Source organism: Anastrepha obliqua, chromosome 1 (assembly GCF_027943255.1).
Source record: "Anastrepha obliqua isolate idAnaObli1 chromosome 1, idAnaObli1_1.0, whole genome shotgun sequence".
Classification (NCBI taxonomy): Eukaryota; Metazoa; Arthropoda; class Insecta; order Diptera; family Tephritidae; genus Anastrepha; species Anastrepha obliqua.
The window spans coordinates 117883547-117955635 of NC_072892.1; the positions used below are offsets into that span (position 1 = coordinate 117883547).

At 36.6% G+C, this 72089-nt stretch overlaps 4 protein-coding genes across 4 annotated transcripts; 1 reads left to right on the forward strand and 3 right to left on the reverse strand.

Moving 5' to 3' along the window:
• Nucleotides 1-792: 792 nt before the first annotated feature.
• On the reverse strand, nt 793-23038 carry LOC129236881 (uncharacterized). Its single transcript, XM_054871157.1, has 3 exons — nt 22971-23038; nt 3109-3194; nt 793-3009 (listed from the first exon to the last, which is right to left on the reverse strand). The coding sequence occupies exons 2-3, from the start codon at nt 3142-3144 to the stop codon at nt 793-795; spliced, it is 2253 nt and encodes a 750-aa protein (XP_054727132.1). The 5' UTR covers nt 3145-3194; nt 22971-23038.
• Nucleotides 23039-31096: 8058 nt separating this feature from the next.
• Nucleotides 31097-34091, reverse strand: LOC129236887 (protein toll-like). The gene is made up of 3 exons (XM_054871171.1): nt 32956-34091; nt 31634-32867; nt 31097-31537 (listed from the first exon to the last, which is right to left on the reverse strand). Exons 1-3 carry the CDS (start codon nt 34089-34091, stop codon nt 31097-31099), a joined length of 2811 nt encoding a protein of 936 aa, XP_054727146.1.
• Nucleotides 34092-43378: 9287 nt separating this feature from the next.
• Nucleotides 43379-43895, reverse strand: LOC129236892 (uncharacterized). Its single transcript, XM_054871184.1, has 2 exons — nt 43886-43895; nt 43379-43742 (listed from the first exon to the last, which is right to left on the reverse strand). The coding sequence occupies exons 1-2, from the start codon at nt 43893-43895 to the stop codon at nt 43474-43476; spliced, it is 279 nt and encodes a 92-aa protein (XP_054727159.1). The 3' UTR covers nt 43379-43473.
• A 2657-nt stretch (nt 43896-46552) lies between these two features.
• Nucleotides 46553-57462, forward strand: LOC129236899 (uncharacterized). Its single transcript, XM_054871197.1, has 2 exons — nt 46553-46643; nt 57176-57462. The coding sequence occupies exons 1-2, from the start codon at nt 46553-46555 to the stop codon at nt 57460-57462; spliced, it is 378 nt and encodes a 125-aa protein (XP_054727172.1).
• Nucleotides 57463-72089: the final 14627 nt, after the last annotated feature.

The following is a 72089-nucleotide window of genomic DNA, read 5'->3' on the forward strand; positions in this document are numbered from 1 at the left end:
CCCCCTGTGGGGTGCCTCTGTGGACCTTCTTAGTTATACTGATATTACCCATATTAGCTTTGATGATCCTGATCCTAGTGATTGACGATTCCTTTCTGGTCCTGTTTTCCGGTACCGTAGGTGTATTAGACAAACAATGACGAAGTACATCACTATACGTATGGTTTTTATCAAAATATATTGTGCATATGCTTGATTTTATCTCTCCTTCCATAAGTCAAAGAAGCGGATTGTAATTGTTTGAAAAATTATTAAAAATAACTATATTGGATATTTTTCTTTAACAATTTATTTTATGTATTTTAAAAATATCAAAGCCTTAAATAAACATACCATACGTATTTATAGAAAGTTACATAAAATATTACATACACATTGTATATACATTAAATGAGGAAAGAAAATATTAACTATTTTGGGAAAAGATGTCGTAAATAAGAAGAACGGAAAATACTTATGCACTTAAGGTACGAGTATAATTTGAAATCGAATTCGAGTATCGGGACACGACAGTTTATATGAGCACTGAATGACGAATATGATAGATGTATGTATAACTTCATTACAGGCGAAGAAATGGCAACGCTGAGTTTTTTATAGGCACCCATGTAAACTTAAATAAATTTGAAATTTAATTCAAGCTTAGTCGGAGATGGAAAGTACTGCTGGATACTCCAAAAAGGCAATAAAAGAAGTTGTGCTATCAGTTTCTGAATTTTCCAGTAACGAAAATAGCAAGAAACCATTTGATTTTTGAACAATTGGGATTGGGGCGCTTGGATCTTCAATAGACTATTTTCGGTACTTGTATCCACCATCGGATGAATAACTCTGAGGAATTGTCTCTGGTACAGATATTGGGGCACTGTAACCATTTGAAGGTGAAGCGGAGTAGCTACCTCCAGAGAGACTCGTTTGAGGAGGAGCGCTGTAGCTGGAAGGTGGTTGTGCTGGAGCTGGTGCATCATATGAAGAGGAGGGTGCAGATGGGGCACTATAAGAAGTCGATGGAACTCCGTACGATGTTGGAGGTGGTGCTGGTTTCGACGGAGCGAAAGGCTTCGAATTAGAGGTGGATGGAGGTAAATATGAGTTGGATGGTGCGGCTGGAACTGATGGCGCACCATAGCTGGAAGCTGGGGGTGATGGAGGAGCCCCGTAGCTGGGTGATGGTGGGGCTGCCGGAGCGCCGTAACTAGATGACGGAGGTGAAGGCCGAGATGGAGGGCCATAGCTAGATGCTGGAGGTGAAGGAGGAGCACCATAACTTGGTGATGGTGGTGCTGGTGGAGCACCATACCCAGATGATGGAGGAGACGGCCGAGATGGAGCTCCATAGCTAGATGATGGTGGGGATGGTTTAGATGGAGCTCCGTAGCTAGAAGCTGGAGGTGATGGAGGAGCACCATAACTTGGTGATGGTGGGGCTGGTGGAGCACCATAGCTAGAAGCTGGGGGTGCTGGTGGAGCACCATAGCCAGATGATGGAGGGGACGGCCGAGATGGGGCTCCATAGCTAGAAGATGGTGGAGATGGTTTAGATGGGGCTCCGTAGCTAGAAGCTGGTGGAGACGGGGGAGCACCATAGCTAGAAGCTGGAGGAGATGGTTTAGATGGAGCGCCGTAGCTAGAAGCCGGAGGAGATGGAGGAGCGCCATAGCTAGATGATGGTGGAGATGGGGGAGCACCATAACTAGAGGCTGGTGGGGACGGGGGAGCGCCGTAACTAGATGAAGGTGGAGAAGGTCGAGATGGTGGTCCATAGCTAGAAGCAGGTGGTGAAGGGGGTGCACCATAGCTAGAAGATGGTGGAGCAGGCCGCGACGGCGGTCCATAGCTGGATGCTGGTGGGGATGGCGGTGCGCCATAACTAGAGGCTGGTGGTGACGGGGGAGCGCCGTAACTAGATGATGGTGGAGCAGGCCGGGATGGCGGTCCATAGCTAGAGGCTGGTGGTGATGGAGGTGCGCCATAGCTAGACGATGGTGGAGAAGGAGGAGCGCCATAGCTAGATGATGGTGGAGAAGGCCGGGATGGCGGTCCATAGCTAGAGGCTGGTGGTGATGGAGGTGCGCCATAGCTAGACGATGGTGGAGCAGGCCGAGACGGTGGTCCATAGCTGGATGCTGGTGGTGATGGAGGTGCACCATAGCTAGATGATGGTGGAGAAGGCCTAGATGGTGGACCATAGCTGGAAGCTGGTGGTGAAGGGGGAGCACCATAGCTAGATGATGGTGGAGAAGGCCGGGATGGCGGTCCATAGCTAGAGGCTGGTGGTGATGGAGGTGCGCCGTAGCTAGATGATGGTGGAGCAGGCCGAGATGGTGGTCCATAGCTGGAAGCTGGTGGTGATGGGGGAGCGCCATAGCCAGATGATGGTGGTGATGGAGGTGCACCATAGCTGGATGATGGTGCTGATGGAGGAGCACCATAGCTTGATGATGGTGGCGATGGAGGTGCCCCATAGCTGGATGATGGTGGTGATGAAGGAGCACCATAGCTGGAAGAAGGTGGCGATGGAGGAGCTCCATAGCTGGATGATGGTGGAGATGGAGGAGCACCATAGCTGGAAGCAGGTGGTGAAGTCTTTGGTGGCCCATAGAATGCAACAGGTGATTGTGGCGCCGAGTAAGTTGAAGCGGGCACCTTAGCAGGACGACGTGGTTTCTTGGGAGGACCATAGCTAGGGCTCGGGCGACTGGGTGGAGCACCATAGCTAGACGATGGAGGTGGTCCATAGCTGGGAGAAGGCTTACTTGGTGGGGGGCGTTGAGGTGGTGGTGGTGCTGGTGCGGGAGGAGCGCCATAACTTGAGCTAGGCGGTCCCTGTGGACTTGAGTATGGGCCACCAGCAGGAGCGCTTGGAGCATAACCATTTTGTGGAGTGGCAGGCCCGGAAGCTGGTGGCAAATAAGAGCTGGCGGGTGGACTGTATTTATTTGACGGAGGCAGGTAGCTGCTGCTTACTGGAGGCTCAGCGCCTACAAAAGAGAGCGCAGCGCATATTAGCTGTAGATGAGAAAGAGCAAACAAAAAAAGTTACATCAAATAAAAGAGAAATAAAGTTAGAGCAGTAATTTCGGTTGATTGTGCCGTTTATAACTTTACCGTAGCAGCTGTCGCTGTCGTTTGGAAGAGCTTCATATTGGCAACGGTTGATTGGTGGAACAACTGAAGTTGGTGACTTGGATTACCTGCAAAGATGATGGAAATAAATAATTTTTGTAAGCTATTTGGAAATGAAAATTCTATACAAATAAGTATTACTGTGGGAGTTTGTAAGGTAACTATGCAGATTATATAATACAACAACATTTGTTGTCCGATGTGAGCACACGTACATTCACTCATGGATTCCATGATAGACATTTGTATAAAAGGCAATATAAAAAACATACATGTATGTAAGTGTGTATGCATGTACATTTAGAGCAGGCATGGAATGCATTTTTCATTTTGCATTGAAGCTGGCAAATTTTGTACACAAAAGCGAAAACTGTAACGAACTGAAGTTTCGTGCATGGCACGCATGCGCATGTAAACTAAATTTGTTTGGATATCATTACTCGCATATATGTGCATATGTAGGTGGCACACTTATCCACCAGAAAAAAAAAATATATATAAATTTAAAAAATTTAAATTTGTTTAAATAAAAAAATTAATTTTGTTAAAAAATACCCACACTTCGCCTCTGCATTCCTTCTTATAATATTATACATATTTACATATATAACTTTTTCTCTGTCATTATTTACATGTAAGTAGCATAGCAATGCCAAGTCACGTCGCAGTGCTGTAAGCATTGTTGTTGTGATCGACAATTTATGAAAACACTACTAAAGGTAAATATGGCAAAATACTCAGATTCAGCAAAGTGGAAAATTGTAGTTGCATCTTCGAGTTTAGTTACATATGTGGCTGGCAGATCTATATATGGTATGCAGATATGTTTATATGTATGTATGCACTCTATAAACCCTGTAGGAACGTGGACTAGTGAAGAGAATTTCTAGTTCCGAGTTCGCAAGATTTAACATTTTCGCTGTACGCTTCAGAGAGTGACAAAGCTGGAAAGCGAACGTAAACAATCGGCCTATTTACTGATGACTGATGACTGTTTTTCTGGCTTTTCAATAACTGCAGTTTATTGCGTTACATTTAAATCACTCATTTCAATTTTAATAAAATTGGAATTATCAATAGCACTGAAGGCCCTAGTAGCCAGTGTACTAATTAAGTTAGGGTTGTATTGTATATATCCAATATAAATAATAAAAATAAATTTATAAATTGTGGTAAAAATTTTTAAGAAAAAAAAACAAAGCAATTTAAATTTGCCCTATCAGAAATCGCTCCAGTTTACTATGAGCCAGTAGACTCAAGGAAGTGACTGAAGTAACACATTTTATAAATAATTTAAGTATAAAATATGTAATACGGTCTTTTTTTGTATATCTTTCTGCACCAAGTTTTTATTTGTTAATTTTCTTCACGGAACATTTTAAAGTAAAAGTTTTAATTCGCCGTTTATCATTTTTTTTATTGATAGTTGATACATTATTGAAACAATTAATATTTGGGTTAAATAAAAATCTGCAGCATTTGCGAACACTCCAACCACGTTTTCATTGAGATTTTGCAAATTATATGGAACGGTTGGGAACAAAATGGAGACCCGATGTTTGCCCACTAAAGGGTTGATATTATGCATAATTATGTATTTTTGTGGTAAAGTCTTCCGAATTACTCACACAAATACCGAATATATTTCTAATATATGCAGATTTTATTGGTTTTTTATAATAATATTAAATAAAAATTAAACTCTTGATTGTATTCTTGTTAAATTTTCTACTTTCTAATAAGGCTTGCATCATTTTTTTCACATCTGCCAAAAAGCTTCACTTTCTAGTTTTATTACGTATTTGTTGTTTACTCCACTGGGTTCTCCATCTTCACTTTCCGAAGAACTATCGACGGTATTTTTCCAACTATCTCTAAGTCTCTCTTAGTCATTGCGCTCTGACTCTATATCAATCGTGCGACAGAAAATTAAATTCGCGCAGTATTTTTTAAGGGCTACAAATCTTTATATTCTTTTTTACAGTTTCAGGATATTTTTACAGCGCTCGGCATTTGATAATTTTGCCCTTTTATTGATTGATTTTATTAATTGCTTTCTTTCTTCCTCTATATTTTTCTCTATTATAATATTTGCCAATATGGGTTTCCATACTAAATAATCTTAGAACATTACGATTACAATTTTCTGCCACGTGTAATTGCCCAACTGTAAAACACTAAATAAAAATAATGTAAAATATACATATCTGACAGAATGCTCAGATTCAGCAAAGTGGAAAATTGTAGTTGCATCTTCGAGTTTAGTGGCTGGCAGAGCTGTTATGGTATGTATCCTATGTTCTAACGCTCCATTTTTACACCGCGCGTTCTAACACCCGAATTCGACACATTCAAAAACTCCACCCTCCACTTGCAAATTCTAAACAAACAGTTATCAGATTGTAGTGTTTTATAGGTTCACATATTTTAGTTGCGTGACGGTTTTTATGTTGTAAAACGACAGCATATTTTTGGAAGTCGCTCATGAAATTATTGCATCTAATTATTTTAACGAACTGCTAGACAAACGTGAATTATCAGTAGAATAATCTTTTAGTTCTAAGTAAATCATGCTATAGTGCATTTGTAAAAAAATTTGAAAAAAAAAAATAATAATAATAGTTATAAATTACAAAACTATTAAAAGAATATATTCAAAAAAAATTATTAAAAGTAAAAAAAAAAAATTTTTTTATTTATATTTTATTTCTACTCAAATATGAACGAGACGGTATCAATAAAACGGTCCGCGGATGACATATGGGTAAGACTCCGTCAGAAAATATGAGATTTGCAAGTGGTCTTTCGATTTCTTTGAAACTTTGGGAAATATTAGTTCTAGGTAAGATACATTCGAGCCTAAAAGGATTTTGAAAAATTTTCAAAATTGAGTCATCTACGCCATGTTGAAAATCGGGACCGTGTTTTTTTCAAAAATCAATATTTCTTGAACCGTTGGATGGATTTCAATGCAATTTACAGACAATATAGAAACAAATAAGTAGTTTAAATTAGTATTATGTTAAAAAAAAATTTCGAAATTTTGACCAAAAAAAAGTCAAAAAAATTTTTTGAATCAATTTTTAGTTGATTTGGCCACTTTTTTAGATTTTCTGTTATACACGTAACGATTCCTTATGATTTAACCTTTATTTTGAAAAAAAAAATTTTATGGTGTCTATAATAGTTCTCGAGATATTGCGATTTTAGTGGAAGCGCGCACCGTGAAGTTCGCGATTACGCAGTGCGGGAGTAGAAAAAGGCGCACAGACCTGCAGCAGTCTGCTCCAGTCACTTCATACAGGAACACATAACGCAGCGCGAACCGTGCGTGCGTAGGCGAACCGTGCGTGCGCGCTTCCACTAATATCGCAATATCTCGAGAACTATTATAGACACCATAAAAATTTTTTTTTCAAAATAAAGGTTAAATCATAAGGAATCGTTACGTGTATAACAGAAAATCTAAAAAACTGGCCAAATCAACTAAAAATTGATTCAAAAAATTTTTTTGACTTTTTTTTGGTCAAAATTTCGAAATTTTTTTTTTAACATAATACTAATTTAAACTACTTATTTGTTTCTATATTGTCTGTAAATTGCATTGAAATCCATCCAACGGTTCAAGAAATATTGATTTTTGAAAAAAGCACGGTCCCGATTTTCAACATGGCGTAGATGACTCAATTTTGAAAATTTTTCAAAATCCTTTTAGGCTCGAATGTATCTTACCTAGAACTAATATTTCCCAAAGTTTCAAAGAAATCGAAAGACCACTTGCAAATCTCATATTTTCTGACGGAGTCTTACCCATATGGCAAAAATAAATGGGTGCGTAAATAAGCAAAGTTGTCGATTTTGGAGTGAAGATCAGCCAGAAGAATTGCAAGAGCTACCAATGTATCCAGAAAAGGTCACAGTTTGGTGCGGTTTATGGGCTGGAGGTATCATTGGACCGTACTTCTTCAAAGATACTGCGAATCGTAACGTAACTGTGAATGGTGAGCGCTACCGTGAAATGATATCCAACTTTTTTTTGCCCAAAATGCAAGAGCTTGTCTTCCATGACATGTGGTTTCAGCAAGGCGGTGCCACATGCCACACAAGCGCGCGTAACAATGGGCTTGTTGAGAGGCGAGTTCGGTGAACATTTTATTTCACGTTCGGAACCTGTCAATTGGCCACCCAGATCGTGCGATATAACGCCTTTAGATAATTTTTTGTGGGGCTATGTTAAAGCTCATATCTATTCGGACAAGCTTGCTTCAATTAACTAATTGGAAGACAACATTAAAGCATTTATATGTGAGATACCGGCCGAAACATTGGAATGAGTATGCCAAAATTGGACTAAGCGAATGAACTATTCGAAGCGTAGTCGCGGTCAACATTTGCATGAAATAATCTTCAAACATTAAATTATATGGACTGTACCATCGATTTAAATAAAAATTTCATGCATATTTCTGAATTTTACGTGTGTTTTTTGAAAAAATTTCCTATAGCTCTTAAAAAATCAACAATTACATCAGAGCGAAACAGTTTACTTTTTCATAGATAAAATTTCCTTAATTTTAAGGCTGGTTCAGAACTAAAGAAAAATATGAAAATATTAGTTTGCGAACAAAATTTGTAACTTTTTTCTACCCAAATGCGACTTGCTACCTTTTTGACAGGCTTTTACGGTTGTCGCATAAGGTCTTCTAATACTTAGTTAAAGCATTCTTATGTTTCATGCTTTAAAAGATTTCCATTTGTTTATTTAAATTATTAACTTGTGACTACAAGTTTTTATCTTATTTAATTTTTTTATGTTACTTAAGTAATTTATTTCATTAAAAACATTTTTTTTTCACAATTTTCAAGGCTTCATCTTCTTGTTTTTTAATTCTCAAATTTAGAAAAATTTTTATCGAGGCCTCACCTGTCCAATTTAGTATTTGTTCCGATGAATCGGATGGGGAATGAGGCGAGAAAGAATTGTCGCTTCTAAAAAAAACAAAAACGCGACTTTAGATTCACCAGAAGCACACAAAATTTCTATCAAATTTCCTAGAGGCTACAGTACAGTTTCGTACATGCAGTGCAGATATTCCGATTTATGTACATAAAGATGTTAATGCATCATTGGAGTGCTGTGAACACCATTCGAAAACCTTCGACTCACAATCAACAGTTCAATCGGCATTTTCGTTGGAGTTTTTCGCTAATTGACAATTGATTTGTTGTTTCCTGGCTGTGAATCATATATAATGGGTGTTTATTTAAGCGCTTGAGAACTGAAAATGATAATACAAAACAGAAATATTGTCGGAATGAATTTTTTTTTTATTATAATCTGGTTACTTTTGTAGCATTTATTTTTTGATTGCGATATCCGGCATATATTCGTCGCGGCTTCGAGTTATATAGCCTATTCGATCAGTCGAGTTTTTGACTACTTTTTACAATAAATTTGGCTGTATGGCGTCAATGGTGGCTTGACGATTGTATGGCGCACTGTATGGCAAACTGCGTCGTCTTGTTGGAACCAAATGTCATCGATGTTTATCTGACTCATTTTTGGCAACAAAAATTCAGTCAGCATGGCTTGATAGCGCTCGACGTTCACCCTAACGACAGCTCATTCCCCATTTCGAAAGAAAAAAGAACCGATGATTCCGCTGGTGCTCTATGAACTTCGCGAAAAGGTGTATGACTTGCCAAACCTTACTGAACAGTAATGTTAAACACTTCGCAATTCTTAGCTGTCAAACCATAGTTATCGAAAGCGATACATAGTTCTCATGGAGCATATCTAAATATATGTGCTTAGAAACTACGCACCCACATACATTTTTCGATACGATTCATAGCATATGATTGGGTTTATAGATCGGATTAGAGAAAAAAAATATATATAACTATATGTACATACTATATATGCACGTATGTATATACATACGTACATACATACAAATATGCATTGCATTTGAGAAAGTTGAATGTCGGCTCTGGAAGACTTGAAGAGGTCGAACATGATGATGGTATGATAAAAAAAGAGGTTGTCTGTAAAGTCGGTTTACTGACGATAGTTTAACGTGACAACGTCATAAGAAAATATTGATGGAATGGTTGCAATTTTTAAAACAAAATTTTAATTTTATTTGTTTGATAGATATTTTGTATGGATATAGAGGAGGAGGTAAATGGAATTGCAATGGAATAGCTCAAGTTACATTTACACAAACGTGAAAAATGACGAAACATTTATCAAATTCATGGAAGATTTCTTCAATTTCGATTGTGCATCAGACGTTAATAAGTCAACAACACTAAGAGGCACCATCATCGATTTGCCTTTTTCAAGACACTTTACATTCGAAACACTCCCTTTCATTTCCTACATTTTCTATCATCGTCCTATTCTCAACAGAGAAATGGCTCATTACCATGCACACAGCAAGAAGGCATATGCAAATACAAGTATGTGAATTTATATACAAATGCGCATATACATACATATATATGCTCACTCAAGAAGGACAGAGCCAGATGTCGAACGTTGCCGAACGCGGGGGCCGATTGTGCTCTTTGTCGTTCGTTCCGCGCTCTCGCTTGCAGTTCAAGCACATTAGCTTACATTTGCTTGCGTATGGAATAGATTCGTATATTTGATATGTCCATATGACTTGTATGCATCTTTACATATAGATTTGTTCTTTTTGAAAATTGCGCGAAATTGTATATGTATATGCATGTTTATATACATATATTAGTATACAACATGTCTTATAAGGTATATGGTAAATATTACCATACATTTTTTCCTTCATATATAATAAAAAAATTAATAATAACATTAAAACAACAGGTATTATTAACAAACTTGGTTTTATTTTAAATTCTTCAAGTAAATCAAATTAATAATAATCAATAAGAAGGCATATGCAAATACAAATACGTGAATTTATATATGTACATATGCGCATCTACATACATATATATGCTCACTTAAGATGTCGAACGTTGCCGTTCGTTTGCTTTGTTTGCTTTGTCGTTCGTTCCGCGCTTTTGCTTGCAGTTCATTCAAGGTAACGACAATGAGCAAGGTAACGGCAAATAAGCCAGGTAACGACAAATGAGCACGGTAACGGCAAATAAGCAAGGTAACGACAAATGAGCAAGGTAATGACAAATGAGCAAGGTAACACTAATGAGTAAGGTAACGACAAATGAGCAAGGTAACGATACATTTTTTCGTGCGTGCAGCCGGCTTAATCGAATTATAAGACGTTATCACGTCAAAAACTTTTGGCTATTATGTAACCAGTTTGAGCTCGTTTAGATTTTTTTTTACTGTAAAAAGCTTTACGTGGTTCACAAGGTGTCGAAAGTGTCATATGGTCTTACATCGTACAATTCTTAACGGTTAAATAAATGTTTGTAGAACTTGAAACGAGAACTAAATATTTTCATACAACACTATGACAACGTTATGAATACCCCAATTGTAGCACTGAAATATTCGCCTTTGCTTTAGTTGACCTACCTAAGGCTGCAGATCTTAGTTGTGAATTTTTAAGTATTTTACAATCTCTATGAAATTGTGAACAACGAACAATTCATCATTTCATTTTACTTTTGCTCTACGCTAGTGCAGCAAGATTCCAAAAAACCTAATTCATTCTAAGCTTGAATATGCATCTTTGATTTGCAATACAATTTTTGCTTTTCATTAAAATCGTATTTAAAGGATACAACGAAAATTGATTCGATTTGCACCTTACAGTGCTCAGTTATATCTGGGGTCCCTAACGAATACACGAACCCCTCAATCCTTGATGTTTGGTTTTGATGCTCTTTGTGGTTCTGTTGATTGTCCCGAAGTTCTTGAACAGATTAGCAACAGTGTTCCTCATAAAACTTTACGATTTCACAATCTATTTAACGTCGAAACAGTCTAATCAAACTACTAAAACTGTATCCCTATTACGAGGGCTCTTACTTAGTTAAATAGTATCTACAGACTACACAACCTAAAGTTTGCTGTGCACAGATTTCTTTTTCTTTCTTGCATTCTTTCGAGAAGAGAAGTGAACAGGAACAATTAAAAAAGCTGCTAAGAAAACGCTATAGCCGGCTGATAGTTATGCCTAAACGATATTTAGAAGAGTGAATAAAGTACATAGGAACCGCAATATTTAAATAGTAATCTTTCATAAAGCCAAGTCAGCTGTAGAATGTGTTCTACTGGTTCAATTTACTTGCTAAGTTTCCTAGCATATACACCAACTTAGGCCTCTAAACATTGTCTGGCGTTGTATTCTTTTGTCTAAAGATCTCCTTATCATTGCAGATTTATTTTTAACTTGAAAGACACGAAGTAATGGTCTGCACCAGACTGTAGTGCTAATGATGATGACTATGAGAAGGACCGTCTAGAAGGCATTTCTCGGGACTCTGCATTTTTGGGTCAGATGTATAGAAAATGTATTAGCTGCATTCTCTATTACGCGACGAACTTCTGAGGTGCAAATAATCAGGAATGCTTGAGGAGAAGTTAACCAAACTCTCTGAAGCATTTCGCTATCTAAAAAATTGCTTGAGATTTCGTTTTTTTTCATTGCTACGATGTTTTTGTGCTAATATTTTCCAAATTTATACCCAATGTAAAACGTAGCTTGAATAGAAATTTTTGTTTTTTATTATTGTATATTATATTTTATTAATAAAATGTTCATTAACCTTGTGACTGTTGCGCAATTTCATTACTTGCTTTGCTTATTTTTTTTAATGATACATTTTATATTGAAAATTGTCCATTCTGGCTTTAAGCTGGCGGTCGAAACTGAGGTGTTTCTGAAATATGTGTGCATATGTGGATATGCACGTATGAGTATGTGTGTGTTATATTATATATTTTTGTATATTCCCTGCAAGAAAATCTTTTGTTTATAAGTAAATTTTAGTCCTAAATTGAGATTTCTAACTATCTCTATGGCGCTGATGCTGACCCATTCAAAAAATTAGCCTGGGTGACGGAACAAAAAAAAACAGATGTACAATTTTATTCGATATAATAACGCGTTAAAATTATTGAAACTTATTATGAAAATGATCGATTTTTAAGAACAAAATTCGTAATGTTTTTGATGGAAATAATTGTCCGAATGAGTCGACAATTCATTACTTGCTTTGTTTATTTTTTTTAATGATACATTTTATATTGAAAATTGTCCATTCTGGCTTTAAGCTGGCGGTCGAAGCTGTGGTGTTTCTGAAATATGTGTGCATATGTGGATATGCACGTATGAGTATGTGTGTGTTATATTATATATTTTTGTATATTCAATGCAAGAAAATCTTTTGGTGCCGCACGGTTTTGTGCGAATTCGTTTATAAGTAAATTTTAGTCCTAAATTGAGATTTCTAACTATCTCTATGGCGCTGATGCTGACCCATTCAAAAAATTAGCCTGGGTGACGGAACAGAAAAAAACAGATGTACAATTTTATTCGATATAATAACGCGTTAAAATTATGAAACTTATTATGAAAATGATCGATTTTTAAGAACAAAATTCGTAATGTTTTTGATGGAAATAATCGTCCGAATGAGTCGACAATTCAAAAATTGGTGAAGAAAAATTTCAAGAAACTGGTTCTGTCGAGGATAGAAAAAGGACGGGCAGACCAGACTGGGGTTTCTTGCAATGTAAAGCTTATGTGAATAAGCAAACAGCGATTCTAAAGCAAAAACACAACATTCGGATCAAGATTGCTGTACTCAATGCGATAACGCGTGAGTGAGTTCTTGAAGATTTTAATCCTCACATGACAGCCTGTAGACGTGCTCATTGTGATCCGCTGCTAGTGACTTGTTTCGCCTGCCGTTCTACTGAAAGGAAATTCAGTGTGGCATATAACGCTTCGATGACGTATTTGAAATCGCCCCGGACGTATGCCAGCCTTTCTACTTTGTATACTCTCTTATTGTTCATACCCTTCTCAAACGCGTTTCACCACATTACCAAGCCATAGAAGAAGAATGGCCTAATTTAATGACAATTTTGTATCTGCTGTGTGCCCAAAGGCCGACACTTCGACCTTACAGATCTTTCGTGTCCAGAAGATTGGTGTAGCTATCGCGCTACTCTCATATTAGTCTCTGAAGGCAGTTGCCAATATGTCAGACTTGGCGTATGAGAGCCGAAGATGATTGCAATTTATGTAATCGTATTAGTTCTGAACCAAAAAGTTGTTCTTGTAGCTCAGATTTTCTCTGCAGGGCTTTTATCTTACGCAGATTTCCATTTGCATTTTCACACAATTACATGTACATACAAATAAGCCATCTCATCTGTAGACATGCAAATATGTATGTATGTATGTATATATATACACATATGTAACAACCGAGTGTTGCACTACTTCTTCTACACGAAGTTCAAAGAAAAAACTTTGCAATTATATATGTATGAAGGAGGAAAACTCCGAAACAAAGAAACTTCAGATTTACATCATTACGCAAATAGACGAGTGCGAGTCCGCTACAAATGCTGCGACGGCCATCATCATACGCACGGCCCCAAATGCGAACGCGATTTCGCAAATTACGAGCGCGTGCCCAGTCGCAGACTCATGCGCAATGCATTAAATTAGAAACTCCAAACGCAAATTAGCCTGTGTGCGTGAATGCATGCATGCAAATGCACAAACGAACGTACATACATAAACACATATACATGTACGCTTTTCTACTTGTCTGCTAACTGGCGTAATGCAAGAGATGTTGAGATTGCAAACTTCAATTTAAAATCAATATGGAATTCATTCTTTGGATTACTGAAACGCTTATGGAGAAAAAACAGAAATTAAGTTAGGCCCTCAAACGTAACTGAAAGCAAATGCTAGTATATAAAAACTTTTTAAAAGTTATATTTTACGCTTTTTTCCGCTGCATTTGCCGAAAATTGTGCGCTCCTGCTGCGCTAAAGCCGCGCATTAACTTCGATGTGTCAAACGAATTTAGCTTTAAGGGCATTTACATGCATAATGCAACCTTAACCGCCTACGCTGCCGTCGCACTGCTGCTGAACCGCTGAATTTCGTACGCAAAATGCTAGTAAATGTTGAATTGAAAAAATGAACACCGCCTACACCACCACTGCCTGCACCACAGGGCTTTTATTGGAATTCCATGCAACTTGTCGCATCTGCGGTGGCATTACAACGGATGTAGCGGTCGCTGCAACCCATCACGGTGCACCGCGCGACGCTGGCGGGGCAGCAGCATCAAATGCGGGTCGTTAATGTGGGCAAATACATCAGCTGAAAAATTCTGTCAGCGCTAGATGCCCTACTATCTGCCCACCCGCCAACTCTTGCAGGGGCCGCATGTGCGTTGTGGCGCCGCAAACTTTGACTATCAAACAAAAATTTATGCAAAACAGCGTTTCACGTGGCACAGATACCCATATCGCGCAGCGCATAGTTGCAGAATGCATTAGCGGCGGGGTTGTAGCGCTGAACGGCAAGTGTTGTCGTCCCCTGGTGGTTGGCAAAGTTCGTTGAATGCAATTTTGCGGCGTTCGACAACTTTATTATGTTGTGCGCTTTTGTATTTGTGTTTTATTTATTTTTTATTTTTTTCAATGCGCTGTTGATGTTACTTTTGCCGCTTTTACTCGTACATATGTATGTATAATATTTTCTTTTCGCGCTCATTTCATGCTTTGAAAACGCCAAAAACAACAATGCAGTAAAAAAATGAGTTATGAAAAAGGCACTACAATAGCGAAAATTAAGTGCTTCTTCCTTATGCTTGGCATTAGCTGCTGGTGTTGTTATTGTTGTTGTTGGAGTTGTTGCTACTTTTGTTTTAATGTTTGTTGTTGCAACAACTGCAGCTGTAAGCGGATTTGTTTTACGTTTTACTCCGTTATTTTCGATTTTCAATGTTATTCGTTAAGCTCATTTGCCGCTGTCATCGCTGCCACCGCCGTTGCAAGACACATTAAAGCCTGCCGTCAGCCATCCATAGTTGCATAATTTGGCGTTAATTTATGTTGTCATTGCATTATATTCCCTTTAGAAAAGTAATTTTAACTTTCCAAAACAAGGCAACATACAGGCATACACACATAAATGTACCTATGTATAAGTGCATGCTTGTGAGTGTGTGTATAATCGCATGAACAGGCCAGTGTAGCTAAGTACTCGTACAAAAATGTAATTGTTGTAATTCTCTATAAATTAGCAGCTGGTCAACTGCTGCAACTGCAGTTCAATAAGAGGAGTTGTGTTTGGAGAGTGTTGAGATTTTCAGCGTCAAAGAGGAAAGTCGCTGACATAATCAATGCTTATATTGTCTTTTTCAATTCGATATTGCATAGAGGGGTATTTCAAAAGACGCGCCTAGATGTTGTTTTAAAATGAATCATGTAAAAATTTAAATTCTTTCTATTTCTCCTGGCCCCATCAGGAGGCAAGCCACTGAGATTATCCGAGGCAAGTTACTGGGACGGCCTATGTCCCTAATGCGCAATAACTATTCGAGGGACTGGATCTCATGAAAGGAATTAAAGGGAACTTGCTTCAACAAGATTTTATTCCACATTAATTTGAAGGCGTAATTAATAAATTATCATGACATTCATATCAACCAATCTCGGAATTTCCGCGATCTGGGGTTGACATCCCTATTTGATATACCCTATGATTAAAAAGTACCGTTGTTGACTGTTTTCTTCGATTGCCAAGGCGTAGTGCACGATCCTTCCGACCTTCCATCGGGCAAGACAGTCAATAAAGAGTAAATACTCCACGGATAAATATCCGTTTTGAATGCTTTGAGAGATGCTCTACGTCGCAAACGGCCGGAAATGTGGGCAAACAATTCTTGAATTTTGCATGATGATAACGCGCCATCGCACCGAACCCAAATTGTGCTGGATTATTTCACCAAACACCAAGTAAATACCATCGTGCCAGCACCATATTCACCTGATATGGCCCCGTGCTACTTCTTTTTGTTTCCCAAGCTGAAGTTACCACTTCATGGAAGGAGATTTCAGTCGATAGAGGAGATCAAAGAAAATTCGATGAAGGAGCTGAAGACCATCTCTTCGTCGGTCTACCAGGGGTGCATGGAGGAGTGGGTTAAACGTTGGCACATGTGTGTTGCGTCAGACGGGTCATATTTTGAAGGAGATGAAATAAATTTGTCTAAAATTCAACTTTGTTTTTTTTTTTTTTTTAACATTCCCGGTACTTTCAGATCATAAGGTATACATCGCTCATCAACTGCAATAGTGTCATAACTCAATAAAACAAAGTGTCGAGAAAAACGGCTTCAAAGTTTCCAATTTACTATGCTTCCCTAAGTAAGGAGTTTCAAAAGACGCGCCCTTTCTTGTTTGAAAATAAAACAAGTAAATGGTTAAATGCCCACCGTGAGCACATCCACAGGTAAAATCCGCCAAGCAGGCGATTCTTGAATGCCTAATGGTTGAGAACGTCGAGGACTTGATGTTGGAGGTTGTGAACATCGTGAGTGAAAATTTGAGGAGCCCTTACTTATATTTAAACAGTCTTTGAAATTTGGTAATCCATTTTCGAAATCAATATTCAATAATACATCTTCACATAACATTTCGCCATTTCCAGCTCAGTGGCTTGGTGAATAAGCGATATTTTCCCATTTAGAGTTGTATCAATCAACTGATGACTCATCGACTATTAATACACGCTGAAAAATGTACTACTATAATTGATAAAGTTACACCTCCGCCCCATAAACTTATAAGAGATTCTTCTAAACCTTACAACTTCAATTTGTTACTTGGAATATTTTTTCTTTTGTCTTTCTCTTTAGCTCTTTTTACGTTGTATTTTTGAGAATAAAGTTTGGGGAAGTACCGCCGATGTCATTCTGGTAGCAACATTTTTTGAATTGAATCAACTGCATGAATTCAGCTGAAGTACCGTCTAATTTATTTGCTGACGAAATGACATTTTTGCGTTAACTTTTGCATGGCGTGGTCTCATGGCAAAGAGAAAATTTAAAAAGAAAAAGCTGATATTCTGAACAAATTAAATGCGGGAATTACATTAATGGTTAATGGTTAATGGTTGTAAAGGGTTAAGGAGTAGCCCTTTAGCACTGCGACCATATTGATCTATTGTGCACCCTATGCTGTCTATTGACTGTTAAGTATGCTTACGAATTGTACCAGCTCCTTCTGAGGGAGTGATTGAAGGTCTTCATCTGTAAGCATGAACTTCTTTAAAAACCTTTTCCTTCTATGCGTCAACCCCGGACATTCGATAATGAGATGTTCCATAGACTCCTCATCTTCGCAGCAGAATCTGCAGGTGCTGGTGTTAGTTATGCCTAATTTATGTAAGTGTTTGTTGCAGGTGAAGTGACCCGTGAGGGCGCCTGTGAGAGTGCGAATGCTCTTTTTGTTTAACGTGAGGGCCATGTTGGCTCTTTTAGCCTTGAAACTTAGGAACTTCTTGGAGTGTCTAAGACCCTCTACATTGTTCCAATGCTGATTTAATAGAGTTTTGGCCCAGTATTTTACTTTTTGTTTTAGGTTGTTTTTGTTGAATCCGAACATAGGACTAGGTCCGATGAAGTTTTCATCTGCCCCTTTTTTGGCTTGAAAGTCTGCCTTTTCGTTGCCGTCACATCCCTCATGTCCCGGTACCCAAATTAATGAAACATTGTTTTTACATTAATGCATTTATTAAAAACTTTCACCAACAATAACTCGTATTAAAATAATTAACAGTCCATATAGAAATTTTTTACACGTTCTGAATCCGGTTCAGGTAAAAGGAAAACTCTTAAGATTTCTGAGTTTCCAAAAATCGAAAGTGCGTTGTTCATTGGCTTGTGGGCGAAAAACTTACCAATTAAAATGGTTATGCTAAAAGAGAAGTCCAAGTTTTGACATGCCGAAATTCAGGAAAAGCCTGGAGGCTTCCACGCTAGCAATGGTTGGGTTGCAATCATTAAAAAGAGACCTGGAATACGATGGCTAAAGATGGAAAAATTTTCAAATGAGAGTTACTCCATTAACCCATTTTTGGAAAAATTTAACAAAACAATTATGGATTTAAGTTTAACAAAAAAGAGAGGGACCTAAGATAAGTAAGGAGATAATAACGTGCATTGCTAGTACAAATGCTGCTGGAAATCATAAAGTAAAAATAAGTAGATAATGGCTATTGGGAAGTCTTCGAATCTGCGTTCATTAAAAATTTTACTGATATGACTGTGGTCGTTATTGTAAGATTGGCTTCACAGCACATGTGTTCCAGAGCTATGTTCAGTTTTTGCCACAACAAAGAATACTGTTTCGATTAAAAATTGCTTAAATAAACAGGTAAAAATTTGCTTCGGAAAAAGCACTTCTTCTTATTGGTAATGCACCATGTCATCCCAAAGAAGGCGAGTTAAAGAGGTACTACTGTCAAATATCGGTAATACGCTTTCCTCCCAACTGAACGGCTCTAATATAGCCCATTAATCAAAACGTTATAAGGCTTACTAAATTGAATTACAAAAAATCCGTCTTAAGTCAGATTGTTCTCATGGAGAAACTATGGATGAGTCACTGCGTAATATCGATGTGAAAAGTGCAATGCTTTTATGTAGTGCATGCTCTTACTGCAATTTCAATTCAGTCATCGTTTCAAAACCTCGTTGAAAAAGCGTCTGACTAGAATTGTGACGTTATCATTCCTCTTTCGGATTTCGGATTAACGATCACAGATAGCTGTTGTTGCATCCAATACTCAATTCTTTTGCAACACTTTGCTTCGGTAAGGTGAACCATTGCTGCAAGTCTCCCCATCTGAAATCGAGCAATGGATTGTTGAACGTCATTCGGAATCCACAGCTTTAAATAAAGAATATTGTAATGAAGACGACGAAACAGTCGATGAAGGAACTAACGACGTGATGCCAAATACGAATAAAATTACATCGGAGGAGGCAATGTCAGCATTCAATATATGGTTGGATTGGGCAGAGCACAACACCCTTGGCGCGGCAGAGACTCAGAAACAGGGTGGTATCGAACAAGCGAGTGTGTGCAAAACATACCAAAATCGAAAATTTCTATAATTTCAAATGAAACTAATCGCTCTAAATTGTATTTCATTAATATAATAAAAACAAATAAACTTGGATTGCTATCAGTAAAAAAAAAAAAAACTATTTTAATTTGCATGGAAACCTCAGTATTTTGCGAAAACTTCAAAACTCCAGTTTTCATTACGTGCAAGAATCGAGTATCTACTGTATATAATAAACGATTATTATTTGCCAATTTAATCGCATCAGATTGTTATTTTGCTCTTTCAATTGATGGCGACTTAAAAATAATTGTTTAAGTAATCGAAATTTACGAACTGATGAATTTAACCTAAATACATCTCTATTAAAAATGAGTACAAAATTATTAAGTAGGCTATAAGAGCTGCAAGTACAAGTAAGTAATATTGCTGTCATCCCATGGCCACATCACATGACATTAATTTTGTTATCCACCTATGTGCTTTCTCGAAAGCGACTTGATTTTTTGAAGACGGCAACGACCTCATCCATTTGCATTGCGTATGCCAATAGTTTGAATGAAAAGAGGTAGACCAGTAACCTATCAAAATGCAATATGTACAAAATATATAGGTACATATGTAACCTAGCAACAACAACATTTTTGGCCAATCATGTTATTGCCAAAACTATTATCAGCAAATGTGCATAAATAATAGTGACAACTGCGACTATAAAATATTTCCTCTTTATGAGGTGTGGCTATTAAATAACAAAATGTGGCGAGTGAGACTGATGGCCATACATTGTGATGCTGTACTTATCCGTAAGCGAGCTATGCGGTATGGAAAAACACATTGTCTTGGCAGAAAACCTCTTAGAATTAGAATTGGAATAATGAGAAGTTTGCACTTTGCGGGAGGGAAAAAACGAAAGAAGATGGCGGGGGCTTCAAATGAATGGTGTCATAGTCGTATACAAAATGTTACGCCTTTTTCTACATACATTTTTAAAAGTTATATACAAATTAAAACATCAACCAATACAGTAGCAATTTGTAATTAGTGCCACTTAAGGTATACCAAAAATTTGTAATCAACTTTCTTTTGTAAATTTGGCGTGACATGTGAACTATTGAGAAAAAGTTTACAGTTTACAAATTATGGAAAAGGTTTTTCTAATAACAAGCGTTGTGAGTGCATTTAAGCCATGATAAATCTTCTTATGAAAACGATTACCAATTACCTTTCAAAGGTAACATGAAATTAGGTGGAGAATTTCCACATACAAGGTGGCGTAAAATGTATCGCCTTGTCGGAAGATTTTTAAAATTTTTGGAAATGGCATTGTACGTTAATCACATTTGACACTACTTCATAATATTGCCAATGTTAGCTCAGCATAAACGAGCCTATACAAGATTTTGCTTGTCATAGCGAAGTCGCAGAACACTGCATCCAGCTGGTGACGGAACGTCTACCAGAGTTTGTGGAGAAATTTCAGGTGGTGGTTCTATAAGAGTACGATTATTACCACGACTTGGTATTATGCTTTCTTACCATATAAGGATATTTTTTATTTTTTTTTTAAATTGTCAAAATTCAACGCTATTTTCGAGCCACTAGAAGAGCCACTAATTTGTGAATAATAAAGTGCGAAATTTTTATGAAAATTTGATGAAACTTTTTTTGTTAATTTACACAAAATTTTATACGAGATTTTGTAAATGGTTTTTATAGGAGAATTAACTAATATATGTTTACATAATAAAATTATTAAAATTAAAAAAGAAAGGAATAAATTGCCAAAAGTGGTTTAAAGGTTCAAATAAAGGTTTCCTTCATTCAGAATCACATTGGATGATTAATTTTGTGCTAAAATGTGGATGGACTGAATATGTTTTACAAATTTTTAGAACAAGTATGGCTTTAAGCAAATATTAGTTTGGGGAAAAAGAAATCCATTATTTTTGCGTAAAATTTTTATGCAGATGGCTTAGAACTGTTTTATGACCTATTTTTAGCTCCTGGGCAATACCACGACTACTAACATATCACCAACTTCGATTATTTCTATGATAAACATCAAAAATGCCTGAACGGAATCGACGAAACAAAAATTGCAGGTAATTAGCTCTAGATGGCTGAGTGATCTATATATCGCAAAGTTTCGTTGATCAAATTTAAGTTGTTTGCTGTTTTGCATTTTTGTTTTTAATTTGTATATGTTTTATTTTAAAACATCATCTTGGTGCGTCTTTTGAAATACCCTTTAGTTTTGACTTATGAACCTCCTTACCGCCATGTCAATGAGTAATAAAATAGTTATCTATCAAATTAATTAAATAATAAATTAAATGAAATTATTTGCGTCTTATTTTACACCTAGCTCATATTTTTCCTTCTAGACTTAAACAAAGTGTACAACAAAATGTAATGGCAATCGCGTTTCGACCACTGTGCGAGGCTTGTATGTAAAAACTATGAAATATTATTATTAAGGAAACATTAATATCAATTTATTTCTATTTATGTATGTGTGCGTATTGTTAAAAAGCAAGAACACACGTACTGTTCATTGAATGGACATTAAAGCCTTTTTTTCTTCATTTCTTTGCCAATTAGTTTTTAATTTATTTAATTTTCTTGAAATTTTTTCTCCAGGGTTTTTATTATTTCTTAATTTTTGCAATGCTTTTAAATATGGAACTGTTTTTTTTAATTTGTAACTGAAATTTTTTTTAAGTTTTCATCAATATTGTTAAATGCTCCTTAACTTTTCATTAAGATTTGTATTATTTTTAATTTAAAATTTTTACTAATTTTATTTTAACAATACATTTTTTTCGCTTGTAACTCTAATTTTTGTTTTTTAAATATTCATTCAAATTCTAAACTGTAAAATTTTCGTAAATATTTAAATAAGATTTTAATTACTGTCAATTTAAAATATGTTATTAACTTTTTTAACTTTTTTTTTAAATAATATATAAAACTTGAATTTTTTTTTAAATTTACATCAAAATTGTAACTGCAACATGTTTTTTAACTTCTCATCGAGATTTTTTTATTTTTAATTTAAAAATTGTTTGGAGTTTTTATCAAGGTTTTTATTACATATTTTTAATTGCAGAATCTTTTAAAGTTTTTCATCAAGATTTTTATTATTTTTAATTTGAAAATTTGTTGGAGTTTTTCTTGAAGACTTTTTTACATCCATATTTTTAATTGTAATTTTTTTTTAATTTTTAATCAATACTTTTTTCGTATATCTGCATATGCTATATTAAAAAATATGACATTTTGTAATTAATTCCATAAAATGTTTTTTTGCAAAACCTGTGATTTTGACTGCATTTATAAAAATAATACTTAGAAAATTATTAGAGTCTACCTTTATAAAGTCTCTTATTGCATCACACTCTTATCAACAAAAACAAAAAACAAAAAATATTTTTATAGGTACAGTTATTAAATTTTTATATAAATAATTTTAATTTTTTTTTAAATAAATTTAATTTTTTGCAACATTTTTGTTTTCATTTTAACAGAAACACTAAATATTATCTGAGTTTTTTTTCACTTTTTCTCAAATTATCGTAAATGATCTATTTCATAAATTGTACTTTCCAATGTTGCTTGGCACATTTCTTACTAATTTCGTTATTCATTTCACTTATTTCACTTTTCAACCTGGTTTCAAACCCTTTCGTTCGTTTGCCCTTTTAGTCTACAAAATTCATACAAAACTTTTCATATACTTTTGCCTTGAGTATTTTGATTTTTTACACTGACCAGCAATTCCGTTTCCGTTTCAATGCATACAACTTGGAGTTATGTACGCTTATATATTTATTTTGCCCAAATATGAAGAACTTTCCGTCTCGTTTTGTTTATCACCACAAGTTGAAGCCGATTCCGATAGTTGAATGTAAACTGCGACTTTCGACGAGCGCATCTTGCATTTTTATACCAAAAAATAGTGTTTGCATTTTCTCAAATTACGCTTTGCTACACTTCTCAGTGCTACTTTTGAGCTGTTTGTATGTATGTGCATATGTATGGGTATAATGTGCACGAATATACATAAATATGTGCGTAATGCGCAGTGGAGTAGCGCCAGAGCGGTAGAGTCATATGGAACATCGTACCCAATATTCAATAGTTTTGTGTGTATGGCTATGGGTGTGTGTATGTATGTCTAACATAAGTATGTATGTTTGTATTCCAACTTCACTTCACGTGCATCTTCAACTCATTCGCCTCCTTAAATCTCAATTGAAGAAAATCTATTACAATTTATTGTTATATAATCCATGTTATTGGTGTTGTTTTGCTATTGCTTTGGTGCTTGCACTTCGTTGCCAATGATGATGGCAAGCAAAAGTACCATTGGCTGAGATTCAGTATAAACATGACTCCCAAGTGTTTGGCGCGCACGCGCATCACACTCAATAGCGCTGAGCGCCCATCGCTCACTCTCAATTTCATTCATTTCATACGTAAGACCCCAAATTGTGTTTGTTTTTTCTTACTGTTATTTGTGCTCTTTTCTATGCGCGCCGTCTGCTGAACACTTACAGCCCAACACAACGCGCAACCGCCAAACGTTTAGTGAAGCGTTGCTTTTGCCACTGCGCTCAGGTGTTTGTTTTCTAAGTCTAATCGTTGGTTGTCGTTTTTTTTCGCTGATGTGGCGCTTAGTAAGATGCGAAAACTCATTTTTTTGTGAATTTTTTCTCACAGCTTTTATGGAATTATAGCAACGGATGCGGATATTCACCGTTAGGTTTTTATACAACATTTGTCTTAAATTCAGGTGAATACCTTTGGCGCTACTGCATCGCCTATAATGACTGCAACTTGATTAACACAAGCACTTAGAGACACGCACACCCATACACATATTAACTGTATGTATTTTTTAATAATTAGGTGTGTAACGAAATTTGCAGTTTTTAGAAGTTTTGTAATAATTAATAAATTACTTTTTACAAAACTGTGCTGTGCCGTGAGCTGTTAACTAATATTTTGGACGCGAAGCAAAATAAACTGTGGAAAATGCCAAGTTGGTCAATTGTGCGGTGGCCGGTATTGTGAGTAAATGAAGCATTGTAGGGCGCGCGTGTGGGTAACAGTTGGAAAATACTATAAAAATATTTTAACATTACAACGAAGTGTGCTTTATCGAAGAATGTGCAAACGTTTTACTCGCTGATTTAAAAGCATTTTCAATAAATACTTGCTTAGAAAATTGTTAAAAGTGTGAGCCAAGTGGCCACCCGCGCGTGTCTACCATTCGGAAGTGCACTGACTTGAAACCTGGGGTACGAAACACCAAATAATTCTTCTTCTTGATTGGCGCGATAGCCGATTACGCGATTTTGGCTGAGTTTAACAAAACGCAGTCGTTTCTTTCTCTTGCTAACCGCGCCAGTTGGAAACACCAAGTGAAGCTAAGTCCTTCGCCTCCTGATCTTTCCAACGTAGAGGCGATCTTCCTCTTTCTCTGCCTAGTGGTAGCGCATCGAATACTTTCAGAGCCGTAGCGTTTGTTTCAATTCCTCACCAAATAATAGAAAAATGTTCTCTTATGGCGATCGCTCCTCAATAGACATTGCAAACCTTCGAGTGCATTTCCGCCACGAAAATGCTTCACATAAAGAAGCATCTGCCGCTCGGAGGCATGGTTAAATTTTATATCTCCTCCCCTCCATTTGTGCAGAAAACATTAGGACGCACACCACAAATAGGAGGAGGAGCTCGGCCTAAATATCCAAAAAGGGACTTAAACGCCAAATATAGCCAAAATAATTTACTTAGAAATTCTCTTCATAATTCATTCAGTCTGTCTAATGGAAGTGTCACCGTCGTAACTTAGAAACTATTTGACCAAATCGATTCTAACAAACTGCATTGTAAGGGCTTTCTTATAAATAATAATAAATAATTGGCGCGTACACTTCTGTTAGGTGTTTGGCCGAGCTCCTCCTCCTATTTGTGGTGTGCGTCTTGATGTTGTTCCACAAATGGAGCGACCTACAGTTTCAAGACGACTCCGAACGGCAGATATTTTTATGAGGAGCTTTTTCATGGCAGAAATACACTCGGAGGTTTGCCATTGCCTGCCCAGGGGCGACCGCTATTAGAAAAATGTTTTTATTAATTTTGCTTTCACCGAGATTCGAACCAACGACTTCTCTGTGAATTCCGAATGGTAATCACGCACCAACCCATTCGGCTACGGCGGCCGCTTTTTTATACGTCGTTAAAATACTTACACCCCCCCCATCCCTTCATATAACTCCCGTTTGATGTTAATTAACTTAAAATCGCTAGAAAATAGAAGATCTATACTCTCGCTGTCTTTTGTTTTTAGTTTAATTAAAGGTGATATTGATTGTTCATCCTTATTAAACAATATTCCTTTTCATATTCCTATTAGATCTCTCCGAATCACTTACCCCTTTCACCTTAAATTACTTAACACGAATTATGCACGTAATGCCCCTCTTGCCCGCACTTTAAGAGAATTCAATGAGATCTCGAGCTCTATTCCGCTTGACTTTTCGATGTCAAGGAATGAATTGTATGAGTTCCTAAACTTTTTTTTTTGATTTATTAATTTAATTATTTGTATTAATTTAAGCTTACACTAGTTCAAAGTAGTCTGTAAAAACCTGATTATGTTTTAGACTCTTAAATAAATAAATAAATAAATAAATAAATATACTCAATAAAATCTATAGTCATCATCAAAACCTATAATGGCTTCACATCTTCGAGTCATACTCTGTATGTATTACCCTTCGAGTTTTTGCTTAACTATTACCCAAACAATTTCAATAGAGTTCACATGAGGCGACTGGAAAGAACAACAACATCCAACATTTCAATCCCATTTTGATCCCATTTGAGGCGGCCGCCGTAGCCGAATGGGTTGGTGCGTGAATTCACCATTCGGAATTCACTGAGAGGTCTTTGGTTCGAATCTCGGTGAAAGCAAAATTAATAAAAACATTTTTCTAATAGCGGTCGCCCCTCGGCAGGCAATGGCAAACCTCCGAGTGTATTTCTGCCATGAAAAAGCTCCTCATAAAAATATCTGCCGTTCGGAGTCGGCTTGAAACTGTAGGTCCCTCCATTTGTGGAACAACATCAAGACGCACACCACAAATAGGAGGAGGAGCTCGGCCAAACACCTAACAGAAGTGTACGCGCCAATTATTTATTTTTTTTTTTTTTTATCTTTTTACTCTATACTGGGGATTGCTGACCTCTTGTAAAATCCAAGGTTGACTAGTTCTTCCAAACATCCTGAGAGCTTGGGGTAGTAATGCTTTTTGGCATTTTTTTTTTCATCAAAACTGCATTCAAATGCATTCATATTAGCGGTAAATACAATTAAATGGCCAAATTCTTTTTCGGAGAAGCACCCACAAATATCAACCTTAAATGGGTGCTTAACAGTTCGTCGAAGTTGTAGATTTACAGCAGTACACCAAGACCGACGTATATAATTATTCGCCCAAACGGAAGATACAGGATCCGTGAAGATTACGTTTGCCCAATTCTGTTTCGAATTTGCCTTAACCCACGCAAGTTTTTACAATGTGCTCCGGAATTTGAGGTCTACTGCACGTAAACGTCCACGAAATATGTCTTTGGATACATTAGCACCACTTTTCCTTAAAACTACTCCAGCTTTACGCGACGATAAGTTCGGCTCTGTCGCAAACAAATTAATGATCTTCCGATTATTTAGGTTAGGTTAGGTTATGGTGGTAGTCTGTCTGTACGTCCAACTCACTTAGACCTTACAGGTCCAGTGTGATACCACTGTGTGAGACGGGAACCTTGTTTGTTTATCTTCATGAAACCATTTTGTGACTCTTATGAAGCGGAGGATTGGCCCAACCCCCACGGCAGACAGTTCTGTGAGAGTATTGAAAAAGTGTTTAGCTAGACAACCTGCTCTGATTTTAGCTAAGGCTGGACACTTGCAGATGAAGTGCTCAACTATTTCTTCCTCTTCCTTATCTCTACAGAGTCTACAATATTCATGGGAGAAAACTCATAGTCTCGAGGAATGCCTGCCAAATAGCCAATGACCGGTTGTAAAGGCAACGACCTGCGAGATATCCTCTCTTGAGAGGCTATAGTAACCTAGCTGCTACGCATGTGTCTTCGTCCCTCTATGCCCTATTGGCCTCTTCGATAATGTTATACTTAATTATTAATTTGCTCGTGGCCAAAGGTAACCCTAGTAGATAGTAGCTTTTGTAGCTATCTTACCGGCTTTACAATTTGCCACAATGGCTCTGTGCTCCGGAACACAAATACGACACTCATATCGTTTAGGGCTGCCCGGCCTTACTGTGTAATCTTTGATCTTAGTATAGCCGTATTCATTGATTTAATGGCCGCCTGGTTATCCGCGAATATATAAATACATAATGGTTTTTGTTACGGGATGCGTATTTAGATCTTCTTCCTGATCGACGCTGTAGTAATCTGGTAGATGAACGGATAGTTCCTGTCCTAATTCCTTGGAAAATACTCTATATCCAACCTTATCGTCTAGTTTGGAACCATCAGTATAGAAACATAATTCCCGCCTTCTCCATGGCCTTGGTGTCTGCCACTCTCTTCTTGACGGTATGTTCGTTTTGAGAAGTCTGTCAAATGTGAGTCTAGGAATAGAATAGTCTATTTCTTGTTCCGATTATTCAGAGTGTGCAAAATAGAAGCGTGGCCAAACCACCGATGTCTCCATAGTGCCATACTTTTAAGTCGAAGCGCCGAAGCGACGAGATTTAGTGCGAACAAATTGATTAGCATTTCTAGCGCTTTGTTTGGGTAGTGTTTAAAGCTCGAGAGATGTATTAGAGAGCTGTTCTTTGGACCTCATCCATGATTTTAGCGTAAATCGCCTTTTGAGCAGATGACTATCACGATGACATTCAAGTATTCCATACAATAAGATTGGCTTAACTACAGAAGTATAGAGGCAATGTGTAACGCGAGGTGTTAGTCCCCATTTAATATCAACCGCTTTTTTGCAAGTATTTAATGCATCGTGGCCTCCTTTAGTGTTTCCTCAATATTAGGTTTCTACGTGAGTTTCCTATCTAAAATGAGTCTTGAGTACTTGGCATTCTCTCTCAAGGAAATCCCACACCCTTAAAAACCATTGGGCAGATTATAGAAAGCCTATGTTTCCTTGTAAAGAGAATTATTTCAGTTTTTGCGGGGCATATACCGAGTCTCCTATTCTCAGTCCAGTTTCTAAGCATGGCCGTGTTAGAGCGCAGAATATCCATAAGGGTGTAAGGATATTTGCTTTTAACAGCAATTGCTAGAGTCGTGCTGCCTAATTTAGCCGTTACCTTTCTTCTAACGAGTATAGCTTCTATCAGGGAAAGAACGTGTGGTTCAACTCTAAAATCTTCTAAATCATCTACTATAGCGCTTACAGACGCAACTATAAACTGCGCAATAAACTCTAACGTGGACAGCCAAGTGGCTGCAAAAGCGATAAAATCATACTGTGTATCATCCAAAAATGTCCACGAATGCAAGGAAGCAACAAGCGAGTTCGCTCGTAACAGCAGGTTTGGTGTTTATTGGGTTCTTTGGCATAAAGACATAGAGGGAAATGAGACAGTGGATGGAATAGCTAAAGAAGACGCGAGACTTGCTGGAGATCAAATAAGTCAGATACGACACTCATATCCCTGCGCACAAATCAAAAAGAAGTAGAGGGATGCATGCTAAGAAAGCCAAAAGCTATATGGCTTAGCTGAAATAATTGCAAAAGTGCCAGGATCATGTCGTCCCCTTAGTATAACAATAGCCTATGTGCTCATAGGCTATTATTTTTTTATTGAATTTTTGCATTCTCCATCGTCGATTTTATATGTGGTCAAAATTTTGTCAAATTCTAGTTCCACAAAGTGGGTGAAAACGTCAGTCAAAAACTTATAAATATTTACAGACATAACGAGATTTGAGTGAGAGCTACTTTTGACAAAAAGTTTGAAATTCATTTTCTCAAAACATCAAAAACTTTATAGGCTATTTTAATACTAAGGGGACGATGTGTAAACACACATATGATGAAAAGCAAACTAAATCGTTAATATCGTTCGATAGAAGGAACTGCAAAACTTTAGTTGTATACTAACAACACACTGCCTAGATGCAGCACACTCTTACAAGCTAAATTTAACCTTTAACGACGTTTGCAGGAAATGCAGTGATCCGGGTACAAGAGAAACCCTCGAGTATCTTCTATGCTACTGTCCGGCTCTCTGGAAAACTAGACTGTGCTACTTGGGCTCTCTTAGCTTTGAAATGCTAGAATCAGTCCTTGAGCTGGAGGTTGAGCGACTCCTAAAATTCGCGAACAGTACGCGCATCTTGAGTGATGCATATTTGGGATTCTGATCGCTATGAACCAAAATGGTCTCTGCGTGGTTTCAGTTTTAGGTATAACCTAACCTAACCTAACTCACTGCGGCGTTTGCCTTTATATTGTTGAAGGCGCCTTGAGTGTCTACAAAAGCAACCAAGGCAAAATAGAGTCGCGTAGAAAGAATAACAAAGAAAACGTTTTTGCAGAACGATTTATCTTTTGCCTCAAAATAGGCCTCAGTCTCAGCGATAACCTGTGCAGTGTAAAATTAAAACTCTAAATTCTTTTTGATCCATTGTTTTGAAAATAACAAAAGTAGCGTCATTCTTAGCAAAATAGTTCACGAACTAATGAATATCATGAAATTTTAGCAGCTGTCTTCTTAAGCTTAGTACTAACTGAAAAAGATGTGAATGCAATAAAACTAGTGCCCTTTTGGCTAGATTGTAAAAAGTGGTGTTTTGGCGGTAGCGAAAGGTAATGCAAAGCTTGCTGCAATTGATTACTGTACTGAAAACTGGATTGACTCTTCACCTGATCCGTCAAATTTCTACCCGCATGTAAATGTAATGCGTGGAATTACTAATTTCAGTTTTAAATTTGTATGGGCTATTTAACCCTCTATTATTGGCTGCCGCAGTAGCCGAGTGGGTTGGTTCATGAATAGTATTCGGAAGTGCCTATCTTCGAATCTCCGGGCACGCAAACAATGGTATATTTCAGCCATGAAGAAGTTCCTAATAAAAAACCGGCTGAAAGGTCCCTCCATTTGAGGAACAACATCAAAACGCACACCACAAATAGATGGAGAAGCTGGGCCAAACAACAAATAGAGGGTATAGGGTGAAGGAAAAAAAAAATCCATTATTTTTATTTTTTTTTTTGTGCAAATGGTTTGAAACTATTTTATGGTCGATGGGATGGACATATCGGCCAACTTCGATTAGTTCTGTGATTTTATCGATATTTTCTTCAACATCGAAAATGCCTGAACGGAGTCGACGAAACCAGAATAGCACATAATTTGCTGTTAGAGTATCGGCACCATGAACGTCATTCACAATTTCAGCAGTATGGCTTGCATTTTTGCCTTGATCAATAAAAAACTGTAAAATGTACCGAATTTTCTCTTCGTTGACTTGCTTTAATTCTCAACTGAGAAGCAAACAAATTTTTTAGTGTTAAATGTCACCTTGACAAGGAGCGCAAACCTTAAATTGTTTGATCGATACTTAACGAGATATCGATCACTGTAGCCATCTATCGAGAAAATAATGGATTTATTTTCCCCCCAAACTGCAATTGCCAAACCCCTTTACTCCCATTTTAATGAAATTCTCATAAATGGCGTTTTCGTTACGTTTATTTTTTTAAATTCGAAAATTATATTTTAATTTTGAAGTACATAAAAGTATTTCGAATTTCTTAACAAACATTCAACTGTCATCAAAGTTAATTGCATTAGTCATACCAATTAATTTCAGTCCGGAATCTAGCATTTAATTTAATAAACCATCATCATCAATCCAGGCATTGAACGTTCCATTACATCCTTATAAGTTTCTTCCCGTAATGAAGCGCGTAGATAAGGCCAAAATAATGGATGACCCCATTTGATGTAAGTGCTCTTCGCAAGCCACATCTGTACGTCTTCATCCAAGCTTTCGATGCGATCTATGTCATTGTAGATTATGACTATCAAATGCTTACACATTAAGGATAATACAGATATGTGCGCCTTGCGGACTTTTTTGTCTGACCACATTTTCAGAAAATTTTTCGAAAGCACCACCATTGTACGCTGCGATTCACCCACTGAACGTTTAATTTGCTTTGTAAAAGATTCTCCAATAATCCAATCACGTTTAGGCAGGCACAACTTATATTTGATAGGACCATGCTCAAGTTCTGCTACCAACTGCTTAGTGATGAAAGGTTCGTCAAGCTGTGTATAGAAGACAAATGTATCGTATTTTTTATTGGAAGAACGCACAACGCTTCTTTTGTATTGCTCATAAATTCGTGCACAAACTATGCTCACGATTTGTATTACTATCAGTATTACGACAAAGTGGACCAAACAATTGCTTTCAATTGGACACATTTGGTTGTCGGATACATTCTTCATAAATCTGAGACTTATTTCCGATGATTTTACAATGCAACGCATGTGGCCCATATCTTGTTCAGCGAATTTCGGTCGTTCTGCTACATTTTTTGCAAACTCCACCAATGGCTTTGCCTCACAATCACAGATCCATGGGTTGTGAGCGAGGTAAACTGTCTGTAGCCTAGTGCTACTATTGAGGAAATCCACAAGACTCGCATTGAGTCGCTGCAACTGGTTGTGTCGTACATCCAAGTACTGCAATTTGTTCGGTAAGTTACCAACTTCGATGCTTTGCAATTGATTTCCGGGCGCTTGCAGTGCTAGGACATCAGCATATCCAGTTGTAGTGTTAAGGGGTAGCTTCGTAAGTTTATTATGCGCCACATTTAGCACGATGCCTTTGAGTATGGGTAAGTGTGGTAATTTTGGCAGATGCGACATGTTGCTGTGCGAACAGTTCATGAAAAGTATCAGATCAAAAGGACGCACCAAACACTCGCAGTTATTCGGACATAGTTTCATTTGCGTAAATTCTTCATCCAGTGGGCAAAATAGCTCCGTTAAGCTGAGATCCATTACACCTTTCCCCTTCAGCGTTGAGGGACCCACACACTTTAAATTATTTGCAATGATTTTAATTTTAGTCAACTTTTTAGAATCGCCGAACATAAATTTTAAAAAGCGGAATAGTACGCAATCGCAGTAGATTGGATTGCTATTTAGATCGATGAGAATTGCTTTAGCATCGTTGAATAAAATAAAGTTCTTGATGGTTTTAAAGTCGATTTGCTCTATGAGATTATGCGTGAGATTAACTTCAAGCCCATTTCTGCTGATGAAACGCAGGTCGTGATCTGCGAAGGCATGGATTTTGTTATAGCTGAGATCGAGCTTGCGTAGCGCGAGCAGCTGTGCCCTCCAGTCCTTGTGCAGATACTTTATACTGTTATTGCGGAGATTAAGTTTTTCGAGCTTAAATAAATATCGGAAGGGCGAGCTGGTATAATCAATAAGGCCACTGGCGTTGGCGAGGCCGATTTGATTATTTTCTAATTGCAGTGATTTCAAGTTGGTTGTATCACGGAAAGCGTTGAAGTTGATGTTGATCAAGTTATTGTTGTTCAGATACAAATGCTCGAGATTGGATAATGGGCTGAATAGCTCACTGGAAAAAAGAAAAAAAAAAGAAATGAATTAATTCACATTCTAAATATATTGAACTTTGTGTTAGTTGTAGTTTAGCAAAGACCTACCTTGATATCTCGACGAGTTGATTGTGTGATAATTTCAGCACGCGCAGATGTTTTGTGTTTTGGAAGAGTGTGTCCGGTAGTGATTGCAATCGATTGAGTGACAAGTCAAGACTTAGGAGCTTCTGTTGATCGTTGAGCAAGTTTTTCGGCAATGTTGTCAGCAGATTCTTGTTCATGTTAAGGCTAGTAATTTTAGTTGAATTTTTAAACAGATCCATATGTAGGGTTTCCAAGCCACAGCTGATGTGCACTGCCTCCAAAATTGGCAAATTCGCGAATAGTCCTGTTGGCAGACTTTTCAGTTGTACTTTGTTGTTCTTGAGCTTGAATACTGTGAGTTGCTCGTTTGCCGCAAATAGTCCCACGGGCAATTCGTGAATTCGATTCCTATTTAGGTTTAAGCTCGTCATATTGCTGAGTAGTGAGAACACATCATGTTCCAAACTCTCAATTTCATTAGATTTCAGATCTAATACAGTTAGAGTGTTGACGCCACGAAAAACTTCCTTATTAAGTTGACGCAAATTATTTTTCCGTAAATTGAGATGCTCAAGTTTATGTTGATTTTTAAATACGCCATTTGGTAGGTGTTCCAAAAAGTTGTTGCCCAGATCCAGATATTCTAAATTTGGTAATGGTTCTAAAAAGCGTTCGCTCAAAGTACGATTTTTAGCGCGCAGTTCCAACCAAATGAGGTTACTTGGGTTACGAACTAAATAATCTGCCGAGTTTTTCAGTGGTTTCGAATTTAGCTTCAAATTTTGCAAATACCCCAGACCACTTAGATGATACTTCGTTATGTTGGCGCTATGCTCGTCAGTGGCGTACGTAAGGTAAACGACTTTTGGTATACCAAAGTGCGTAAGTAGCTCTACTATTGGTTTACTTTCCGGTAAGGGACAATGTTTAATATGTACGATTCTACTATCACCAATTTTCATAGATGGTAAACTCTCATATTCGTTCGCTTTAGTGTTGTTACATTCGATCCTTACATATTTTCCTGGTTTGATGTATATTTCGAACTTGCCACGGGATTTGGGTGCGACGCACTCGAGTATAAAACGTTTTGATAGCCTTGATATTAATGAGCATTGACAGAAAGAGTTGGTGTTTAGCGCTTTGCAATCCTCCATTGTAAAGTTGCCGTTGACGTATGAGACTTGTACAGCGAACAATAAAACGAAGAAATAGAAAACACACCTCGGTGGTTTAAAATGTACAAATCGCTCTAGATAGTCCATGCTGGTGAGATATCTCGGTATTTCTCGCTTTGATAGTTGTGTTATCCTCGTAAAAAGATTTTAAACTAATTTCAGTAGCAGCTTGTATGACGTATTTATACCCTGATTCGCACATACCGCAGTTATCTCAGTTATCCTTTCTCTCTACCTACGCAAGGTTTGCTAGACGTATGTATGTATGTTTGCACATATGTCACTGCGTATAGAAAATTAAGGAAAATCCCACTATTATGATTCCAAATTTTCTAAGGCTCTTAGGCGGTTTTCCCAAATGTTTATAACCTTCTTTGAAACAAACTTTGGTTTCTGTGAAGGGAATAGTTAACATCTGTTAAATAATGGGGCTTTTCCAACATATGGATTTCTTTATAGCGGAATTTTTAATGTCTTTTAAGGGATAAATATTTGTCCTAGCCGTAATCAAAAGAAAAAAAAGCAACACAAACGAAATTAGTTGTCAGTGACTGGGAAATCTATTGAAGGCCAGTTTTTATAGTTTTGTGTGCTAATTGTCAAAATTTCCAAAATATAAACAATCAAACAAAACAACAACAAAGAAGCAGGTCACTTCGCTAATCACAAAATTAACTGCTCTAGTTCAACCACCTTGAATGAGTTTGACTTCGTAATAGGTTAGGTGGGTTAGGTTATGGTGGTAGTCGGACCGTACGACCAACTCACTTAGACCTTGAAGGTCCATTGTGATACCACTTTGCGATACGGGAACTTTGTTTGTTTGTTTGTTGTTCATGAAACCATTTTGTAGCTCTTAGGAAGCGCAGGACTGGTCCCATCCCCACGCCGGACAGTTCTGTAAGAGAACCGAAAAGTATTCACTTATACAACCTGCACTGTTTTAGTTAAGGCTGGACAACTACAAAGTAAGCGCTCAACTGGTTCTTTCTCTTCTTCATCTCTTCAACTTCTACAATATTCATGGGAGAAAACTTCTAGTCTCAACGAATGCCTGCTATGTAGCCAATGACCGCTTATACAGGCCATGACCTTCGAGATATCCTCTATTTAGAGGTTAAGCAGTTCCTATATCTTTTTCTTGTTTATTTGTGGCCACAGTTGCCTAGCTGTGTCTTCATCTCTAATATCGACCGCTTTTTTGCAAGTATTTAATGCAGCGTTGGCCTTCTCTACTTTTTCCTCAATATTAGGTTTCTATATAGGTGAGTTTCCTATCTAAAATGAATCTTAAGTACTAGACATTCTCTCTCAAGGAAATCTGCACACCCCTAAAAACCAGCGGGCAGATTATAGAAGGCCTATGTTTCCTTGTAAACAGAATTATTTCAGTCCAGCTTCTAAGCGTGACCATGTTGGAGCGCAGAATATCCATAAGGGTGTTAGGATATTTGCCAATAACAGCAATTGCTAGATCATCTGTGTAAGCAGTGACGTGGCAACCCCCTCTCGCAGAGTCAGTAATAAACACTTTCCGATCATATAAAAAAATGCGGAATTTACATATAAAAAATGCGTAATTGGGAATTTTTCTGAAATCACTCTACCAAATTTGATAAACGCATTCCGTTTGAGCTGATTAAGCATTATAATATTGCAGTCGGCTAGCAAGCACGTTAAGCTCCCACGTAGCAGGTTTTTCTTTACCATTCGTTCAAATCTCTATGCTAGGAATAAAGTTTAATGTTTCATGTTTTAGAGAAAACGGGAATATTTTGTCCTGGTTTGGTATTATGATGCTATCATAAGAAAATTTATAACCTTTTGCTTTTGAAACTCAGAAGGTTAATGTTGATAAAGAAACAATAATTTTTCTGACCAATTGTTTTTATAACTGATATTTATTGATAAAAGTTGCAATATCTCCGTACAGCGAAAATTTTTATTTCATTTATTTTTATTTATTTTAAGAAAAAAAGTCTGAGAGAACCAATTTAGTTCCATTTTAGAATTTGTAGATTCAAAATTCCCCTGCATCACTACACAGACAAAGGTAAAAACAAATGTTTCTTGCCATATTCCTCATCTTCTCTAAGCGGGGATAAAGTTTTTGCTTATGGAGAAGTTGATGAGGATGACTAATCAAAATTTCACAAGATTAAAAAATAAAGCTCGATTTAAATTGTTAAGGTCAAATGCGCCATTGTCTCTTATTTTGTGAATTGAACGGTGTATGCATATTTCTAACTCTTCCATTAGCGCTTACATTAATAATGAGTGCAAAGCATGAACTTTTTGTAAAGATTTCTTTGCCTCAAATTCACTTGTTATACTTACAAAAGACCTGACTAAACGCATTTATATAACATATACACTGGCATACACATATGTACATATGTATGTTTCCACCGAGTGGTCCAATCACAAGTATCTTTTTAAAAATCAAATAAAAATAATAAAACTCAGTTTTTTTGGTACTTGGATTTATTAGGAATAACAAATATTTTTGAAAGAACTTCAGTGGCGCATTGACGTTATTGACAGGTTCTAGGTCTTTTTCAGGATCGCTGGATTGTTCACATAACCAGATCCTTAACGACGTCTTTATAAATATGTATAGCGGGGTAAATTTGCTGCTCCGAGGCAGCCAATTAGCACCACCAAGACAGCCAATAATGCAATTACCGAGGCTAGTGCGGAAAATATCTATTGTTTGATGGGATGTCACATAGCTGTCTAAGGTGATCTATTTTTTAGACTTAAAATTACCCATCGTAATCGGTCGTATCTTTTATTTAAGCTCGTAAAATTTTACAAAAAACAAAAATAGTCACTTTTCAGATTTTTTTTGTTAACATAGCGGCAGACGATTTTACAATCCATAATTATGAGTGGATAGAATCAATAGGCAGATACCATGAGAATCTCTTCAATTGCGTCCATAGAAGTCCTTCTGGAACTCAAAACTCTTCACATTCATATTCAGACCCTCGCGTAGAGGGATATCCTGCATGTTCTTGGTACCAACATCGGCGCTGAAGGGTACCTGAGTAATAGGATGATCGACAATCTTGCGAATCAATATCGTGAAATCGTAATCCCCAGAGATAGTATTCAATCAAAATTTAGGTTTATAAAAAGACTCAACACAGAAATTAGTTACAAAAATAATTGGGTGGGTGTATCTGAAACATACAGGAAAAGCCAATTTATGACAGCCAGCTGCGCAGATGGGTTTGTTATTGAAGAAGTTACTGGAAATGTTGCATATGGGTCGATAATAAAGTACTCTAAATCCATGGAAAAATAGATGCCCATATTTGAGGGTGAAATACAAGGCATTTAATAACTATAGCACAGGGTCTTATTAACGACTCTTGACAATTTATATGTTTCGTATTTAATTTTAATAATCTATTTGGGAAAATTTTGAAAGTTTCGAACTTTGTGCAAAGCCAAAAAAATCAACAAATTTTCATCGAAATTTCAAGTATGCATTTTATATTCCATTGAATTTTCGACGTTCTTTTTTATATTTATATGGATGAAAACATCCAATACCGACAGTAAAATCAATGCGATTTTCGAGCTACATAAACTTGCCCTGCATTATATCAAAATGAGTGGGTTAAATCTCCGCATACACGAAAATTTGCTAAAAATGCTCATTAAAAGTTCTAAAATATGGTTAAATGTGTTTTTAAATTTGCACAAAGTTTTAAACCTGTATTTATGTACATGGTTTTGGTAGGAGAATGAACTGAACACAGTCAAATTATTCAAATTAAATAAGAGGAAAGCAAATTAATTCTCCAAACTTGTCAATAAGTCCCAGTGCTTTAGTTATTAAACGCACTGTGGCTAATCAAGTTTGGATTATTTGCGTGCCGGGCCATATTTGCATTAAAGTAAATGAGATTGCTGATAAACTCTCAAAGAAAGGAGCATCAACTCCTCTTATACATAGTTTCAGCGACTGGATCAAAGGACCACTGCCCATATTAATAACAGAAGGGGAAGAAGTTCATAGGTACCTATACCGTGCCAGTTTACGAGTTTTAAAGTACTCTAAAGCACTACTTGATCCGTATACCCGAAAATGCTATCAGAATTTCATGAGCCTGCCCAACTTAAGAATTATCACAGGTTTCTGATAGGGAAATGCACACGGAGCTATCATTTAAAAAAACTGCAAAGGAATTCGTTTGAAATATGCCTACAGAACAGAGCCAACAAACATAGCTAAAAGTCTTCTAAGCAGCTTAGGCAAGATTTTTGGAAAAAATTATTGAAAATAAAAATCTCTGTTCATAGACACATTTAAGATTATACCAAACGAACATTTTGGATTTCGGCGACATCAGGCGCTATGTTCCACACTGGAATTCTAGGAATTTATGATGATGATGATGATGGCATGGCTCATCAGATTAAAAGAATCTATATAACCACGTCAAGTCTAATTTCGATCACAAGAAATCAACCGGCTTACTGGTTCTTGACGTTGAGAAAGCTTTTGATTCGGTATTTTACGAAGTTAGCCAATCGTTCATATACAGAAAACATTGGCATATTTTATCCGCATGGAATTGGTAATGAAATTGTAGCGAAACTTGAAGGTGCAATACAAAACATGACAGACTATTTGTGTGCTTGGAAAATAAAATTACGCATTGGTAAGACGCAAGCTATCTTTTTCACTAGAAAAGGAAGCCTCAGCCTGTTACCAACTACACGTTTCAAAGTAGGTAGGTATGATATCCCATGGGCCTATACTATATTCTTCGGGTGATTTTATTTAAAAAAATTTCGTTTTGCGATCACGTAAAGTGCATACAAGAGAAAGTAAATTTGGCGTTTAAAATGTTGCATCTTTGAATGAATAGACGCGCAACATAAGCGTAAACTAGTAACTTACATAAACTAGTAACTTACAAGTCAGTATTTCAGTCATTAATATTATATTCCTTTCTAGCCTGGAGTATTATCGCAAAGTCGCATGTTGAAAAAATGCAAATCCTGCCAAAATAAGGAACTCAGAACGATGTTACGACTCGAACGGGAGTTTTTCACCAGAAAGCTTCAAAACGAGTTAAAAACTAAGATTGTGCCAGATCAAATACAAAATTTGACTGAAAGATTTAAATTGCGTTACTTTGAATAGTAATTTAGGCCGTGTTACTTACTACTACATGGCGGCCGCCGTAGCCAAATGGGTTGGTTAGTGACTACGATTCGGAATTCACAGAGAGAACGTAGGTTCGAATCTCGATGAAACACCAAATTAAGAAAAATATTTTTCTAATAGCGGTCGCCCCTCGGCAGGCAATGGCAAACCTCCGAGTATATTTCTGCCATGAAAAAGCTCCTCATAAAAATATCTGCCGTTCGGAGTCGGCTTGAAACTGTAGGTCCCTCCATTTGTGGAACAACATCAAGACGCACACCACAAATAGGAAGAGGAGCTCTGCCAAACACCCAAAAAGGGTGTACGCGCCAATTATATATATATATACGACCAGCAGCGCCAAACATACGCTAAAAGAAAAACTGTTTTTAGAAGAGAAATAGAAATAAATATAAAAAAAAGGAATTCACCACACAAAAAATTATGTGCAGCATCGTACACGTGGTAGAAGTGAAACTTCTGTGTGTGAATGAGTGTGAATAAGAGAGAGAGAGAGAGCGAAAGAGCGAGAGAGGAAGAGAAGGAGACAGGGATAATTTTAAAAGAAATACAACAGTATAAAATTTGTGTAACCGAAATTCGGTTTTATTAACTATATATGCATTATGCTATCATCTGTTGGTGATTCAATTGGTAATACTGATATAATTGGTTTGTGATAGCTGAAATATGAAATATATTTACGTGATTCAATATTTTCTAGATAACGTGTGAAAATTGCATCTAGTGTAGTTCCGGATTTTGTTGTTGATTGTTTAGGGTTATTGTTTATCTGCAAACCGAATGTTTCTCGAAGAAATTGAATCAACGAGAAAGAATCATTGGATCCGAAATTTATGTTGAAATCTCCCCCCGAGAATCAATGGAATTTTGTCTTCGCCTCTTCCAAGTGCATTTGCACCTGCATGGCTATAAACCAGTAGTGAGCGGTGAATGAAATATATTATGTCATCAAGATTTTGGTTCGATGAGATATACATAGATGGCGGCTATGACAATAGTTTTTCCATTCAGCGTTTGCCATTCTGCAATGCAAACATCGCCAACTGGTATGACTGTTGATGAATATGACTGAGACTGCCTTGCAGTCATTTCCATGTTTGGTGTGACAATATTTACGCTATCATCTTGATTGTGGTAGATTGCCACACCACCAGCTCTAACATTTAGTCGCTTATAATTGATGACGCAATTGAAATTTGGTATACTAATATCCTCGATATCGTTTAACCAAGTTTCGGATAAAAGCACTATACTCGATTTGCGGATGACAGAGTCTGTTAAATCTGCGGAATGTGCTCCTAGGCTCTGACAATTAAGAGTATATACAGATAGACAGTGTTTATCCACAGTTTCCAGTCTATTTAACGATAGTCTCCGGAATTCATCTTGTAAATGAGACATACTGACTGATGCTCGTCGACCATGGTAGAATCTAAAATCATTTCCGTTCGTTATAATCCACAAGCCTTCAATACAAGTGACTCGTGATAAAGCAATGTAAACTAATGATTGCGAATGTTTTTTATCATATTCGTAAACAACTTCAGAATACGTGCTTCCCTGAGACTTGTGAATGGTCGTCGCACAAGCACAAACTAATAGTAAATGTGATCGTTTAGCGTTAATCGTTTTCTTGTTGTTAAGCGGGATTGTCGCGTAACATTGTGATGTATAGCTCTCCTTCTCTTTCTCTCTATGTTATATATCTGTATACTCTGTCTTATAACGAAACCTATGTCTTAGGTATAGAAAATGTATAGCTCTCTTTCTCCTTCGCTCTACGTTGTATCTTTTTTCTCTCGCGTAACGAAATCTCTAAACGTTACATTTTTTCCAATTCACTCTCCAGTCTCGCTCAAATATCAGACCGCGGCTAAAGAAGTTTCACTTCAAAAATTGCACGCATTGTTTATTAGTACTTAAACTTTATAATATACATACATAATATACAATACATTTTATTTTAATTCTTCTTTACAAAAATTAGTATACAAAAAATCACCTGACCCAAAGTCCAATGAAAAAAAAAGTTGCTCCACGGTCTGCATTATTTCTCCTTGAAATGGATCTGTAAAAACTAAAAAAATTTATCTAAAATAAAGTTGTAGTTAAAGTTTGTCGAGCCGGATTTTTGAATTTCGAAAAACTTTACAATTTAGAGTATTTAAAAAAAAAGTATGCGTTTTACGTCATAATTGTCACACTTTAATTATGTTTATACATTTTTTAATAAAAATATAAAAAAATCCGGCTCTACAGACTATAGAGTAAACAATTTCGCATATTAAAAAAAAACCACATCAAAAAATATTATCAAAAAATGTATGTATGTATGAGTTATTATGCAGACCGTGCCGGAAGAAGTAGTTTCGAGAAAAACGAGTTTTAACTTTCAAGTGCATTTCGCTCGAGGTCGCGCGCATTTAAGGCAAGAACTTAAACTGAATTTTTATAAACCTTAGCATATCGACCCAACACATACTCTCATAATGTTTTATAGATGTCGCTATACATACTTTAGAATAACAAAAGAACCGACAGGCTGAAAGGCTCCGAAAATAACGGCCAGCTGCTTCAAACGAAGGACAGCTGCCTGTGCGCATCAAACTCTCGTTGGGCAGCTACATTTCGACCATAACTTTGTATCTATGGGGAATTTTTCCAATCGACTTCCACAAAAATACGCCCAAAACTATAAATAATAATAATCTGTAAAACAAAAAATCGATTTTTTGAGAATTCTGGACGTATGTAAACCTTGAAATGTGTACAGATTAGCACTAGCTTGTAAGATGTAAAGCGGAGGTTTTTCATAGTCCGTCGAAAAAATCCAACATCTGCTAGAAATTTTTAAGCATATTTTATAGGCGATAACGTAAATGTTGTAACGTTTTTCTACTCAACAAACTTTCTCGTTCTCTCTCTCCGAACAGAGCTTAAAGTCGCTGTACCCAGATAATAATAATAAAAATAACTACAATATAATAAAATTTTATAACAACTGCACAGTTAACAATACATATTTATGTACTTCACATACTATGAAAGTCCAATTTTATTCAGGCGCGAAATTTTGAGCGATTACACTGGTCAAAATAACATAATATATGATTAAAAGGCGCGCCGGCCTTTGGATCACCCGGTATGAAGTGATGACGATACAGTAAGCCATGGTTGTTATGTTGCAATTGTTGGGAAATTTTGATGATAGCTTTGATTGAACGGAAGTTATACATATATTATAGCTGCAGGTACTAAACGATTACGTATCTATTATTACACACCTGATCAGCTTACCATTCATACATAAAGCACGTCTGATATTTTTCCTACTGTTAATTGCATTATTCGAAAGATATTAAAAAACGCCGGGAAATGTAATAATTTCATAGCAATTATTCAGTTCATCCATAGATGCAAAGCAAATCGGATAAAACGTCACCAACCACACTTTTAACACAAACGAAAATATGTTTTTAGTTAATTGCATTTACTGCACTCAATCACTCTCACGAGTGACGCCTGTTAGAGATCCAAGAAACTAATTGATAGCAAACGCGAAAATGCAGTGAAATCAAATACGAGTGCTTTTGTGCTTTGCTGTAACAAATGAAAAGTTGCTGGTCATTGCGAGGGTCAATAGCGGCTGAGAAGCATATTTTGTGCATTCCAATATTCATCGCTGCCTCTTCTGTTACGTTTTTAACAATGCTTTCGGCAACGAGGTAATATGGTTTTAATAGCTCACTGATATTTTGGTTTCGGCTAAAATATATTGCGCTCTTAATTATTGAGACCAATTGAACGATGGCATGTAGAGATGTAATATGAAAGAAAATATTCAACAAATGCTGTTATTGACATATAAATTATGTAACATCAGCGTTTTGTTTCACTCTCGCCACAAGTATGTTTGTATGTGTATACGGGTATGTAGCCATGAAAAAGAAATATCATACTTTGGAAGTGCAATGAAGTTACACTGGCATGCCGCGGAAAGGCAAACGCCCACAAATAATTGCATATACGAGTATGTGCACCTACATACATTTACGTACATTTATACATCATTGCATTTTACTTGAATTTTTGATTTCATTTTATTTTTGCAACAACTTACAACAACAGGCATACATTACAATTTTCATTTTGACCTTCGTTTCCGCCACTTTACGCTACACTTGGTGGATTTTGCAGAGGTTTCCATTGCCAGTTGGCCCAGGGAATGCACTCTTTCAGCAGATGCATATAGGCCATGCCTTTCAAACAGTCCTTCTCCTCAGCGAGCTCATTCAAAGTTTCACAATACCAATACTTGGCCGGATCGAAGTGATGGGGGTAAGTTTGACCGATTTCCTCAAGCTCACGACAAGCCGAACGTCCTGCTTCCGCTGAGACGGTCACCACAGACACAGCTACGAGCAGCGCGAAAGAAATAACTGTAAATGATTGGGTGAGATGAAAAGTTGAAAGCTTCGTTATTAAAAATTTAAGTTAATATTATAAACTACTCTACTGTGAAATATTGCAGTAGAAGAGCTTAAGAGCTTTTGTTTTATGCGAATGTGCAACTCATACGTACCGAACCTCATTCTTGGTTTTAGGAAGGACATCTACGAGAATGTACTGACTTTTTTGATAAACTAAAAAGTGATGCTTATTTGTGCGCACCAAACAGCTTTTATATGAGCGAAAACTGCAGTTCAGTTTATAATTTGAAACTTAATTAAAAAAAGCAAGTAACAAATTAAGTTAAAAAGCATCTATAGATTCCAGTAATGTATTTGATGTCGAAACACATGTTGATCAATTAGCAAACATTTTTATTGAATTGCTATCAGTTCTATCAATTTCTTGCGGTGTTTCAAATAAAAGATAGTCGAGTGTGAGTAAGCTATGACTCAGGCAAGTGCTTAAGTCATTAAGGTCGCTCATTGTAAGAAATATATCTTGAGAAAGTATAGATTTCGGCATCCACCACGCTCGACATAGAAACTTTGATTCGGTTTCGGTCAAAAATTACAAAGTTTTGGCCGAATATTTCATTCATTTTCTTCAACAAAAATTTTACAAACTTTCGGTTTTTTTTTAATTTTTACATACCGTCATCAAGTTCAACATTTTTTATTAGAAGGGGATTAGTGATGAGTTTTTCAGTACTACAGGTTAATTCTATATAGACAAACGTTGCCGCCTGCTCAGCATATACTCGTACAGTTTTTTTTCCTTGTTCAGTCTTGCGTTGGTTTCGTTAATCTATTTTAATTTCTGACAGGGTAGGTGATTAGACTGCCGCTACCAGTCCTAAGTAGTGGGAATGCCCACCTGTCGCTGCTTAGGAACAACGCTTTCTTACTGCTAGGAGCGCCATCTGTATTTCACATTTTTGTGGTAGAAGGATCGCACAGATGGTTGAGGACTTCGCTAAATTTCGGCGATCGCTCGCTTCCTCTTGCCGGCGCCACTTATTTTGCTTGTTTTGGCAGTCACAATGCAAATAATAGGCTAAATAGAGAAAGGATAAGTTTTTGGGGTTGAAAAATGATTTTTTTTCAGTTTTTTTTTAGAAACAGGGAAAGTAGGTAAATTTGGAAAAGTGCTTTACATGGGATTCGAAACCACAACCTCGGGAATGGCGGCTAGTGCATTTACGCTAGACTACCGAGGCCGCAAATACTCGTACAGTTGCGTAGACTTAATTACCAACGCCATTTTTTTTCGGTTTAGTCGACTCTTATAATGAATACACGAAATTTTTTTTATGAAGAAAAGGCGCAACACCTTGAACGAAAAAGTGTTCCAAAATCAGCGAGCAACTTGAAATTTGCACTTTGTTACACCAAAACTCACAAATTTAGTTTTGAATTCTGATTAAAAATTTATAAATTTTTATTAAAATTTGTCGAATTTATGTAATTTTTTTACTAAATTTGAAACTTAGCTTTATATGATATTTGTTGTAGAATGTATTATATTTTTATAAAAGGTCAATAAAAAAAAAATAAAGGCAAAATGGTCCAGTAACCGAGCCTCCAAAATATATTTTATATACTAATTTATAAAGCATAAATTTAATAATAATAATAATAAAAGAAAACTAGTAACAAATTAGGTACATGGAAAAGTTGGCTTATTTCATGACTTCCGAATGGAATTTATCGTGCACAACTGTACTTGCTTTAAATCAACACAAAAAAGGTTTATATTATAATTTGAAGCAACTAGCGGAGAATAATTCTTTCGACAGTTGAGCTCCTTGGGCAACCAGGGAAGAGATACGATCAAACCACAGTCAGTTCTACCATGTCGAAGCAACCCGGATATATTATATAAATAAATATATTCGGCCAAGGACTGACACTCAGTATTTCCCAAATATGTATGGGATTTTTAGTACTAGAAATGTGGCCGTGTTACTTTTTAACGTATCGCTTTAAGAGAGAATGTGGTTCATGCAACACGTGAAATGCACTTTCTGCAGGACGTTAATTTGGAAAAACCTTTGGGCCACGGATTGAGTCGCGTGCCGTGATTTATCATGGACCTGACCCGTTAGGCTTTTAACAGTCAAGAAGATCCAATCTGTGGAGTTGAAGTTGTCTTGAAAAAAATATATATTTTGAAGTAAACCAAACAAAATAAATGAAAAAATTAGGCATACGAGTCCTTTTGAAATGTCCATGGTCTGCCACTGAAATGTTTGTCTGCCCACGGCTTCAAAGCAACCTCCAGAATACTTTCCCGATAATATTTCTCATTTACCTTGACCCCAGGTTCGATGAAAACGATTGGAGAGCGCCTATCTGCGGTTACAGCGGCCCAAACCATTACCTGTGGCGGGTGCTGCCTCTTGGTGGTCATTCGATTCTCAAATTCTCGTATAAACGGTCGGTCACACCCTATAGTTTTGGAGTTTACGAATTGCTCAGTTTGAAAAATTTTCTCATCGGAAAACACAACGTTCAGAAATGGACCGCTTTCGGCCAAGCGAAGCAACTCCATCGCTCTCTCAAATCTGAGTTGTTGCTATTTTGGTGTGAGATCATGCGCTTTTTAGATCTTGTAAGGCTTGACTTTGAGATTATTTTTCAGTATGCGGCGGATGCCACGGTCAGATATTTTCAGTTGCTCCGTGCATCAGCAGCGCGAGCGGTCTGAAGTTGGTTACACTTCGAGTGCCGGACCCTGTATGTTTTAAGTAGTTATGAAACTGTAGGTGAAGGATTTACTTAACGCGTAGATCAAGCTAATGTTAGAGTTCGACTGGAGTGTCTCAACAAATGAGGATAGTGGTGGCGATGAAGCGGACATACCGAAAGGTTTTGAGAGCAATCTAAGAAGTAGGAAAAATACGAAAAAAACATTAAGATGAGACTTCTGAAATGAGCACTCTACAGAAGAATTTACGCCCAAAGAAGAGGAAATTGGTTGCGCTTATAAAAAAATTAGCATAACATGAATAAACATAAATTAAAAATAAATATACAAATAAAAATATCTTAAATGGGGATCGAATCAATTTGAAGCTCCATAAAGTATTATACTTCCAAAGATTGCACCACTTTAGAAATATCGATGTTTTTAACTTCATCTTGCACCAATTTGTTTGGCCTTGAATAGTCTTCAAAATATCCAGCTAGCAGTTACTTATTTCGTACTAATTATACATAGCAGGTTGATCAGACAGTTTTAGGAACAACCACTAGAACACGCTCTAAGGCAACTGATTTGAGTTCTGTTTTTTTTGTTAGATTGCCACATTGTTAGATTCCTACTACAATTTTATTGCCATTGCTTGACATTTGTAAAAGTTACGCCGCCTTGCGTAAATCTACATCTTTCGATTTGCCTCGCACATCTTTTCTATTTCTTACAGTTTTAAAAACGGATTTAAATTTGAAACAACGAGTTTGCATTAAATTTCCTTTAGAAATGAGTTCAATGGGGCGAAAATCTTAGAAACGTTGGGAGACTGTTTCGGTAATGATGGTCTAAAGAAAATAGCTGTTTACAAGTGGAATGACCAGAAGAGATCGTGTATCTATCGAGGATAACGAATGAACGAATGTAGTGCCGTCGACATCGAACATAGATGAAAACATCAATAAAGTGAAAGAAAAGTTTATAAACAATGCAAATTAATCATCAGAGAGTTGGCAAAGGACTTAAACATTGCTAATGGATCCATTTAGGGCATTGTAGTAAATAATTTGGATTTTGTTGGTATTGCTGTAAAGTTGGTCCCAAAGGACCTAAATTTCATACCAAAAAGGGACCGCCTTGATATCGTTAAATACATGATTTGTAAGGCTGAATCTGAACCAACATTCATGAAACGCATCATTGCTGCAGATGAGCCGTCGATTTATGAGCATGAGACGCAATCCAGACATCAGGCGAGTGAATAGAACGCTCCAAATGAACTAAGTCCGAAAAACTACCCCGTTTTCAGTCAAAAAAGAAAACGAGGGCCACGGTTTTTATAAATTATTGGCGCGTACATTTCTGTTAGGTTTTTGGTCGAGCTCCTTCTCCTATTTGTGGTGTGTGGCTTGATGCTGTTCGACAAATGGAGGGACCTACAGTTTTAAGCCGACTCCGAACGGCAGACATTTTTTTTATGAGGAGCTTTTTCACGGCAGAAATACACTCGTAGGTTCGCCAGTGCTTGTCGAGGGGCGAACACTGTTATAAAAAACGTTTTTATCATTTGATGTAAATGCACGCATCAATCCATTCGGGTACGGCGGCCGCCGTTAATAAGGACATTTGAGGGCCGCCGATAGTTAATAAGGATAATTATTTGGCCGTCATGAGACGATTACGTAAGGCAATTGACCAAAAAAGAAAGGATTTGTGGAAAACAATGGGTGGGTTTTGCACCATGATAATGCACCGTCGCACAGAGCAATGTATTTTCCGGGAAGTCTTCTCCAAGAACAAAACTAATACCATCCAGTAGCCTGATAGGATAACTTGCGACTTTTTTCTATTTGATCGAGTCAACACTACGGGGAATGCGTTTTAACAGCTGAAAACAAGTAATGAAAAAATCGAAGATGGTTCTGATGGATATACAGAACATTTTTAGGCCAACCTTGTTCCTAGAAAGTAGAAGATATGTTCTCTCAGTAACTTTTGTTTTTTTTTCCTCTCGGGAGCATAGGGCCTCGACAAGACTTGACTTGCGTTGGTTTCGTTAATATATTTGATTTTCTGACAGGGTAGGTGATTAGTCTGCCGCTACCAGTACTAAATAGTGGGAATTCCCACCTGTCATTGCTTAGGAAACTTTAACCTAAAGGGAGACTTTAACTGAGCTGCCTTTCTTGCCCTAAGCCCGAGGCGTGCCAATTGCTCGCACTCTTAGTCAGATCTCTCATCTTATCGAGTTTGATTTTTCTTTGCTTAATGATGTTCTCATTAACCTTGTCAAATTTTGTAATATATATAATATAAACTTATTTAATTTGCGTCAATAGTCTGTAAGAATTTGCTGTTCATAGACTTTCAATAAAGTAAGAAATAAATAAAATAGAGTTCCAGAAATGCCTCGAGAACTGGATCAAACTCTGGCATAAGGCCGTTTCGTTTGTGGGAAGTACTTCGAAGGCCTTAATATCACTTTTGAGGAATAAATTTGTGTAAACTATTTAATTTGATTTTAATTATAATTTTCTTTGAAAAAAATTTAACCACCTACATAAATAATATTAGGTGCGCATCTAAGTTCCCGTTGTCTGTTAATAGACGCCGCCAGCAGTGTGTGCTAGTCGATTCTAACATAACCTAAACGTTATAAACCAAGCTTAGCCATGTGATAAACGGACTGCTTCGACACATTAGTGATTTTGTTTTGGTATCATAAACTTTTGGTTTTGTGAAAATGTCTCATTTTGTGCCGAGTAATCGTCATTTGCGGGAAGTGTTGATTTTCTTCTTTCATTTCTTTTCTAAATTCCTCTTTTCTTTTCCTACTACCAAAACCTTATCTTCTTACTATTATAGTTAATGAACTAGTGGATGAATTTAGAATAAGTAACTTTCATGTTAAAATCATTCTAGTTGTACGAGAATATAATGTTAAATTACTATTAAAAGACCTTAGCCTTACTTTGTACTATTGATATAAATAAATAAATTCGAAAAAAACTGCGGCTGAAGCGCATCGAGAGCTACAAAAAGTTTATGGAGATGCTACTTTAAGTGAAGCAACGTGTCGAGATTGGTTCCGTCGCTTCAAAGACGGTGATTTTAATGTTGATGACCGTCCGCGTGAAAGAAGGCCAAAAACGAAGACTCTGAATTGGAGGCATTGCTCAATGAGGATCCATGTTAAACGCAAGAAGAGCTTGCTTCAGTATTAGAAGTTACCACCCAATCCATTTCCAAGCGATTGCATGCTTTGGGAATGATTCAGAAACAGGGGACTTGGGTTCCTTATGAGTTAAAACCAAGGTATGTTGAACGTCGTTTTTTCGCCTATGGACAATTGCTCCAGCGGCAAAAAAGGAAGGGTTTTCTTCATCGCATCGTGACGGGTGATGAAAAATGGATTCATTACAGCAATTAAAAAAAAACAAAGTCATGGGACTGCCCGGTCAATCTTCTACCATACGTCGTCACCTCAGCCGAATATTCACGCTGCGAAGGATATGCGATGTATTTGGTGGGACCAAGTTGGTGTTATTTTTTATGAACTGTTAAAACCAAGCGAAACCATCACTGGGGATCGGTATTGACTTCAATTGATGCGATTGAGCCGATCACTGCTTGAGAAGCGGCCGCAATACGCGGAGAGGCATGAAAAAGTGATTCTACAGCATGACAACGCTCGGCCTCACGTTGCCAAACCCGTTAAAACCTACCTCGAAACACTGAAATGTTAAATTCTATCCCACCCGCCATATTCTCCAGATATTGCGCCGCCCGATTATCACCTATTCCGATCGATGGCACATGGTCTAGCTGACCAGCAGTTCCATTCATATGGAGACATCAAAATATAGCTATATCCGTGGATAGCCTCAAAAGATGAACAGTTTTACCGCGACGGTATACGAAATCTACCAGAAAGATGGGGAAAAGTAGTAGCCAGCGATGGGCAATACTTTCAATGATTCACTTGTAACCATTTTTTCAGAATAAAGTTGTATTTTCATCAAAAAAAAAAAAACAAAAACAGTGAGAACTTAGTTGCACACCTATGGTTTAATAAATAAATATTTTTTTATTTCCACATACTCAAACACTAGTTACAAAGAAGGTGTATCCGAAAAAAAAAAATAAACTACGCCGGTAATGTTATGCTTTGCATTGATCTGAAAACTATGTTTGTGCAAATATTTTCTTTGCATTTTATTCGGCTAGATAAAATCAAATATTTTCTATATACAAAAAAAAACCTATTACAATATATAAATAATATGAGGTATTATTTAATGAAATAAGTGCTCACATTATGTTTTCTACGACTGCCTCAGCCATTAAAATCGTACGCAATGTGCAAATATAAAATTTGATTACAAACAAACATACATATTTTGCAAAACTTTTGGCTTTAATTTAATAATTTAACCTACTACTTTTTCGCAACGACGCAGCCCATGATGAGTAGCCGGCTGGCTGGCTGGTTCAGCAGTAACTTAAGTGTTCCCCAAAATTTTTGCCCACTTCACCAAGATGACAGCAATTAAAATTTCAATCGGCCACTGGTAAAATCCGTAAACAGTTAAACAAGCGTGAGAGGCAGAGTGTTGCTACCAAGCAATAGATGACCCAGTCGCAAGCGCTAAGCAAAAGTGTTACAAAATGTTATTAACCATTACGGCAGAGCGATGCTGAGGCCCATGCGTTCAAGTAATTGGTGGAAGTACTGGATGTAAAGTCGCTTGGGTGCGAAGAGCTAGCGGTATTTCGTTATTACTGGAGGACGAAAGTGAATGCATAAAGTAAACTAATCACATTTTTAGGTACATACTTACATATGTACATACTTATGTTTGTAATTGCAGATGGAATGGAACTTGTTGTCATGCACCAACTGTTGCCCATCCGATGTCATTGGTGATGACACTTGCGATTTAAATTTTTCTTTTTTTTTTGCAATTTCTGCGAAACATGACATGATGAAACCACAAATTTAAGTAACTGTAACAAATCGAAGTGACAAAATAGCAAAATTTAAGTTTAATTTTACTTTTATTTGTATTTGTAAATAGACAAAAAACTTCCAAATCTGAACTTATGACCCAAAAATATATATTTAGTAGGCTGAAGCACATCAACATGTACGAGTATATGTATGCACAAGGTGGCGCAGAATTAATCATCCAATATTTTTTGAATAACTTTTATAATAAATAAAAAGTAATGTATTTTGAATGATGGGGATCTTTTTTTATCTTTGCGTGCTTCATTATTTGTCTTTTTGTATGCTGGAGCTATTTAATTTATAAGTTTCAAATATGAGTTACATAACTAAGAATTATAAAACTTCCAATAGGGTGATTAATTTTGCGCCACCCAGTATTTCAAGACTTTTGCCAAAAATCTTAGAAAAAATTTAAGATTTACGTGAGATGCATTTACTATTCATTTTATAAATGAAACTCGTTCCTAAAAATATTTATTCAAAAAACTTTCCTCAGTTATCTAATCTTTAGAATTGTTTAAACTTAAAAGGTCTGCAAAAGTAAATTCATTCTCTGTATGTTTTTGATTTTTGCATTAAACGAGTGGGCACTTTTTGGTAGCTAATGTTAAGAAATGAAATAAAGTAAAAAAAAAAACAAAATTCTATGTCTGTATTCTTGTTTTTCCATTTGCGCAAAATGTTGTGAAATATAGAACACTTTACAAAAAATCGTATCTATATCAAATAAGGTGTGAGTGACTGTATGTATAAATTTTTTATTAAAAGAATCAAAATCATCTTATTAATAAAAAAATTTATAACTCCGATGAAAAACAGTAGCGAGTTTTTTTTGTATGGAGAGCAATTAGGTACATTGTAAGTATGTATGATATATTATATGTCAGATCAGAAAATCTTGTCAATCTGTGCTCTAACTATACCGCTCTGACCGAAAAATTAATGAGATTTGGCTATCCGAAACAAAATTGTGATACTAAATTTGGTTGTTATATCATAGGGTGCTCGGCAACAGAGTTCTGCTCGCTCATTTCACACACATTCTTACGCTCGTCTAATTACACGTTAATCAGGTCACAATAAAGTAGCATTAACACAAGCTGCAGTGATTTTTCTTATATCACCAACACAATTTCAGTTGTAATATATCACCCTCACTACCCATGTGACGTCAGCAAATCAGCTTGTCTTAAAATTTGCGGAGGACCGGTTAATGTCCTGATGTTGGTCACAACTACTGAATTTTTTCCACCATGGTTCTGACCAAATAACCGTATTTACAATATTGGAAAAAATGGGTTAATTTAGAAAGTAAATGTTCTCCCAAAATATAGAAAAAAACATATACTCGTATATCCAAATACTCGCTTTATTGTTTTTTTAAATGTTTTGCTGGAAAATGAGTACACTTTTACATACGAATGAGCCAGCTATTGAAACATTTACTCCATTACGAAATATGTAACTAAAGAATATGAAGTTTGAATACTTCAACAGTCTCTCCAGGTGTTGAAAAGCGTTCATTTTTGTCGAATAGAAATAGGAAGAATTCACTAGGCGATAAATCAGGTGCACTCGCTGTTTTTAATAAATTGTATGAGTTGCTGTGCGAGAACCAGCGTTCCGGTCATGAATAATAATTTCCCGTTTTTTGTTGTTTCTTTTGATTTTTGTTGAAAACTTCTGACAAACAAAATGCTGTAAGCAACTTAGTATTGTCTGCTCTTCGATCCTGAGGATCAGCGATAGTAATGGACACATTATAAGCAAAAAGCATCATTGATTTAAAGAGCTTCGTTAGCGCACATTTGCGGGATTCGATTCACTTTGAAATGCACAAACAGTTGGTCCTTGTTTTGTCTCAGTCTAGTACGCCTGTACATATGTATGTTACTCTCATCACCTCATTCGATACTACTTAAGTATATACGTTTGAAGTGACACCTCGATTGAGTTTTTGGAGCGTTTGTTCACATCATTCCATTCCAAGCATGAGCTTTTTTGAACTTCGGCCAATCTATGCGGAATCGGTAGGATGTCACATGCCAATCCACCTCATTCACATCCCTCACAGCATCGATGTTTGCTGGGACAAGAGCAGTTTATGGACGACTTTCACGGATCCATTTGAATAGCAACTCTGATTAACACTACTAGAAAAGTAGTTGTACAACAAACAGTGTCAAGGCTTCTCGAGATTTCCGGTGACATACATGTGATTGGACCTGGACTGTGTTGTCCATTTTGGTCTTCTATTTATCTGAATTACAAAAACCAAAAAAATTATTAATCAGTATGACTGAAAAAAAAATTTCACATAATGGCGCGGTTTTGAATTTAACACTCTAAAAATCGGGGTTTTTCAGGTTTTTAATAAAAAAAATACGAATTAATTGAAATAGTAATATGATTCTAGTACGGGCGATAGCCATTGATGTTGTGAATAACATATTAATATTTCAGACGAGACGGTTGAACAGTTTTTTTTGTTTTTGACAACACTTCGGCCTGGTCGTTTCGAGAAAAATGAGTTTAAAGTTTGAGGTACAGGAGCGCGCGGACCGCTCTCTACCTAGTTAATGGGCTGTAGAAGCTATAATATTGGGAATTTCCGCATGAAAATTTCACAGTATATTCTTAAGATACTATACTTTCGAACTATCGACAAAACAAAAATCCATTTTTTTAATTTCTAGACCACCGGGTATCCTTATGCGACGAGAAATGAAATCAAGTTTGGAAATCTTCTTAGTTGCTCAGGAATAACATTCGCTTATGCGATATCGCAATAGTGGCAAGAAAAAAAATGTATCTATTTGAAACCTTTTGCAGCATTGAAAGTCGTGCAGAAGCTGAAGGCAAAACTAAATATCTGAAGATCTTGCGCAGCGAAGAGAGACGAAATCCTGAAAACATCCATCGAAATCGAGATATTTACCTTTGAGGGAGTTCAACTTTTCAAATGTTTGGGAGTGTTAATAAAAAAAGAGAACAGCAGTCACATCGCAACACAAGACTGAAAATTGACAGCAAACAAGGCAAAATCCCACACAAAATTGCTGAAGTCTAAACTGCTAACGCGTGAATGTAAACTTCACCTCTACCAGTCAATAATACTCCTCTGCTGTCGTACGGCTGCGAGGCTGGACAATGACAAGCAAAGATGAAATAAGCTTAAAACTGTTCGAGCCAAAAGTGCTCCGAAGGGTGTTTGGCCCCATACGCTGGAATGTACCGAATACGCTACAACGATGAGTTGCTAAACTTATGCCGGGGAGAAGATGTCATTTAACACATTAAATCACAAAGGCTTCGATGTTTAGGACACACTGTGCGCATGGAGGACAGCCGCCCTCAAAAATCCTTTTTAACAACAAACTTTCTAGCGTGAGCCCGAGAACGTCCGAGGTTAACCTGGCTTGACCTAATCATAGCGAACCTCCTACGAGTTAGGAGCTAGAAGTCTATTACTATGAACTGTGCAGATTGGAAGAGGATTTTGGACGAAGCTAAAGCTTAACCTGAGCTGTAATCGCTGCTTGATGATGATGATGATTTAATCCTATCAAAGCCAGTCTAGATTTTATAATTGTTAGTGATGGTCATAATAGGTTACAATTTCCATGATAAAATTTACATAAATATTTTAAGTTACAAAGAAAAACAAATTAATTTGACATTAAAAAAAAACGAGAAAAATTAGTTATGAATTAATATTATCTGTCTTAGTGCCAATATGTATATCTCTGGATTTTGGGTCTAAATATGCTCATGCTATTTATAGATACTAAATTTTGGGGAAGAGATTCCAAAGTTGAGTCACATGCGTTAGTGTTTTTTGTATCTAGCAGCGAAAAATTTAGAGTTTCTCACTAACTTCGCGGCAGTTATGTATTCTAAGGGCGAGGTAGATTAGATTAGATTTATGGGGGCTGGACAAGTCCAAGCACTCAGTCAGTAGACCATTGTACTACACCCGGATAGATATCAGTAGAAAGAATAGAGATAGGAAAGATAAAAGGTGGATGGTAAAAATGGATAAATTAGTTTGAAGTCACTCTTCCACTAATCTCTTCGATTCATTGATGAATTTTAAGAGATCCGGAAGAGGAAGAGTATGAACTTTGTCCATACTCAGTGTATCCCAACCCAATATCCTATGTCTGATTCTGGAAAATGCAGGACAGCTAGAGAGTAAATGCTCTGCAGTGTCGTCTTACTCAAGACAGGATAGGTATATCGGGCTGTCCACGACCCCCATGGTAAGCATATGCTGACCACAGACGTTGTGCCCTCTGATTACACCCACCAGTGCTCTCAGGTCCTTCCTGCTGAGTTTTAGGAGAAAGGTCGCTGTTTTCCTGTTTGGTTCCTTCACAAAGCGCTTGGCTACTCTGCACGAGTTCAACTCAGACCAATGACCTCGGTGGGTAGACCTCATGAAGTCTTCAATCCATAGTTAAATCGATGCGGAATTGACACCTAGAAAGGGTTAAGGGTCTAGTGGCATACTTGCAGAGCCTTTATTTGCCAATTTATCAGCTAACTTGTTCCCTGCAATACCACAATGTCCAGGCACCCAAATAAGACTAACTTTGTTTGTGTTTTGCAACACTGTTCAGTTTTGTCTTACATTCATCGACTAACTTCGAAGAACAGCGTGGGTTAGCAAGGGCTTTGAGTGCAGCTTGACTGTCACTAAAAATTCCAATACTGCTACCGCGCCACTTTTTCTCAATTAGCCAGTACGCCACATTCAAGATGGCATAGACTTCCATAAGGAATACCGTGGCCATCTGTCCTGTGGTATAGGAGTACTTAGTGCCTTCGTCTAAGTACCATCCAGATCCACTTCCATTACTGGTTTTCGATCCGTCGGTGTGTTGATAACCCGTTAATAGATTCTCTGGGTTTAACCATTGATTTCTATCTGGGATCAAATCAACATTCTTCCTACTGAAGCTAACGAAAAGCATCCGATTGTCCACCGGCATCGAGAACAGTGTGCGCCGCTCTGACAACTGCTGGTATATCTGACAATGGCCAGTGCTTACTTCATTTCCCCAGACTCCGTTTAACTTGAACCTGTACGCTGCCTTCATTGCTTCCTTTCGAATTTGAAGATCTAGAGGTTGCAAGTTCAGAGTAGCATTAAGGGTACAACTAGATGTCGTACGGGCGAGGTACCCAGGTATTTTGGAGTGGAACTGAAGAAGCTTATCCAGGGACAAGGAGTAGATAGTGTCAGCAAGCAAACAAACTTTAGCACCGTTGTATATAAGCGTTTTCTTTGAACTGTGTCATCACGAAAATAACACTTTCACTGCCTTTTTTTTTCAAAATATATGTTTCGGTAAATCACATATTATACAAGTATAGGCACGAATGCACTAGTATGGCACGCTTTTTGCAAACACTGTGCAAATTTTCGGAAAAGTATTCTTTTCAGTCACCGTTAAGTGCTTTCACTTGTTAAGCGCAAAAAAAAAAAATTGCACTATACCCACGAAATTGATAAGCGAACAAACTGCGGAGTCAAACAGGCATTAGAGGAATATATAAATAGTCGCAGAAGGCCTGCAAACCTGCAATAATTCAATTTTGAAATTATCTAGAAATTCAGCTCCGTTGGCGTATAAAATGCATAAAGGTAGAAACTATCCTGCCAGAGTAATCGTTCTTCAAAAACAAAAACATAAACCTTTGATATCATTATAATTTCAGTTTCACTTGCTCTGCTCGTGTTGGTGGCCGCGGTAAGCGCTATCCACATTCAACAACGCTATCATGGCCAAGATATTTACGCTGAACCCGATTGCTCTATCGTAGAAGATCATTCGCGTATGTTCCGCGACATATCCGATCCAACTCACTACTGGGTGTGCCCCGAAGGGCAAGAAATGGCCGACTACATACAATGCCCCGATAATCATGCCTTCATGGAGAAAGAGCAGAAATGCGTAGTGTGGGAGGAATGGAAATGGGTTGAGCCATATACCAAATAGAGTGTGTAGCCAGATTAATGTATTTATTTTATCTTGAATAAATATTTTGCGAATCTAAAATTGCGATTAATAAAAAAATATGGTTTTTAATTAAACAAGACTGGCGTCATAAATATGTTTTTGATGGCGCCATCTTTTTAATGAGTTAGTGCGTTGGAAGTTACATCCCTAGCTGGCTTTCAGTGAAAGCTTGGTGATATTTGGTTCAGTGGAGTTATTGCATCTAAAGTGTCAGTATATTTGTGTCATCGGTGCAAAAATGAGTTCCGAACAAAGAGCTAATGTCAAATTTTGTTTTAAAATCGGCAAAACATTTACCGAAACATTTGAATTGATGAAAAAAGTGTATGGCGATGATTGTCTATCTCGTAGAGTTCATAAGTGGTTTACACGTTTCAGAGATGGCTGTGAGGACATAAATGCCAATAAACATACGGGCCGCCCAAAATCAGTAATCACAGAAAGTTCCATCGAAATTGATCGTAAATTTTTCAAAAATGAACCAAAATCATTGTTGAAATTCATGGAATCGGAGTTGAATACCTCCAAAACATCGATTTATTGCATTTTAACTGATCATTTGGGCTTACGAAAGGTCTGTGCACGTTTCATTCCGCACAAGTCAACTGAGGATCAAAAATTGTTCAGAATTCAACATTCGAAAGACCTTATTAAAGAGGCGAGAAAAGACGGGAACTTCCCTTACTACATTGTAACTGGTGATGAAACGTGGTGTTTCCAACATGAACCTGAAACGAAGCGTCAAAGCGCCGAATGGAAGGCCCCAGATGAGCTACCACCCAAAAAATCGCGTTTGGAGAAGTCGAAAATCAAGTCGCTGCTCATTTGTTTTTAAGTTTCCAAGGGAATCGTCCACAAGGAGTTCGTGCCAACGAGCCAAACCGTCAATGCAATTTTCTTTCTTGGCGTTTTGAAGCGTTTGTTGCATCGCATTCGTCGAATTCGCTCTGAACACCGCGAAGGAAGAAGCTCGCGCTTATTGTATGACAATGCACCATCTCGTTGTTCCACCCTTGTGACTGATTTTTTACTAGAATTCGCATTTTAGCCATCAATCACTTACCGTATTCACCTGGTATGGCTCTCTGTGACTTCTATCTATTAGGAAAATTGCATTACGCCATGAAAGGGAAACGTTTCGCATCCGTGGAGGCTATCCATAAGTCTTGTACCGACATCCTGAAGGACATTCCGGTCAATGACATGAAACACTATTTCGAAAAGCTGTGAAATCGCGTAAAACGGTGTATCGAAGTGATCAGAACGGAGCTCCTGCCGCTTATATTTTAGCCTAAACTTGTTTATTTTGGACTTCATCTTGTACATTAGGGGGATAGACATTTTTTAAGTAGTTTTTAGTAGTCTTGTGTGCTTTCTATCCCAGAGAGAAGGGTGCAAAATATTAGTTTCATCATCGTAAATTAAGAGGGGCCCCTGACATTATTCATTTTTGGAAAATCGTTAAATTCAACATTTTCAGCTTTGAATTCGCATATTCACGTGTACTCACTTTTGGTTGTTGTTAGTGTTTAGATTTATTTCAAAGCGCCTCCTAAGGTAACTCATTTAGGTGACGCTATTTAGTGTTATGATATATTTGGAGACATCAAATGGTTTTCAGTGACGAGTTTGCATTGTGGGTGCTGAGTTGTTTGGGTTCTTATTAATTATTACTTAAATTACAATTATTATTATAATTATTACTGCAATACTACAGTTTAAAAGAAGTTCCAAACATTAAACTTAAAATCTTTAAGTATATTAATAGCTGAAGTTTATTAATAATTGTGAAAAATTTCCATTAATTTCCGAAATTTAATTAGACTAGTGGCACCTTAAAATGTGATTTTGTGATTTTTGTTAACTCTTATAAAGGCAACATTTTATTGCTATGTCATTACAAAAGCAAAGAAAAAAAATAAAAAAAAACTCTATGTACCATTTTCTTCTTCTTCTCGACTCGCGCGATAACTGCCAAAGCATTTTGGCCGAGTTTAACAAAATGCCCAAGTGCGCGGTATAAATACATATTAAAGTTACAAATACGCTTTATGACAACTGACTATGACTTTTAACTAAAAAAATGCAATCAGTTTTTATAAAAAACAAAAAGCTTCCAATAACTGCCACTGCTTGCTGTTTCAAATGACCATTGCCCAAAATACAGTCCAATACCCATTGTTGCTTTTGCAAAGTAAGGCAAATACTTCGCTCACAATGGAAATAAAAGGGTCCAGATGCTTGTGCACTGTCACTTAGTGCAACTTGGAATTGACCCATATTTTTAGGTTAACCGAAAATCCGCTCTGTCAATAAATGATAAAAACGTGCTATTATTATTATGCGAACTGTTTATTTTTCTTTTTCTTAGTAAAAAAAACAAACAAACAAATTTGTGCATACAAAAGCAACAAATCTGAAGGCAATAAATGATATGAAAAAGTTAGACAAATTAAAAGACCATTTTCGTATTTTTTCTGCTTTTTGTTATGTACTGTGCTTTGGGCCATTATTGTGGGTAAAGATAAAGTAACGGTTACAAATACTATCACATACAAATGTAGGCATATAGCTGCACTGGCGGTCCAAAAATAGCAAGTAAGCTGAGATTGTCCGTAATAAATAATAAATTTAAGATGTGCCCCAAAAACTGTTACAAGTGCTTATGTGCAGACATGCTCGTACATTTGTTATACATACATATAAGTACATATGTATGTAAGTGATCTCATTTTGCCGCCCACGCACGTGTGCATAAGTGTTTGTATGATCAATTTTTGAAAATACTTTAAATGACCAAATGCAAATACATGTGTTAAAATTGTAATCATTTTTGAATAATTTTGTCTCTAAAATCAATAAAAACTAATTTTACACAAAAAAGTTATGGCTTTTTGAATAGGTAACACTTCATATCGTTCGCCCTGTATATGAGAAGAAAAATTATAACACAAAAATTAGTATTGATTTTTCTTAATTCTTGCAAGTTGGCCTTCGATAACACCAAAAAATTACCCATCACATACAAATTAAGAGAGCAAAGTGACAGTTGGAGAGACGTTCGTTTTGTGCTGGAGAAACTTTAGCCAGCAAAAATTATCCATCTCGAAAACATTTGATCTGAAAGCAGATAACTGAACTTTTTGTAAACTAATAAGTTAATTTTCTGTGGAATTTGATATTTGTGTATTGATTCGATGGTTTGAAACTGCTGTTTAAAGTCAGATACTATAAAAAACGGAAACGTTGAAAAAAGTAGAGATTATAAATTTCTGCTAAATATAACCCCCAAAATTAAATTTTAGTAACCCTAATGTTAATAGGCTGCCGAATGGTGGGTGCGTGACTACCATTCGGGAGTGCGTAGGTTCGAATCTCCGTGCATAGACGGCACGGTGAGTTGTTTAAATTAAGACATTAAAAAGAATTGAAAACGATAGAAAATTCAAAAATAATATATCGATGTTAAAGAACAAATATTTGTATATACACTTATGAATAAAATAATGGAATCGCAAAATTTTTACCAGTTTTGTCTACTTTTTTTGTTGACTTTTTATAAACATGTAGTCGTACTACTACAAATATCATTTGAATTAAAGTTTAGAACTGTGTACCAGACTTATAAAAATTAGAGAAACTTTCTTCAAGATTTAGTGCTTTTTAATCAGCATTTATTGACGGGAATTATCGAGATGGGAGTGCATTGATCAACTTACTTACCCAATGAAAGGATCGAAATAATGGTCAGGTCAGATTACCTGATTTGGCATCTAATGTTTTGTTTTTGTCACACAAAAAAGGAAAACGAGGTTAACGTTTTTCAATGCCTGAAGAAGCTGTAGAAGTCTTTAAACATCTCGTTTTGGAGGTATCCATTTCTGAGTCTCAAAAATGATTTGGTCCAAACGAATGCAGAAATATATTGACTTCCAAGGAAAATATTTTGAAAAAAAATAAAGACCTTTTCACTATTCTTTTACTGTGTATTCATTATTGGGCGCAAAATATAAAGGCACTTAAAATTCTGAGAATTGTACGGATAATGGGAAGAAGTGCGCACTTCCACAGAAAGATTCTCAGTATTTTTAATAAAGAATTAAAATTGCTAGATGCATCATTTTTACGAGCATTAAAAGTTTCCACTAACAGCGTGTTGCCGATACCGCAGACAGCCTACACATTTTATGCTTGTAAGTATGAACGTACATATGTATATACAAATGAAACTTTTTTTGGAAGCATACATGAGTATATAAATATGTTTCTTTGTATCAGCAACCGCTGTGAAATTGCTTGCTTAGCCGTCTGCTGCTGTTGACAAGAATCAATTTGTTACAGAAAACTAAAAAATAAAGCCAATGGTGAACATCGCACAATAATGAAAATGATGTTGCAGGGAAATCGAAAATGTAAAAGAGTTGCAAGGCAGCAAAAAGTGTGGGTAAATTCGAAAGATTCAACTGATTGGCGGGTTCAATACCATGGACTAAATATGGTATGAATAACATATTGACTTTGCATCTCGATCCCCAAAGTTTTAAGGGGTTAGGGGCCGTTAGAATTTTCAAAAAATAAAAATTTTTTTTTTTGCATTTTCTTAAAGTATAATATCTTAAAAATATTGTGTGAAAATGTGAAGTTTTGAAGTGAGTCCGACAAATACTTTTCGAGTTATTCAACAAATAACAAAGGGCGCTCGGGTGCTCCGGAGTGTTCGCGAGCAAGTAGCTAAACTTTAAATGCGTTTTTCGCAAAACTATATTCTTTGAACTGGTGATCAATGTCACTTAAAAACCGTTTGGTAGATTTCAATAAAATTTATACTGCTTTTTAAAAAGATAAAAAACTCGTGCCTGATCAAAGGATTTTTTCAGAGGCTCGAAAAAATGATGATTTTCACTAATTTTTTTTTTTTGCTAGTCAATTGCTTTATTTTACAAAAATAAAAACTGAGCATTAACACATCATGTTTCGACTTGACTTTAGCAATATTAAAAAAAAATAGTAATTGTAAAAGTTATCGCTGTTTGTGTGGAGCCCGTTTCTCCAGCAGTCCCTTGCGGTAATCATCACAAGTCCTTGGAAATTCATCTAAAATTAATCGGACAAAAGAAATTAGTTTTATTTAGCTTTTTTTCAAATTAACAATATGGCGGTCTCAGGAAATATTTTTCAGATTTTCGAGAAAAAAAACTGGCAATTAAATGTTAAAAAAATTGAAATGTTTGAAAAAATCCTTCTGTCAGGCACGAGTTTTTTATGTTTTTCAAAAGCTGTATAAATTTTATTGAAATCTATCAAGCGGTTTCTAAGTTACATTGATTACCAGTTCAAAAAACATAGTTTTGAGAAAAACTCATTTAAAGTCTTGCTATCTGCTATCTGCTCCTTTGTTAATTGTTGAATAACACGAAAAGTATTTTTTGGAAATTTTCACACAATATTTTTAAGATATTATACTTTAAAAAAGTGCAAAAAAAATACATTTTCTTTAAAAATTCTGATTACCCCTAATTCCATAATGGAAAAGGTAATGTGCAAAATTAATCAGCCAATTTCGTTTTTGAAGCAACTTTTTTACTTTGCCCATGACAGAGCCCCTCCGAAATTACGAGCCATTTACTTTTACTATTTCTTCCATTTGTCATGCCAATACATGTAGGAATCCTCTCCGTCCAGATTGAATTATTTTTCATCGGGGAAAATTACTCTCTCTTATTCATTTTCGTCAAATTGATATTTTTCTGCAAATGTCAATCTGGCCTGTTGGTGTCGTGTGATTCCCCGACCATCTCTAGTGCTAAGTTTTGGCTTTCTACCACTTTTCTTAATACATCCGTACGTTTATTGTAAATACTTAGAAGTAATGCAAAACCACTGTTTTGCTTCTTTTTAATTTTGAAGCAATTTCTCGCATTGTAAGGCATTTCCCTTTTCTTTCCATACTAAAATTTGTACTCAGCTCAAATTCAGAAAAAGCTTTAATGTGAATAATTTCCGTTTTAAACCGACAACCAATGAAAGGATAGTGGAACATCTTTCCATTATTGATTTAGTAGATATCATTGTAATCATCTTGGACTTATAATTTTTTCGCGAGGTATATAAGTCTTCCAATGGTATGATAATTTGCGCCACCTTGTATTTAATTGATGAGTGCAACTGCTATTAGTTACAGGCATAATTATAAAAATATATACATTCACACATATGTACACACATGAGTATGACGAAGCAATAAAGTTATTGTGCATTATTCTCGCTGTGATTTATGCAGCTTATTTATTACCATTTAGCTTCACCAGAGTCATTATGTGGAGCTTAATATTTATTTTCCATGACGTAAGGATTTGCATAATCATTACGATATGACTTAATTTTAATATCGTGTTATCATTTCGCTTATTACTAGGTTCAGATCTCATAGTTTTTCATATCTTTCATAAAAAATCAATATTATTGCAGTGAAGTGGTGTTATGTATACCTATGCGTATTTATGTATTAAAGAGTACTTAGTTTAAGTGCATTTATTGATATAAATTTGGATGTCTGTGTGTGTGTATTTATGTCAGTGCTCAACTGTACTGTAAGGTTAAGGCTGAGCTGAGCTCAGTTGTAAGGTTAAATTAGAGTTATCGTACCATAATGCCATAACCTTAACCGTAGTCTTAACCCTAACGATATTTATTGTCATCTATTATTGGTGTAAGCCATAAGTATGTGATATTTATATTATCACTAATTTGTTCATTTTGAAAGTGCATTAATTAAAAAATGGGCAACACCATGACCGGTGACGAGGAAATGAGTAATTTATTCATTTATATAATGGCATTATACCTATATCACAATGCAGCAAATCAACAATCAACTGGTTGTGGTTACGGCGAAAAACCAACTCAGTACTCAAAAGTGACAATAAAAATAATATTGCCAATTATAGAAAAATTGGCAAATTATACACGGTTCTAAAATTGACTTTTTTATTATGCTGTTAATCGTTTTGCAGACCAACACGGATCCATAAAAAGTAGATCCACTCAAAAAAAAATTCAGGTTGACACTGTATACTCGTACACAAACTATTCAAAAGCATTTGATAAGGTTAATCACACGGTTTTAGTTTCCAAATTGAGGGCTTTAGGATTTCACTCCATTCTTTTAAATGGATTAAATCTTGTTTCTCCTCTCGGAAATGTGTTGTTAATGTTGATGGAGCGCCATCTATGTATTTCTTTTATTGCGTCCTCTGGTGTACCACAGGGAAGTATACTGGGTCCTCTATTTTTTATAATTTTTTTAATGACATTTCTAGTTTTTTTAATAACGTAAATTTTCCTTTATATGCGGTTGATTTAAAGATATACTCGGTGATCGTAAGTATAACGGACTCTATAAATCTTCAATCTGGTACCACATTGGTGGTTCAAGTTAATCCAGTCGAAGGAAAGTTATTAATTTTGGTGTGGTATTTGACTCTAAATTTTCTTTTCAAATACATTTGAATTGCACCATCGCAAAGTCATATTCTGTACTTGCTTTTATTCGACGTTTTAGTACGGACTTTGTTGATCCATATACCCTAAAGTTGTTATATACCTGAAAGCGGGAATACGCCGTCTTTATCAGGAGAGCATATTTTGCATATATTAGTAGGCTTGCACGAGTCCAGAGAGCTTTTATGCGTTATGCTTTGGGTTCTTTGAATTACACTGATCCAATTCCATCTTATAAAAGTCGGTGCTTGCTCATTAATCTAAAAACCACTAGATATTATAATAACGGGTGATTTTTTAGCTATTATCTTTTTAAACAGCTGGTTTAAACAGCTAACGCACGTTTCGTTTTTGGTACCACTGTCAAACATCTTCAGTTTGATCTATAGTTTAACCATGAATCGTCTTACAAACGAACAACGCTTGCAAATCATTGAATTTTATTATAAAAATGCGTGTTCTGTTAAGAAAGTTTAAGATCCACTTTTTCATCGAAAAATTGTGTTCGAAGCTTATTTTTGGATCAGTGGGTACGTAAATAAGCAGAATTGTCGATTTTGGAGTGAAGATCAGCCAGAAGAATTGCAAGAGCTACCAATGAATCCAGAAAAGGTCACAGTTTGGTGCGGTTTATGGGCTGGAGGTATCATTGGACCGTACTTCTTCAAAGCTGCTGCGAATCGTAACGTAACTGTGAATGGTGAGTGCTACCGTGAAATGATATTCAACTTTTTTTTGCCCAAAATGCAAGAGCTGAAGATGTTTGACAGTGAAACAAAACACCAAACGTGCGTCAGCTGTTTAAACCAACTGTTTAAAAAGATAATAGCTAAAAAATCACCCTTTAGTTCATTGTCTAACAAAGTCCATTTTGAAATTTTATAATAAAAAAGTAGAAAAATTCCACAAACTTAACAACCCAATTTCACGTTTTTTAACCGAATTTCTAGAAAGATTTCTGGTATGCAGTTTTATAGCTTTTAAGATTTTAGTTTAATAAAATGAAAGTTTAGTATTGCTAAAAATGGCATTGATTTTTTATAATATTTTTCCTTGCAGGTGTTGCACATTTCCTTCATTTCATGAGCTATCATTTGTTGCAGGCTGTATGTACATACATATGAGGTGTGTTCAAAAAGTATCGCGAATTTTGTGTTTTTGCAAAAACTATTTTTTATTCATTAATATCTATTTTGTCCGCTTCAAAGTAATCCCCATGAGATATTATGCACTTGCCCCAACGTTTCCAATCTTCGAAGCACTTCAAAAAATCATTTTTTTATCTTGTTCAGCTCTTTGTGATCCTTCGATGCCGTCTTTATCTCGTCAATCGTAGCGTAGTGTCGACCTTTCATGGGCCTCTTCAGTTTCGGGAGCAAGAAAAAGTCACAGGGGGCCAGATCTGGAGAATACGGTGGCTGTGGCATCATTAGTGTGTTGTTTTTGGCCAAAAAGTCCCGCACAAGCAACGATGTGTGAGCAGGGGCGTTATCGTGATGCAAGAACCAATTTTTGTTCTTCCACAAATCCGAGCGTTTCTGGTGGATTGGTTCGCGTAAATTGCACAAAACTTGCAGGTAATATTCCCTATTGATCGTTTTACCCTGTGGCAAGAACTCATGATACACAACGCCCCTGCAATCGAAGAAAACGGTAAGCAAAACTTTTACATTCGACCGAACTTGGCGCGCTTATTTCGGTTTTGGTTCGTGCGGCAGCTTCCATTGAGATGATTGACCTTTGGTTTCCACGTCATAACCATAAACCCACGATTCGTCACCAATTATAACCCTCTGCCTCTGGAGCAAATTTGGGTCGTCGCGGACAGAGTCTAAAATCTCATTAGCAATGTTCATGCGATGCTGCTTTTGGTCGAAATTGAGCGTTTTTGGTACGAATTTTGTGGCAACCCGTCTCATGCCCAAATCATTGAAAAAAATCGAATGGCACGAACGAATCGATATGTCAAGGTCCTCAGCAACTTTTCTAACGGTGATTCGACGAATGGACGGCCAATTCCATTTTTTTCGTCTGTTGTTGAAGTGCCCGGGCATCAACAATTAACTGAACATTCAAAATGGCCGAACTCGTTGTATGAGTGAGAGACATGAGCCCCAACAGATCGCCACAAAAAAAATCGAAATTCGAATATAAGTAACCTGCGAAAATTCAAAATTCGCGATACTTTTTGAACACACCTCGTACATATGTGTACATACATACATATGAGTGACTAAGTACGCGTGAATATTCATAGCTTGAAAACGAACTTTCGATTCTTCGCATCTCAACACACACAAAAAAAAAATATATACACATCGCAAAACTATTAAAATAACAGCATCAGCATACAAATAAAATATGCGAGAACTAACTGTATGTCCAATGTTATACTTATCTACTACATACCGTCTACTGCATTCATTTATAGCGAAAACTACAATATTTAGTTAAAATCGTTAGCATCGAGTTTGGCATTGAAATAAAAATATTTACGCACATTTTCGCATTTGCGACATCCACAATTGGCGATGCAACAATTTAAATGCTCACGCACACTTACATACTTCTGTACTGAATAAATATAAAATTTGTTATGTATATAAAAATTAACAAAAAAATATGTTTGTAGGTTTGTCGCGAAAAATGTGCGACAGATCGAAGCATCGAATGCCATACGACCTATCGCCAATTGATTTTTAATAGTTACAACAACAGCAGCGTAAATCATTAACCATAAAGCAACAGCAGCTGGTGATTGCCGTGAAGGATGAATTTCAGCTATGATTCATGGCCATTTACATATGCACGTGTGCAACTTTTCGAATGGTATGTATGTTTATTCATAATTAGCATGAATATTGTTTATTAGAAAGATTCATGGAGCCACAAATAGAATCATGCTGGTAGAATGTGGAATCGGTGGCACAATTTTTTGTATCGCCTTTTCCCCTAATGGGCGCAAGAGTTTTTATACCCGCGCATACTTGTGCACAGGGTATTATAATTTTATTTCCCCTTGAAATATATAAAATATAAAAATTAAAGTTTGTTTGTTTGTTCGTACTTTAGGGGCTGCCATACCGTTCATTCGATTATAATGAGATAAGATCAACTTGTCGCTTGTCTTTGGGGTCTTCACAGCGAGCTTGTTGCTTTATTATTTGGCAATTTTACGTAAATCCAACGAAATCGCCAAGCGTCAAGTAACACAGCACCGTAGTGACAAGCTTGGCAATACTCTTATGATCGATAGTTGGCAAAATAACAATCAGCTGTTTGGTATTGAATGGTCTGGCGCGAAGTTTGCGTTGGATAACAAAATTAGCTATGACTAGCTATAAATCCCAATTAAAAGGCTTAGCGACAAACCTAAAAGTTAACAAACGCAAAATTTGCCATCACTTCCAAAAACCAGTGCAAGAAAACATATAAGCCGGGATTTTTACAAATTACTTTATAAATTCGCCTTTTTTGTTGTTAAATTTCCCATTTTATCGTATCCGACTAAAAATTGCAATTTCAAACCGGTGCAAGAGAAAGAAGTGCACTAAATATCAGATTATACAAACAAATTTAATTGTTATAAAGCTGTTACAAACTGTTAAAAAGTCCAGACATGTGCTTTCAGATCATATGTTTTCGTAATGGATAATTTTCCACATTGTCGGCCTTAACAACCGCGCTGTTAATTCTGCCTATTCCAAACTGAATAAAGTAGCAAATACAGGGTGGCGCACGAATCGTGCTACAAAAACAAAACGTAATAACTTTTTTTCTGTGTGAGTAATCGGCTTTTTTTTTTTATTTTGCAGATTAGTATTTAGATTTACAAAAAATGGAGGCTTGGGATACCGAAAAGAGGATTTGGATAGTGCAGCGGTACCATGCTTTGCAGTCCATCATTTCCGTCCAAAGGGAATTTAGGCGGGAGTTTGGCGGCACTCCCCCGAGCAGATGGCCCATTATGAGGCTGGTGAACATGTTTGCTGAATCTGGAAGCATCGCACGCAGACCGTACCATCGAGATCCCCATGTTCGGGTCGAAGCCACAATCGCGGTTGTAGCATCTTCAATTCAGGCAAATCTAAGAGTTTCGACTCGTAACTTGTCGGCGCAAATTGGAGTTAGCAGACGGTCATTGCAGCGGATAGTTCATGATGACTTAAACTTGTTTCCGTACAAAGTTCAAATCACAAGCAAATTAAACCCTCTGGATTTGCCTATTCGCCTGGAATTTTGCCAAAAAATTATTGAAATGGCCGAAGAAGACAACAACTTCATAAATTGCTTGTTTATGTCTGATGAGGCCCATTTTGATCTAAACGGCAATGTAAACAAGCAAAATTGCCGTATATGGAGTAAATCAAATCCGCAAACGAGTCACAGTGTGGTGCGCAGTTTCATCAAGGTGCATTGTCGGGACATACTTCTTCGAAGAAAACGGTGTAACAGCGACTGTAAATGGGGACCGTTATTTAAACATGTTGAAGGAGTTTTTTTATCCAGAACTGCGGCGAAGACGTATCCTTTTTAACAGCATTTGGTTCCAGCAAGATGGAGCCACTGCACATATAGCTAGACCGGTTATGGAGGAGCTCCAACGAAAATTTAGAAATAAATTGATATCCAGAAATTCCACTTTCCGCTGGCCCCCAAGGTCACCTGACCTCACTGCACCAGATTTTTTTTTATGGGGTTATCTCAAACAAGAGGTGTATAAAGCAAAACCAAGTAATTTGACTGAATTGAAGCAGTCCATCACAACAATAATTGAGGCGATCCCGACTTCAACCCTTCAGTGCGCAATGAACAATTTTCTCATCAGGTGTCGCATATGTGTGAATGAGCATGGAGGTCATTAACGTTCTATTATTTTCAAAACTAATTAGTTACATAAAATAAAATTGAATTATCTATACAATAAAAAAACAAAAAGTGAAATACATTGATTAGAAAAAAAGTTATTACGTTTGGTTTTTGTAGCACGATTCGTGCGCCACCCTGTAGAATGGATGTGGTGGTGAACGAGGACAAAACTAAGCATCTCGCCTGTCATCAAACGAAAAGTCGGCGAACTCGCGTATCGGCACCCACGTCTCTGTTGACAGTTCTGATTTTGAGGTTGAAAGATACTTCCTTTTTCTAGTAGGCAATTGGCCTGAGTAGGCCTCTCTCTAGGAACAAAACTTACACTTTATAAGGCTCTCATTGTGCCTGTCCTATCGAAAGGCACAGAAGCTTGGACGATGACAATTTTCGATGAGGCGTCCCTTGGGATTTTTGAAAGAAAGATTTTGTGGATGATTTTGGATGAACGATGAGCTGTATGAGCTTTACGACGACATATTCATAGCGCAGCGAATAAAGATCCAGCGGCTACGTTGGCTGGGTCATGTCGTCCGAATGGATACAAACGCTCCGGCTTTGAAACTAGTCAATAACGGTTTCAGCTGGTGGTAGCAGAGAAAGATGAAGGCCCCCTCTGCGTTAGAAAGATCAGGTGGAGAAGGGCTTGGTTTCACTTGGTCTGCCAAACTGGCGCCGGTTAGCACGAGAAAGAAACGACTTGTGAGCTTCGTTAAACTCAGCTAAAATCGCTTAAAAAAATTTCTCGAGTATAAAATGAACTTCTCTCTTGCGTCGAACTGCCACTTTGCTCGCTAAATTTTTATATGGTGGATAAAGTTTTGGTGTTAACGAACGCCTAATTGCAAAAAAATTAAGAATAACTATTAAAAAATTTTGTTTTATCGAAAACGACTGTTATTAAAAAGTGGAGAAAAAAGTAAGCAAGTAACTTTTGTAGTCGAAATTCTATGGGATTGAAAATTTATTTACCTTCGATCAAAGTAAATTGCTTCGCAGCGCTTTTTATTAATTTATTAATAATTTTTTCTTTTTTGGTATATTTCGGCATTTTTAGTTTTGCAATGAAATTGCTATTGTATAAATTGATTGGTGCAAAATTCATTACCTTAACTGAAATAAATTTAAAAGGTCGTTCGCAGCAAGCCACATTTGCCGAACTGCTGCCAGCTAAGGAACCACCAAAGCAACGAAATTGGCGCGAGTACCCCGATTTCAAATGAAACAAAAAAGTTGATATTAATAACATAGAAAAGTCTGGTTTCAGGAAAGAAAATGACAAGAACTTGGACCGTCTAGCTATCAGTCGAATCATTGGCAATTTTTATATTTAAGATCCAACACGATTCATATACTTCCTGAGGTGCCCCCGCATAAATTGTAACTCAAATCACAAATTATCTACCCCAGATTAAGTCTAAAAAATCCGTATATTTACACAGGGACAGCTTTATATTGTTCCATGCACATGAATATTATGAAAGTACTATAATAGAATAATAAGCCTGTTGGATTTATAAGCGTGAAATCATCCCTCTTTTCCACATGATTTTTCACCTAAGAAGTGTTTCGAAAATCTGCAGTCTTGACTTCTTTTCGCTAAGTTCTGGCTGCAAAAATCAATATTGATTTTCTCCCTTCTCCGGAGGCAGGGTTTTCTGTGGTTGCTGTTATAGCACTACCTTCGGGAGTCATGCGAGCTTCATTTCGCTTTATCTAAAAACTTTGTTAGATTTTACTAATATACAATTTTCCAACATTTCGATTTCAGCATCATTTACCAACTACGAATGCAGTAGCTGCGTCTCCTGCTCCTATTTCATATTATTATATTATATACTAGCAAACCCGGCCCCCTTCGCTGGGCACACTAAAATAGAATACATATGGTTTAGAACAGAAAATATATGGTTTTCATATTATTTATTTCTTTATTCTTTATTCAAACGCTTTGGCATAAACAATATTTTTTGTTTTTCTATTTGTTTTTGAGTAAATATAAAATATAAATTGAAAATCAGGAAAAAAGAAGATTGTTTTTAAATTTCAAATCAACGCATATGAATAAACAATCGTCTTTTTTCCTGATCATCCATGCATTTTTCGTTTCAATTTATATGTTTTATTAAGCATTGGAGCTTTTTTAACCATTATCCATTTATATTTTTCAAAAAAAAAAAACGAAAAAAATTGTTTTTTCCACGAACACATAATTGCATTCGGATTTCACATTAAAT

Coding starts and splice junctions, on each gene's coding strand:
- LOC129236887 (XM_054871171.1), bottom strand. CDS start 34,091: ATGGAGGATTGCAAAGCGCTAAACACCAACTCTTTCTGTCAATGCTCA. Junction 32,868..32,955: donor CAACTCGTCGAGATATCAAG/GTAGGTCTTTGC, acceptor TCTTTTTTCCAG/TGAGCTATTCAGCCCATTAT. Junction 31,538..31,633: donor TACTGATAGTAATACAAATC/GTGAGCATAGTT, acceptor TTCTATACACAG/CTTGACGAACCTTTCATCAC.
- LOC129236899 (XM_054871197.1), top strand. CDS start 46,553: ATGTTAGAGTTCGACTGGAGTGTCTCAACAAATGAGGATAGTGGTGGC. Junction 46,644..57,175: donor TTTTGAGAGCAATCTAAGAA/GTAGGAAAAATA, acceptor ATATCATTATAA/TTTCAGTTTCACTTGCTCTG.
- LOC129236881 (XM_054871157.1), bottom strand. CDS start 3,144: ATGAAGCTCTTCCAAACGACAGCGACAGCTGCTACG. Junction 3,010..3,108: donor CGACAGCGACAGCTGCTACG/GTAAAGTTATAA, acceptor TCTCATCTACAG/CTAATATGCGCTGCGCTCTC.